At 37.7% G+C, this 70,574-nt stretch overlaps 3 protein-coding genes and 1 long non-coding RNA gene across 17 annotated transcripts; 2 read left to right on the forward strand and 2 right to left on the reverse strand.

The window, feature by feature from the left end:
- Positions 1–21,399: 21,399 nt before the first annotated feature.
- Positions 21,400–22,538, reverse strand: LOC149923405 (uncharacterized). The gene is made up of 4 exons (XR_016477094.1): positions 22,483–22,538; positions 22,362–22,415; positions 21,735–21,812; positions 21,400–21,658 (listed from the first exon to the last, which is right to left on the reverse strand). It is a non-coding gene; the product is annotated as an uncharacterized LOC149923405 (long non-coding RNA).
- Positions 21,836–29,279, forward strand: Vps8 (vacuolar protein sorting 8). 4 transcript variants are annotated; one of them, XM_090161478.1, is made up of 24 exons: positions 21,836–22,109; positions 22,176–22,261; positions 22,337–22,405; positions 22,467–22,594; positions 22,755–22,902; positions 22,967–23,233; positions 23,299–23,417; positions 23,475–23,634; positions 23,696–23,899; positions 23,979–24,062; positions 24,140–24,226; positions 24,298–24,686; positions 24,743–25,058; positions 25,124–25,334; positions 25,400–25,473; positions 25,540–25,641; positions 25,708–25,943; positions 26,138–26,222; positions 26,285–26,797; positions 26,854–27,030; positions 27,397–27,564; positions 27,629–27,709; positions 27,776–28,246; positions 28,333–29,279. In XM_090161478.1, the coding sequence occupies exons 2-24, from the start codon at positions 22,187–22,189 to the stop codon at positions 28,498–28,500; spliced, it is 4,332 nt and encodes a 1,443-aa protein (XP_090017604.1). In that variant the 5' UTR covers positions 21,836–22,109; positions 22,176–22,186; the 3' UTR covers positions 28,501–29,279. The 4 variants fall into 4 exon arrangements, with proteins under 4 accessions (XP_090017604.1, XP_090017603.1, XP_090017602.1 ...); XM_090161477.1 differs by having other exon boundaries at positions 21,840–21,989; positions 22,066–22,261; XM_090161476.1 differs by having other exon boundaries at positions 21,842–21,989; positions 22,049–22,261.
- Positions 28,635–33,891, reverse strand: metro (membrane palmitoylated protein 7-like protein metro). Of its 4 annotated transcripts, none has more exons than XM_090161498.1 (12): positions 33,809–33,891; positions 33,503–33,592; positions 33,320–33,438; positions 33,182–33,250; positions 32,693–32,917; positions 32,450–32,617; positions 32,057–32,328; positions 31,871–31,995; positions 31,715–31,801; positions 31,368–31,651; positions 31,169–31,309; positions 28,635–29,813 (listed from the first exon to the last, which is right to left on the reverse strand). In XM_090161498.1, the coding sequence occupies exons 2-12, from the start codon at positions 33,540–33,542 to the stop codon at positions 29,631–29,633; spliced, it is 1,713 nt and encodes a 570-aa protein (XP_090017624.1). In that variant the 5' UTR covers positions 33,543–33,592; positions 33,809–33,891; the 3' UTR covers positions 28,635–29,630. The 4 variants fall into 4 exon arrangements, with proteins under 4 accessions (XP_090017624.1, XP_090017623.1, XP_090017622.1 ...); XM_090161497.1 differs by having other exon boundaries at positions 33,503–33,720; positions 33,809–33,850; XM_090161496.1 differs by lacking the exon at positions 33,809–33,891 and having other exon boundaries at positions 33,503–33,780.
- Positions 33,892–33,973: 82 nt separating this feature from the next.
- wcy (WW domain-containing adapter protein with coiled-coil wacky) lies at positions 33,974–39,405 on the forward strand. Of its 8 annotated transcripts, none has more exons than XM_090161486.1 (13): positions 33,974–34,061; positions 34,493–34,526; positions 35,217–35,624; positions 36,343–36,479; positions 36,548–36,624; positions 36,690–36,846; positions 36,925–37,223; positions 37,290–37,718; positions 38,350–38,394; positions 38,510–38,732; positions 38,800–39,055; positions 39,118–39,245; positions 39,313–39,405. In XM_090161486.1, exons 3-13 carry the CDS (start codon positions 35,310–35,312, stop codon positions 39,386–39,388), a joined length of 2,142 nt encoding a protein of 713 aa, XP_090017612.1. In that variant the 5' UTR covers positions 33,974–34,061; positions 34,493–34,526; positions 35,217–35,309; the 3' UTR covers positions 39,389–39,405. The 8 variants fall into 8 exon arrangements, with proteins under 8 accessions (XP_090017612.1, XP_090017607.1, XP_090017611.1 ...); XM_090161481.1 differs by lacking the exon at positions 33,974–34,061 and adding an exon at positions 34,068–34,240; XM_090161485.1 differs by lacking the exon at positions 33,974–34,061 and adding an exon at positions 34,068–34,240 and having other exon boundaries at positions 38,654–38,732.
- The last annotated feature ends 31,169 nt before the right edge of the window (positions 39,406–70,574 follow it).

The following is a 70,574-nucleotide window of genomic DNA, read 5'->3' on the forward strand; positions in this document are numbered from 1 at the left end:
TACGTCTAACTCGCTGTTGTAACTACTTAATTTATATTATTCTGAATAAATTAAACTAGGTTGTTTCGTCTCAATTATTTTAATTGAAATAAATTTTTTATACCGGGTGGGATTGAACCGGGATTAAGTTTTTAGTAAATAACTCTGAATTGCAGAAATATCTTTAGGGGACGTCTCGAGAAATTAATACCACTAGGGACAATTCTTCCGAGGAGAGGTATATTTTGGCTTGCCAACTTGTTTGCTAAGCCTTAACATGCCAAAAAAGTTACCTGGTTAAAAGGAAACACTTGTTGCATACCTTACTGCAAAGGTAATACGTTTAGTTCTAAAGGAATGAGTTTTCATCTTTTTCCAAAAGATAATTTTATACGAAATTAATTAACTCTGCCTCCATGAGAAGCTTTAAAATTGCCCGGTTTTATAAAAATATTACATATAATTTTAATTATTTATACCATAAGAGGATGATAATAATAATAATATTATCTTCTTATACTTAGTTTTATTAAAATTATATATTTCACTTTAAAATATATTATCGAAATTAACATTAGTATGTTCCTTTTACACGTGAGCCGACGCGTTTCTTATCTGACGCAAAATTCTCATGAGGGCAAAAACGCGTCTCCAATTGGCTTAAATATGACTTTTTGGCTAGTCATTCTAACCGTTTAACCGACCGACCGGAAATAGCTCCTTCCCAGATGAATTTGGAGACGAGAGTAAAAACCATAGAAATCTCATAGGTAACTAAAATGCTGCTGCCTACGGCCGAGCATGTCGCCAGTTCGTTTTGAACTTTCAGCCAATGAGAGGCCGTAGAGTGGTTCCGCCAAGGAGGATAATAATCCTCCTTGGTGACGTCATTCTCTCTGGTGACATTAAATTAATGGCAGAACCACTCTTTGAGCTCTGATTGGCTGAGATCTGGCTATCGTCTGCCACGGCGTTTGGTCCATTTGCCAGTTACACGGCAGCATTCTAGTTACCTATGAGATTTCTATGGTAAAAACCGAGAATTTTTTATTGAAGCGTCCATTGTGTGTTAAATATGGTTATTTCTTTGAAAATAGAAAAATTGTGTGTATTTGTTTTTAAATTAATATTTGCGCTTTTTCCCACTTTCTTAAATTTTAAACCAAATTCGAGCTACTGGTTTTGGAATATCGAAGCAAAGGTTGTAAATCGCTAACTATACAGGAAACGCTGGGTTTCTTGAAATATCGTTCTGATAACATCGACTTTAACCTTCAATCGCGCATCCTAGCCCGAAAGTTCCCCCTTTCCTTCCTTCGATTGATGATTTACGACTTTTTCTTACGAACTCTCCCGTACGTTTGCGGGCTTTTAGCGCGGTAACTTTGAAGGGATGTCCCGATTCTCCCGAAACAAGGAGAAATTTCCAAATGTCAAATCCAAGCGGGATAATTGACTGGCGTGCTGAGGATTCAACTTGTATACGAAAGCAGACATTGGCCAAAATTTCCCCCGGGCTTCTAACGGCTGGTCAGAATCTTCTCCAGTGTTTCGAAAATGTTAACAGGTTTTGTTCTATGGCGACGCATACAAACGAACCAACTTTCAAACACTTACGGTTCTCGAGATAGTTTTTGGATGACCTTGAAGACATGGTTCAAGGTCATGGAAATTTTCAAAGTAGGTTTCCCCCTACACACTCTATGCGACCTAAAAAATTCAAATTCGTACCTAAAACTGTTTTAGATATATTCGCCCTGGTCCCTATTTTAGTGGACACCCTTTTCAGTTTTACGGAATTCCAATACTCGACTTCGTTAGAGAAGACTCTCGTTTTGGAACTTGGTGGTAAAACCAATTGTTTTAACGTATTTAACAAAATAACTTTAGGCTCTTAGTAGCCAAAGTGCAGCTCATTGGATCACGTGTAGCTCGAATTTCAAGCGGCAGATTTCTCTGTGAAAATTTCCGTTGAAAACTTGTGCTCTGCGACGTTCCGTTAATTATCATTATATTTCCTAATTATTTTCCAGATATTGTTTTTCCACAGGTTTTGCGGGTTTTGGCTTTCGGTCTAATTAAGCTTAGTAGTATAGCTTTTTTTTGTTTAATATCCTTTCAGCTTCATTAATCGACGAAAGAAAGCTCGGCGTGGTAACTTTTTGTCTAATATATTTTAACGATTCAATTGGTTTTCCAAAATTCATTGGTAAATAAAAGAAAAACTAACTTATATTTCGTAGTAAATTTATTTTAGATACTTCCACCATGAGAATCTTGCCAGGTTTAAGATCAAATACCGTAGTTTATTTGCAAGATGAATTTCTTTATGTAAAAGAGAGGGAGAGTAAAGGTAACACGTTTTTGAAGTGCTATGATTATAGAAAGAGTAAGTGTCCTTGCAGGAAAGTTTTGCGAAGTGGTAGTGACGAACTGGTCGCTGGAGGAGGAAAAAACTCAGACCACAATCATGCACCTCCAGTCAAGGCTATCAGGGATATTGAGTTCAGAGAACGATGCAGAAAAGATGCAGCCGCCAACAACAACCGAGGGCTCAGGAGCTTCTTGACGAAGCCCGTCTGCATTTCAATGTCCGGGATACCGCTTTCTACAGCGTGAGATCCACAATGTCTAGAGCCAGGGCTCAGAGTTTTCCTCCAGTTCCAGGCACAGTCCGCGAGCTCGCCGACGCTCTGGCTATCGAACCTGGCTTTCGTTTCAGCGTGGACACAAGAAATAATCCTTTTTTCAGAGCTTTTCTTCCAGGTTCTAATAGCCTCGTCTTCGTTTCGCACTTCATGACTACGAAGGTGCACACCATGAAGTCCATTTTCGTTGACGGAACGTTTTCTGTGACACCTTTTTTCAAGCAACTGGATGTCCAAAGGACGATTTTGCGTTTGCAGCGCAACCACGTAGAGGCGTTTCACTCTCAGCTTAATCGAAGTCTGCCAACCAAACATCCAAATATTTACCTGTACCTTGGTAGGTAGAGAAGCGATTTTTACGCTTTTTTTTCTCTTTTTCTAATTATTAAAGTTATTTTTAGACAAACTGAGAATGGTAGAAGATAGCGAACAAAGGGACTATCCTTTGTGGGTAGAACAGGACGAAGTCATTCGTTGTGGGCGTAACAAAATATCTCCATAACAACAAGTTAATTGCTTTCATCTATTCAATTGTTATTTTGTTTTTTTAGAGCAATTATGAGATTATCTGAACGTTATCTGAACCAAACTAGTCAATGTAAATATATAGACTTCATATTTAATATATATTTTTTTAATTTATATATAAATTTGGCTAGTATGAAATAAATTATCTTTTGCATTTTACTCAATCATTTGATTTTCTGTTATCGATATAAACAAATTTCCTTTAAATAGGGATGTGCAAATACCTTTATTAGGGACCATATCAAATATTTGAAAAGTCAAATAATTTTGTCAAATAGTATTTGGTTTAAAATATTTGATCAAATACTGTATTCAAATATTTAAGACTATATCAAATATAAAATAATTTGTTTATTTGGTTTATTGAAATTAAGGCAAAAAATTAAGGGACAATTTATTTTTATATAGATATTTGAGGAGGTAGAGATTTTTCAAAATAGGAAGCCCTTGGTATTCCATCGCGGTCCTGACTATTCTCAAAATGCATCTCAATATGGTCATCAATCATTGTTTAAATGTTCAATGTTAATGGGTTTTGGTCACTGGGACAATGTCTGAGGTCTACAACAAGTTTAGGTTTAAATTAGTAAAATAACTTAACCTCCATTTCATTTATATTTGAACAATAAGTCAAGTACTCAATGTGCCTTTCTTAATAATCATTAATCAATTAATCATCAAACTAATCAGCTATTTATAAGTATTAAGTGACAATAAAGTCTAATAGAAATAGAATTTCAAATTGTTTCTTACCATTAGTGGAAGTTGTTCAAGTTGAAAGTTTAATCCAAGTCTTAATCTTGAACTTTTCTAATTAACTTGAGTCTCAAACTATTTAAATAAAAGCATTTAAACCAGCGTTATTAATGCTGGTTTAAAATAAATAATTATAAATAATAATGAATCTAACTAAAACTAGTTAAAAAAACATATACGGTGTTGTGTTTAATTGTACTGATTAAATAATACTGATTGATATGAAAGATATTTACTTGATCATTTATTATTACATTGTTCAATTGTTGAGACTCTTGCCATATATATATTATTAGGTTGTGGTCCCCCAGCGCCCTCTATGTGTGTATACAGTCAAGGTCGTCAGGTTCAAAGGTTAATAGAGTTCAAGGTTGGATGTTACAATAACTTTTTTTTTTAATAGTGTCCAAAGCGAAGTGGTGGTTTGATGGGACGGTCGCGAGTGCTCCGTATAGTAGGGGTATGTTTCGATGGCGGTAGAAGTAGTGTCTTCATTAGAATTGGTCGAGAAGCGATTGGAGGCGAGAACGGTGGATGATATTCTGGGAATCGAGATGGAGAGATGGTGAAAGGCGTCGGCATGGGAAATGGTCTGGGGGAGTTGCCAGGTACCACGGGATCCAGTTGTAATGGCTTTGGTGGCCTGGTGGGATATGGGGAGTTGCCCGGAGTGACAGTGTAGCGTAATCGCGGAAGTTGTCGAGTAGAAGGTGTGAGAGGGCCTGCGGAGATAACTGGTGATCGTGCGGTTGACGTCCCCATTGTTGGTGTGGTAGAAGAGGTGGGTTGTGTAGCCAAAGGAAATGGCGATATGGGGATTGTAGGTTGTCTAGGTTGGTTAGTGGCATATTGGACGTTCAATGATTGTCCGGGTGAAGTCAAGGGATTGGGTGTGTCCATGACTGGGAGGCTTAGAGACAGCGTTGTATGCGGAATTTGTTCAAAATCGGTGGAATGCGATATTATTCGTGGGTGTAAGCTTAGATGACTGCGGGATCTACGGAGCATGGTACCTTTAGCTGTGCGGATTACATAAGAGTGTGGTTCGTGAGCCAAGTCGGTTATCATGGCAGGGATCCATGTTCTGTGGGCCGCATAGTATAAGACGTGGTCACCTATATGTAGTTGTTCCGGTGACAGGTGCCGCTTGTGCTGGTCTGCCCCAACCATCTTGGCTTGACGGTTCTCCAATTCGGCGTGAATATTTGCCGTCGGGTAGTGAGGTGTTAGTGGAACAGTCGTGGTGGTCAGAGGTGTGCGGATGCGACGACCCATCAACATTTCTGTGGGAGATGGGAGGTTGCCAATTGGCGTTGAACGATATTCCATTAGGAGGTATCGAAGGTCGTGACCACTCGATTTGGCTTTCATGATCATGTTCTTCACGGTTTGGATCGTGCGCTCAGTCATCCCATTGGACTGAGGGTAGTGAGGGCTAGACACAATATGTTGGACACCCCATTGCTGGATAAAGTTGCGAAATTCATGGGACTGGAAAGGAGGGCCCCCATCCGAAATGAGACGTTGAGGTACCCCATGCCGGGTGAAGTGTGGCGAAACGAACTTGATCACTGCGGAGGCATTGGTGGATGTCAATTCTGTTGCTTCGACAAACTTGGAGAAGTAGTCGACCAAAAGAATTAGGTTCGTGTTGTGTATATGAAACAGATCAGTGCCAACTGTTTCCCAAGGTAAGGTAGGTATGGGATGGGGGTGCATCGGGAGAGGGAGGTTTCTAGGATCCCGAGAGCAACAAATTGTGCATTGCTGAACAAATTCCGTGATGTATTTTTTGATAGATGGCCAAAACACGTATTGCTTGGCCTTAGCAAGGCAGGCATTAACACCTTGGTGCGTGACAAGTATTTGTGTGAGAACGTCGTTTCGTTGTAAGGGACTATAAGGCGATCACCACGAAACAGCAAGCCGTCAGATTCATGAATCTCATCTTGGTATGGCCAGAATGGGCGCAAAGGAATCTGTAATTTATCGATGTTAGAAGGCCAGCCATTGCGTGAATATGAGAGTAGAGTTTTACAAACCGGATCTGTGGTGGTTTCATTCTTGAAGACGGTCTGTTTGGGAGCAGAGAGAACCACCATGGAGTGAACAGCTACATTAGGGCCTTCCAGAAAGTCTGTGTCAAGTTCCATTTGTGGTCGAGGAGCTCTGGAGAGAGTATCAGCAACAGGTAACTGAGTGCCAGGTACATAAATTATGTGAAGAGTGTAACGCAGTAGGCAAGGACAAGCCGTTGCAAACGTGGTGATAAGAGGTGGAGTGGTGTGGTAGTAAGGGAAGTCAGTGGCTTATGGTCTGTTTGGACTGTGAAGTGAGTACCCGCTACATAGAAGTGGAATCGTTCGCAAGCGTAAACAATTCCGAGGAGCTCCTTCTCAATCTGGGAGTACCGTTGTTGAGTGGCGTTGAACGAGGTGGACGCGTACTCGATAGGTTTGTTATTTTGCAATAAAACGGCGCCTATGCCCATCGGGCTAGCGTCGACTGATATGGTACTGTGAGCTTTCGGGTCAAATCTGGTCAGAACTGGAGCCGTGGTAAGTAAAGTTTTGAGACGGCGGAATATGACGTCAGAGTTCGAGTCCCATTGAAAAATTGTATCTTTCCGTAGTAGGGCTCGTAAGGGGGCAGTTTCTTGTGAATGGTTGGGAATAAATTTAGCCAGAAAATTAACCATCCCAAGAAGGCGTTGTAATGATTTACGATCGTGAGGGGGTGGCATTTCGTCAATGGCCGTTGTCTTTCTGGGATCCGAGTGAATGCCCGTGGGCGAGATGACATGGCCCAAGTAGCGGATTGTTGTAACCGCCAATTGCATTTTTGATGTGCTGAATTTTAAGCCATTATGACGTGCTATCTCTAGAACCTGCCGCAAGAGCATATTATGATCAGTCATATTCTTAGCCATTAATAGGAAGTCATCGGTGGATATATTGAGATTAGGGAAGATATGGGGTGGGTACAAGGTGTACATGGCTTGCTGAAATATTTCGGAGGCAGTGCATATGCCATAGGGAAGTCGTAGAAAGCGGTATCGCACAAATGGTGTGTTGAAAGTGCATAGATATGAGCTAGGCTCGTCAAGCTCAATTTTCCAAAAGGCCCTTTTGGCATCGAGTACCGTATAAAGAGTGTACCCATGAAGAGTAGAGAAGATGTCTTGAGCTGTAGGCATGGTTTGCGGGGCTCGGATAATAGCTTTGTTCAGGTCTCGTGGATCTAAGCAGAGGCGTAAAGAACCATCAGGTTTGACCACAGTGACCATTCCATTGACCCAGTCAGTGGGTGCCGTAACAGGAGTAATGATTCCTTCAGCGCACATGCGTTGAAGTACCTGATTAACACGGCCATGAAAAGCTTGAGGAATACGGTGGGCGGCAGTAATGACAGGAACAGCATTGGGCTTAATTTTGATGGTATGTTGTCCGGGTAGCTTTCCTATAGCATCAAAACAATCACGGTATTCATTAATAATTTGTTGAGCCGTGTCGGTGGCTGGTGTGGATGGTATCGGGAGATTGCGAGACATGGGTGGTGTGGCGGTGTTGAGGACATCCATTCGCGAGGCAGTCGTTGTAGACGGCGATGGAACACGAACAATGAACCCCAAGTCAACAGTGGCTTGCGCTCCCAAGATGGGGGTAGTGTTCTTAGGAGTAATAAGGAAACTGCGTGTGGCTGAGCCCGTGTCAGAGGAGCAGAATAACGTAATCATGCCCAGAATAGGAACGTGGTGGCCCGAATGCGATAAAATACGACAAGTAGAAGGGCGTAGTGGTGGTTAAATCATTAGGGCATCATAAAAATCCTTGGGAAGGATATTTACCTGTGAGCCAGTGTCAAGCTTAAAAGATATAGGAATGTTAGTTAGGTAGACAGTATCGTACCACTCATCAGAAACGCCAGACGCGGGATGGGTAGAGTTGCAAGTTAGTAGGGCTGTGATACTGTTCAGATAAAGTGTGTCGATATGTGGATAGGCAGACTGTTCCGAAGGGGAATGAGTGTCGTAATCGTAGTAGTCCTCATCATGATAAGGTAGTGAGTCGACATCAGCGTCTATGTGGTCAAAATAATGCGGTTGTAGATAATATGAATTCGGTACAGAGATAAGTTCATGAGTGTAGCAAGGATATGGTGAGCGACAGAGACCAGCCCAGTGTCCACGGCGATGACACCTGTAGCAACTGGCATTAGCAGCTGGACAACCGTGGGCCGTGTGTTGTGTACCACAGTTACGACATGGTCCAGGAGTCGTGTGTCGACTCTGAGGGGTAGTGAAATGCTGGGTGGGTGGCCGAGATGGAACATGCGGGTGGCGTAAAGCAGGAGAAGCAAAGCCACGAAATTGTCGATTGGAAGGCCGTGGCTGCGAACGGTGAGGGGACGGCCCATGCTGTGGGTATGAACCTCGGGTTGGAGGCAAAGGATAACGGTGAGTGCTGCGGTGAGTGCTGCGGTGAGAAACAGTGTCCAGAGATATGGGAGAAGACTCGGGACCAGATGGTGATGCAAAAGGAGCGATGTTGCGCGAGTGGCGAGAGGAGGTTTCATCAGCCTGACATAGGGCTGTGACTTGTGAGAGAGTTTGATTCGGCTTGGAAAGAATACGTTTGCGTAAATCAGCGCTGGTGACGCCCATGGTAATAAGGGTGCAAAGAATAGATTCATGAGCATTACCAAGTTCGCAATGCCGCGCTCGTGCCTTTAGTTGAGTGAGGAAATCATCAAATGTTTGATGAGTGAGTTGTTTCGTAGTGAATAGTGTATATTGAGCGGCAATAAGATTTTTGTAAGGTGCATAATATGCATCAAAGGTGGAGAAAAGCAATTCAAGAGTTAGGTCCCCATCGGCTGGAACAGCGATGTCAAGAGTATCATGTAGGTCTTTGGCCTTTCGTCCAGCAAAGTAAAGGAAGTTAGCTACTTGCACAGTGTGAGGCGTCGTAGCATCAGAAAGTTTGGTGGCGACGGCGTAAAGGCGATAGTTGTCGCGATATTCAGCCAAGAGAGCGCCGGATTATTTACGTCTGGTACAAAAAGCTCAGGGCCAGAAAAAGTTGTAGTCGCCGCCATGTGGTCAGAGACAAGGCTTAGCAAAAGCGAGTCGCAGAGGCAAAAGAGATATGTTAAACTGGTAAACGCGAAAATGTTATTTAAAATTGTAGATATCCCACTTCTGGCACCATGTTGTGATGTTTAATTGTACTGATTAAATAATACTGATTGATATGAAAGATATTTACTTGATCATTTATTGTTACATTGTTGAGACTCTTGCCATATATATATTATTAGGCTGTGGTCCCCCAGCGCCCTCTATGTGTGTATACAGTCAAGGTCGTCAGGTTCAAAGGTTAATAGAGTTCAAGGTTGGATGTTTCAATATACGGTTTATTGCAAAAGAAACCTATGCCGTTTCGCCGTCTGGTTGAAAGTAAATATATAATTTGGATGCTTTCCGAATAATTTAACTCAAGATTTAAAAAGATAATTACCAATTTAAAAAAACACGTATTTCGATTAAATATAAATTAAAAATATTTTTTTTAATTCTATATTAAATTTGCGTTGCTATAGAGAATAGGTTGATTTCTTAATACTATAGAAGAAATCTTACTATCAAAGTTCAACTATACTTTAGTCGATCTTATGAAGCAAATGGCATGTTCATAAGATCGACTATATTAAATATAAGCCTTACCTAGTACAGTTGTTAAAGGCTAATAAGCCCTTCTATTTTCTATGGCTTAACTATCAGGTGACATTGATTTGACTTCAAAAAGTCTACCTTGTGAGCAGTCGATCTTTTTGAACGTCAAAGGTCGACCTTAGAAAGTCGATCTTATGGTTAGGGTAGGAGAGGAGATCTTATGAACAACATGGTGGTTTATTAGATCGACATTCGATCTTATGGCATGTTCATAAGATCGACTATATTAAATAAAAGCCTTACCTAGTACAGTTGTCAAAGGCTAATAAGCCCTTCTAATTTCTATGGCTTAACTATCAGGTGACATTGATTTGACTTCAAAAAGTCAACGTTTTGAGCATATGATCTTATGAACAACATGGTGGGATGTTAGATCGACAGCCGATCTTATGGCATCTAAAACCTAAAAAGATCGATGTCAAAGAAACGTTTCTTGGTTTTGTACGAGTAACAGAATGGATCTGCAGCAGGAGTTGCTTCAGTAATTTGTGACACTTTGGAATCATGTGGTTTAGATCTTTTAAGATGCCGAGGACAGGGTTACGATGGAGCAAACGCAATGAGTGGAAAATACTCTGGAGTTCAAGCGCGCTTGAAAGAGTTACAACCTAATGCGTTATACGTTCCTTAATGAAATTCCAGAAATTTCGAACTATTTTTCCATAATTCAAAGCATTTACACATTTTTCGGCCACAGTATCAATCGTTGGGACTTATTATCACAAATTACTGGTGAATCCGACATCAAATTAAAAAAAACTAAATCCAACACGAGGGTCTAGCCGTCTGTCCTCTATACTTGCTATAAGATTGAGGTATCCTGCTATGTTACAGGGCTTGGAGTAAAATTATTATACAATCAATGAAAGGTGATGAGAGATACTCAAATCAAACGTAACATCTAAAAATTTGAATTTGTTTTAATTACTGTTATTATTGAAAATATTGTCGAGCACTAATGCAACGTCAACTGTTTTGCAAAGAAAAAATATCAAGCTGCATTCTGCATGGAAACATCTCTAAATCAAGTAAAAGGAATGAGAAACGCATATGAAAATGTTGTTGACGAAGCAACAGCAATTGGGAAAAAATGGGGCGTATCTTGTCAAAATTTTCACAAATAAACGTGGACGAAAAATTTTGATGAACTAGCACAGGATTACCAATTTGAAAACGCTGATATGTTTTTTAAAGTAAATATTTTCTATCGTGTTATTGATATTGTGACAACGCCATTAGATAAACGATTCGAAAGGCTAAACTTTTTTGGAAATTTGTTTGACGTTCTTACTCCATCTAAATTAATTGAGATGGACGAAAACGAAATCGTGTATAATGCCAATAACGTGCAAAAACAATTTTACAGTGACCTTACTGACGAGGAGACGACCCGAGGTGGTTCTCACCGATTTTGTTCTAAGTTGGGGGATTGTTAGACCTAGATTTAACATGAAACCCGTTAAAGGGAAAAGTTACGCTGGGCTTCCGTTTTGCCATGGCAACCAAAAATGTTTTTGACAATATAAAATGTTAAAAAGTCTACGTAAAATAACATGCGAAAACGACAAATTCTAAATTTAGAACATTTCACGTAAATCGACAAATAATTTCGGCAGTTATCGCATCATAAGTTATATTTATATCCACCATATTTCAAAATGGCGTCGGATTATTATTGGAAAACCCATAGGTCTAATTAACTCGCGCAGATAATGAAACGTAGAAAATTTCTGATTAATCGACGAGTATTTATGGAACTTATCGCACGATGAGTTTTATTGATATCCGCCATTTTCCAAAATGGTGTTGGATTTCTATAAAAATCTATAGTACGAATTCATTCGGGCAAATAATGTAACGTAGAAAATCTCAGGTTAATCGGATACAAATTACGTAACTTATTACACCATGATTTATATTTGTATCCGCCATTTTATAAAATGGCGTCGTTTTTCTATCGAAATCTAAAATTTTTTTTACATCGTTCAGATAATGTAATGTAGAAATTTTAAGATTTATCGGCGAAAATATATGGCAGTTATCACGGCATAAGTTTTACAAATATTTTGTATTAAACCTAAAATTTCGACCTATTTATTCAAATTAGCTCGAGTTCACCCAAAATGGTTTTTATTCCCCCCTATTTGTCCAAAGTAATAAAAAAATGTAAAATTTACTATTTTTTTTATTTTTATTTTTTTATTTATTTATTTCAAGTGAGGTACTCGTAATAGCGCATGGATAAATATAACTTCGGATTCTATTCACGAACACGCCGAAAAACGTTTAAACCTTTCAAATGGATATGGCTGCGTCTTTATTTTAAAGTACGATGTTCAAACGTATAATATATGACTTTAATGGGAAATACACTTATCTTATGTAGAGGTCGGTAACGGTTAATCATTATCCATGTTTAAATTGATTTTTTCGGGAAAAAAATCTAAACAAAGAAATTCACTGGTTAATATTTCGGAAAATGTTTAAAAACATGTATTATTCGTAAAATTGGAGCTTTTTATCGAAAAAAACGTCGTTTCCGATTAATTTTACAAATTTATCAAAAAATTAATCGGATAATACAGAAATATAAATTACTTGATCAAAACGTTTTACGAATAATTTTGAGAGCTTTATCTATTGGATAAAAGTTAACCATCATCGACCTCTAATCTTATGAATAAGATATTATTTTGATAGCCGTTAATTCGGATAGATTCATAAATTATACGATTCAATTCTTTACTCGTAAATTGTATCTATTGATCAAACGCAAAAAAGTCTTATCTATAGACAAAATAAAGCAATTAACGTTTATCCAAAAAGATAATGTTTACAAATAGAAAACCAAAAATATAACATTATTCAAACTTTATCCGATTTCGTGTAACCAAAGTTAAAGATTGCGGTTTAATTTTTTTAAAGCCAACTATTCGTTAATAATTTATCAACTAAAATACTGTATGAATGTCGTAAACCGAAAATAGATGGCAATAGCTCCGCAGGTTTGAGATAGACTTTTTACCGGACAGGTCAGCATTTCGACACATTTCGCAATAAGGGGCAATAAGCCCCCTAACATTTTACCCTTCTCTTGTTCGAAAAGAGGGAAGACAGAGAGTTTTGTAACGCGTACGAGAGCGGCCACTTCCTCTCGCTTCGCATTGCTGTACGATGGACAACCATCCCCTTTTTTATCTATATAGTAGTTATTCTCATTAAAGGTTCAATCAATAATTAAATCAGTGTATTTCTTTGATATCGCGCGCCATATACAAAAATTCAGTCAAAAACGCTCTCCCACAATTAACACGAGTTTTAACAATGAATAACACAAGATAATGGATATCCGGTTCCGAGCCCTAACTTTTAGGACAGTCATCGAACGACTTTTCTAAATTTTCGTCGCTTAAAAGGGCTCCAAAGTTCGGTGGCAAAAAAAAAGAAAATTGAGCATGCTTTTCATCCCCCCAACCCTTCACCCGGCCTTGCCAGAGGTGGGCAGAGTCAACCGTAAATTTCGCACTTTACTGACTTTACACACATTTTGCCACCGAACTTTGGAGCCCCTTTAAGCGTGTCAAGGTTTCAATGCGAGATTCTTAATTCGAGAGGATCATTGTTATTCGAATTTTCTCAATAGGTGGTTTTTTTTTGAGCAGGTTAAAAAGTGTAGTCATATGACGTCATTTTACTTCAATTCTGTCTTGACGAAAAAAACGATTTGGAGTAAGAAGGGAGTAGTTAAAGGTTAAAGGTTATTTATAGTAAGCTTGCCCGTCATGTTTTCGTGAAACGAAATTTAAGCAGACGACAAAGCTAGATTACTCCCTCTACACCGCCTTTCGAGGAGGAGTAATAAGTGTAACCTTAGAGCTCTGGAACAAGCGAACAAAATTCGGGACAGGGTAAATTTTACCCGGGAACAGGCGAATAAAACGTCTTAGGGTAAAAGGTTTACCCTTTTTGTCCCCGGACAAGCGAAAAAAAACCACCTAGTGGTCATCCACTGGTGTCCTCTCGTCCGATCGCTCGACAAAATCTTGAACACTTATCTCGTAGAAGTGAAGTTACTCTATTTCGTCGCGCGTAAAGTCTATTAAAGGGGCTCCAAAGGTCGGTGGCAAAATGTGTATAAAGTCAGTAAAGTGCGAAATTTACGGTTGAGTGAGGGGTTGGGGGGAATGAAAGCATGCTGAATTTTCTTTTTTTTGCCACCGAACTTTGGAGCCCCTTTAACTTGAATGCTTGCGCACGTGAAAGTTAAAAACTAAAAATTCAATTACGTACCCCTCCCCCCCGGGTGCGCCACTGATGAAATATCGCGAATCGCTTACTTACGTACATGATAAATAATGAGTCATTCCATTGGGAAAATGCCTAATTACCTCTCCGAGGGGACAAAGTCCCCTAGGAGGGGTTATACAACGACCGTGTCTGTCTGTGGGTCTGTGGGTGGGTCTGTCTGTCTGTCAGGACTGCGAACGCGTTCGCATTTTCGGTGCAAAGTGTAATCACTGCGTACGCAGTTTCTCAAAGGGTTGGAAAAACCACCGTGTGACGGTGAGCGTTAACGGATGCATTTGCGGTTTGGTTTGGATGGTGTTTTTTCGCTCACCGTCGTGACGGTTTGGTGTATTACGTTTTTGTAATGTTTATGCGTAGGTTGTGAGTGTTGAATTTGTTGTGTTTGTGTTCTGATGGTTGTGCATGTTGAGTCTGTTGTGTTTATATGGGCGTTTTCTCTCCAAATTCTTCTTAATGACTTTGGGACGGACCGAGTGCTGAGTGTAATGCTACCTCTCAACGTCCAATGGCAGGGTTTCCACCAATTGTACACGGTATTCGTCTTAGTATCAATTTGCGATTTATTAGCGCCGGCCGGGAATCGAACCCGGCTCAGCCACCAACGCTTGATAAGTTATGGTGTTTTTCTAAAAAACAGCTTTGGCGAATGTCATTTACAAAGTTATAACGTTAGGTACTATAATTTATTCTACATCATTTTAAATATTTATAAATTATATTAATCTTATATTTAATGAAATATTTATAAATTATATTAATCTTATATTTAATGAAATATTTATAAATTATATTAATCTTATATTTAATGAAATATTTATAAATTATATTAATCTTATATTTAATGAAATATTTATAAATTATATTAATCTTATATTTAATTAAATATTAATAAATTATATTAATCTTATATTTAATTAAATATTTATAAATTATATTAATATTATATTTATAAATTATATTAATATTATATTTAATTAAATATCTGAGTATTTTACTTTATTTGATCGTGTTCAGGAATTGAACTCGGGTCTCATCATTACAATGCAGATAGTTTACCACCGAGCCATTGACTTCCTTTAGGAATATAAAAAGTAAAGAAACCATTATGATAAGGCGGGTTTTTTACCTTTTAATAACGCTTAGAAAAAGGATAATTATTCAAAACTCCCGCGGAAACTATATAAAAGTAATAATATAGCGCCACCGTGTGGAGAACTATCAATCAAACCGGGTAAAAAAATATAATCTCTTCAATTTTTCGAACTCTAGTCAAATCTTGACGGGACTAAAAAACATCAAATAAGCGTATATAAAGCCGTTGCCGTCAATATGGAAGATTAGTCTTTCTTAGTTCTTGGCGGTCAGACGAACTACTACAGGACGGGGTCCTGGTGTCGGTCAAAAGTTATGAGGTAACTTTGCGGTTTTAATTAGTATGTTCGGTCTACGGTCAAGGAAAGAGTTAAATTGTGTTTCGCGTTTGGAACGTGAGTGAATGGACTTAAGTGTATGAACAGTGCGTGTTTAAGACTGAAAGTGTTAAAGTAATTGTGAACTAACTCAAGTCAGCTGTAAGATAAAATTGATTGTTTTTTTTAATTGGAATAACCTAATTATACCCTTGAAATTGTCAACTCAACCTGTGAGGCTAATTAAGTAGATTGGAAGATATTAGTAGCGAACAGCTCTCAGCTGTTAATTAAGACAAGATTTTATAGTAAGGTAGTTTGAGTTTAGTTAAAATTACTCGGTATAATTTATGATATTTACTTAAGTGTAAGTGTAAGTGTAAGTGTGTTTTGGTTTATTTTTCAATCACGATGAACTAAGACAAATCTAGTCTTGGACACTTGAGTACCAGTTCTGCACAATTACGTAGGAGGGATATATATTGTTGGGTTATTGATGAAAGTTAAATCTAGAACGTTACATACTGTTCTTAATAAAAATAAACATTTATAATTTTGCATAATTCTGGTTGCCATTTTATTTCTAATCACTCGCCCACAACATTAAAGTTCTGGCAATCCCGAATCAACTAAATTTGCGATATAACGGCGACGGGAAATTATTCTCGTAAATTTATCGCGCGGCCTTAGGGGATATTCTTTTAACAAAATTTCGATAACTATCGTTTAATTAAAATCGGCCCATTCCGTTAAAATTATAAACCAAAAAACGAACGGTCGTTATAATACCCTCTGTAGCTATTTCTTTCATTAAAATTTGCTTTGTATTATATTCAACTGACAAACTTGTACTATAAAAAGGGTGTAATTCAACTGTGCATTGTTATAGTACGTCTAACTCACTGTTGTAACTACTTAACTTATGATATTCTGAATAAATTAAAATAGGTCGTTTCGTCTCAATTATTCTAATTATAATTAAATTTTATACCGGGCGGGATAGAATTGGGATAACATTTTTAACAAATAACTCTAAATTGCGGAGATATATATCTTTAAGGGTTATCTCGAGAAATTACTACCACTAGGGACAATTCTTCCAAGGAGAGGTATATTTTGGCTTGCCAACTTGTTTAATACATTTTCGAGAAAATGATAATAAAACAAAGAACAAAATTAATATTGTTTTGCAAAATTTAATATTTTTATTGCTGCGTTGCGGATGTTTCAATTCATTATTACGTCTTACTGTTTATTTCTTAATGTTGCGCTCCTTTCGTAAGAAATGAATCGAGTCCTAAGGGGGGGTTGAACCCCCTAAATCCCCCCTTATATACGTCGTTGCCATATGGCGACACCAGTCTTAACGTATAAATCTGAAAATTACTTAAAAACCCCCAAAAAATATTAATTTTATCGTTTTTGTCGACCTTTTTGAGAGAAACTATACTGTTTAAATCTTCAATATTGTGTTAAAACTTCTTTTTCGTAGTATTTAAGTAATTATTCCTTATATGTGATCAATAAATAATTGAAAGCGAACCTCTAATGGATTCGTTTCATATGTTTGTTTCCCTGTAAGTAATTAGTGAATTCGTCTATCGCAGATAACGGAATTCGATCATTTAAAATCTTGACCCTATGGATTTGAAAAAGTTAACGTAAATAGTAAATTTCCAACGGCTTAACTATTAGGCGTACAAGTTGGTGTAGTCCTAAAAAACAAAGAACCGGGGCGCTACCTGGGTACGGCGAACTTCGATTTCGCGCGTAATCGAAATTGGCTGTACCGGCCGCTATAAATTTACGTCCAACTTCGATTATTAGCGTGATCGAAGCTGGCCGTGACTAGGTGACTATTTGAAATTGTTATGGTATTTTCCTGCGGTCAAAATTTATAACAAATTCACAAACCCTTTATTCGAGAAAAATGATTCACGAAATAGAAGCAAGGCGCGCTCTGGCAAGTTGAAAAAAAGAGGCAGGGCGCGCCTTGGCTAAATGGAAAAACCAAGGCGGGTCGACGCCCTGCCTTCGAAAAAAGCACCGGGGCGACGCCCTGGCCTGCCCTGGCCCGATTACACCACTGCGTACAACCACGCAAAACGCGATCGATACGTCTACCAGGGCATATATCTAGTCGGATACCAAGTGTGGTTCCGGTTTTCCACTTGGTTCTTGAGAAAAACCCAGTTCGGTAATTTACAAACTCGGCCCTATGGAAATCTCCATGTTAACGATGCAGGCCAGTTAATTAGTAAATTTCGATTAGCTTAACTATTAAGCGGAAAACCACGCAAAACGCGATCGATACGTCTAGCAGGACATATATCTAGTCGGATACCAAGTTTGGTTCCGGTTTTCCACTTGGTTCTTGAGAAAAACCAAGTTCGGTAATTTACAAACTCAGCCCCATGGAAATCTTTATGTTAACGAAATGAGATGCGGGCCAGTTAGTAAATTTAAAACTGCTTAACTATTAAGCGCAAAACCACGCAAAACGTGTCGATACGTCTACCAAGGCATGGTTTCTAGTCGGCTACCGAGTTTGGTTCAGGGTTTCCACTTGGTTCTTGAGAAAGACCAAGTTCGGTAATTTACAAACTCGGCCCTATGGAAATCTTTATGTTAACGAAATGAGATGCGGGCCAGTTAGTAAATTTCAAACGGCTTAAATATCAGGCGTACAACCACAAAAAACGCGGTCGATACGTCTACAGTGGCGTGATGTCTAGTTGGATACGAAGTTTGGTTCCGGTTTTCCACTTGGTTCTTGAGAAAAACCAAGTTCGGTAATTTACAAACTCGGCCCTATGGAAATCTCCATGTTAACGATGCAGGCCAGTTAATTAGTAAATTTCGATTAGCTTAACTATTAAGCGGAAAACCACGCAAAACGCGATCGATACGTCTACCAGGACATATATCTAGTCGGATACCAAGTTTGGTTCCGGTTTTCCACTTGGTTCTTGAGAAAAACCAAGTTCGGTAATTTACAAACTCAGCCCCATGGAAATCTTTATGTTAACGAAATGAGATGCGGGCCAGTTAGTAAATTTAAAACTGCTTAACTATTAAGCGCAAAACCACGCAAAACGTGTCGATACGTCTACCAAGGCATGGTTTCTAGTCGGCTACCGAGTTTGGTTCAGGTTTTCCACTTGGTTCTTGAGAAAGACCAAGTTCGGTAATTTACAAACTCGGCCTTATGGAAATCCTTATGTTAACGAAATGAGATGCGGGCCAGTTAGTAAATTTCAAACGGCTTAAATATCAGGCGTACAACCACAAAAAACGCGGTCGATACGTCTACAGTGGCATGATGTCTAGTTGGATCAGTAGCGGCCCCTAAGAATTTTGTGGCCCTATACAACTTTAGTGAGCCCTTATAACTTTCCCGGAAACGAGAAGAGCAAGGTCGTTTTATTGTTGCGGCTCTCGTCGCGTTTACTGACCTTGTATCCGACCTGGAGGGGACACGTGCCACTTAAGCCCCTTTCTTTTCTTTCTATTGTCCATTCAACTTTCTCTCAATTTCTGCTCCCTTCCCCCGAATCTATTTGTTTATGGTCTACTATCTTATTGAGTAAACGAATTGATTTTGAAAGATTTTTTTCTCCAGAAAAACGTTTCTTGGCAATAAAAACAATTTCTAGAGATAAAGAAAATTCATAAATTCAAATATGTGGCCTCTTAATCATAAATATGTAGCCCTTTTAATATAAATATGTGGCCAGGGCCGGCGTGATGCGGGTGCAAAGGGTGCGGTCGCACCCGGCCCCGCGCTAGCTAGAATTTAAGGGGCCCCGCAAATTTAATTTTATATTAGAAAATAAATGATTTTGACAACCATTTTTTTTCATATTCAAATAAATTGTGGGATCATTTCACCTATTTTATTATGCATCTTAAATTTCTTAGAAACCATTAAACGAAGTGGGTGACTATTTTTGTAATAAACCGGCCTCGCAGCGTAGTGGGCCAGCGGGGCCCCGCTGGTTTCTTGGTATTTCACACTTTCAAGCATTTAACGGGAAATTCCTGGAAAATCCAGTTATAGATAAGGTAACAAAAATGCAGGTGTCCAATGTCCATTTCCAATATCCAATATATGGGAAGAAAGTATACGAGCGGCGCAGAAAAGAAAGCATGAAGAAATTGCCGATAAAGAAAAGGATGCGCCTTCAAAATTTTTCGAAAAAAGGAATTGTACTGGCACACTTATAAGCAACGAAAACTGTAGGGTTTACGAAGAATTAAGAGAGAACTTCGTTCAGTCATCGGGTGTCGGAGAAGATAAAATTGTGTGCGCGATTGAATCATCGTTCGAACGCGTAACTTTGTCACCAATCAATAATAATAATAATAATCCACTAGGCTAATACCCAAGGCACCACCTTAGGCCTAAGTCATCAAGCGACTTTTAAAGCCATTTATCCAGGTGGCCAGGTTAGAGCTGTTTGATTTTAAATTCCGGCCTTTTTAAAAGCGCTAAGCGAGATTTCAGAAAGAGTTTCAGATGTGAAGATTAGGAGCGAGGCTCAGGGTTTATTTCAAGAACTTACGTCTTTTGATTTCATCGTTAGTTTGATTATTTGGTACGAAATGTTGACCAAAGTTAATATAGTCAGCAAAACCAAAAAGTGACAATGGTCGTAGCAACTAAACATTTTAGCAGAAATTGTATTTTTTTTTTTTTTTCAAAATTATCGTTGAATTGGATATTCAACCATTTTTAGGGAAGTTAGGACACGAAAAAAAAGAAAATTTTTAGTTGTGAAGGTCCCGATGAAACAGTTTACAATGGTGAGGTTCAATTTAAAACGATTTTTTTTTAAATTAGTTGATAGCGCGTTATCCGCCATGGTAAGTAGATTTAAACTGTACAGAGAGCACAAAGATGTATTTAGCTTCTTATACGGTGGGGGTGCAATAAAAAAACATTTCTGAAGAAAATCTACAAAATTCTTGAAACGACGTTAATTGACGATATAGACGGAGAAGAATTATTTGAAGAGTTTCAGTTGTTTAAAGATGTTATTCCTGTAACAGTCTTGACAGCTATTGATACTTTAAATTATATAACTAAAAATAACATGGTTGTACCCTAATATCGTAATAGCTCTAAAAATTTTGTTGACCACTCCAGTTTCAGTAGCCTCCGCAGAAAGGTCTTTTTCAAAATTGAAATTAATTAAAAACTATCTAAGATCAACTATAAGCCAAGAGAGACTGTCATCACTAGCCTTATTGTCAATCGAAAATAAAGTGGCGAAATCATTAGAGTTTGATGGCGTAATAAAAGATTTTTCTGCCAAAAGATCTAGATGTCAATTTTAAAGGGTAAAGGTAACAAGTAACTGTTACAACTGTAAATGAACTATGAAAAATAAAATTAATGTCTTCCAATGTTAGAAACTTAAAATAGTGCAATATTTGATCAATAAAACGACGGGGGGTAAAACGGGGGTGTGTAAAAGTGAGGGTAAAGCTATAGGGGTTATGAAATCCGAAAGTCGAGAGCCCCGCAAGTATATTTCGAACCCGGCCCCGCAAAACACCAAGCCGGCCCTGTATGTGGCCCTTTTAATATAAATATGTGGCCCCTCTCAGAAATGCAGGGGGGCTAAAGCCCACTTCAGCCCACCCTTAGCGCCGCTACTGAGTTGGATACGAAGTTTGGTTCCGGTTTTCCACTTGGTTCTTGAGAAAAACCAAGTTCGGTAATTTACAAACTCGGCCCTATGGAAATCCTTATGTTAACGAAATGAGATGCGGGCCAGTTAGTAAATTTCAAACGGCTTAACTATTATGCGCAAAACCACGCAAAACGTGTCGATACGTCTACCAAGGCATGGTTTCTAGTCGGCTACCGAGTTTGGTTCAGGTTTTCCAATTGGTTCTTGGGAAAAACCGAGTTCGGTAATTTACAAACTGGGCCCTATGGAAATCTCCATGTTGGCGAAATGAGATGCACGTATTTTTGTAAATTTCAAACGGCTTCATTTATATTAAAGTATTATTTATAAATCTCGTATTTCTTCAAATTTTCGATATAATATTTTATATCGCTGAAACATACATGGTATTTATTCAAATTATTGATATTTGTATGTATTCGTATGTAGGCGGTAAATTAGCATAGTTGTTGAAGTTATGGGTGTATTATATAAATGAGATATGCAGTCGTTGGAAAATGCGCCAAGGAGAATACGGAGTTAGTAAAGTATGTATTCGTATGTAGGTGGCTTGAGTATGGTAACAACAAATAAACTAATTTTCTCCGGTTTTGCGTGCTATATTTAATTAGTTAAAAAATACGTTAATTCTTTTAAAATCGAACTTTTCACTTTAAAACTTTCAATAACTTACTATAATTATTTTGCCCTTCGTTTCAGATGTTTGAATTTCCCTCTTTATTTTCGACTCGCTCATTGGTTGGATCTTTATCTGAAATTAATAGCAGACGAAATGTTCAGCTTCTTGTTTCAGATAGTAAAGGCGAAATGATTCTGCAATATTTATTTACTAAAAGTAACTAGTTTTATTTTCCGACTTGTTTGAAGGATTGATACTTGAAATATGTCCCAAAACCAAATGTTAATTGAATTAAAGGAACGTTAAATCGTGCGTATTTATAAATTTTTGAGAAGTAGCGGTAGTAAGTCCGTCTATTGCTTATTAAGCCTTGGCCTTTTGAAAGTGGAACTGTGGAAGCGGCGGTTCCCGAATGACAAGATTATAAAAGTGAGATCAAAGATAATATGGCGAGAAGTATGAATATTCCACATCTAAATATACCAGTTAATAAAGAAACGCCAAATATGATCAGAAAGTTTAGTTCATCATCAACATTAGACCCACAAAGTATTTCTATTGAAGATCTTGAAATAGAGGAGGTGATCATTATTTTTACAAAGCATCTTAAATTACTAAAAAGGATTGCTAATATTTTCCTATCTATTATTTCCTAGCTTGATGATAAAGAATACGACCTACCACCGGTTGGCACTCCTCCTACTTTGGAGAGCATTTTAAATGAGGTTAATTTCTCTGTTAATTTTATTACAATCATTGTTAAACATATTCTTATCTTATTTGTAGCCTGATGATATCTCACTTAGTGAAGAAGATTTACAAGATATACAACCGCCTCTGGATTTTTTTCAAGACTCGGGGGAGACAACTTCAATAGGAAGCTCAGAATCATTTGGAAGGAGATCTGATAACAGGTGATAAGCACTGATTAGGCAGGTAAAAGAATGTATATGTATGTTTTATGCAAAACCAATGGATCATGTCGTATGGGGGCCTATTGTATTATCAAAGTAATGAATGAAACATGTGAGACATTATGCATTCAATTGGTAATTGCTGATTTTCCACTTAAAGATCTGGAAGAAGAAGCCCTATAGGGTCATTTTCTGGAGCTTCAGTTGCAACTCATGGCTCCCTGCTTAGACATGTCATTTTACGTGGAGTGTCTTCCCAACTTCAGTCAGCCGCTGATAGAGTACAAGCTGGAAAACCTACATCTATGGTATACATCATATATGTATTTAAATTTAAACAAAAGATATTAATTCAAGTACTTTCATGGTCAGTCTGTATCTTCCCTTATTGCAATTGGCACAACGAAAGGTGTAGTTTTGGTTTTTGATTCGGAACAAGTATTAAAATGGTGTTTGGGAGGACGTGAATACGGGGAGACATATGGTGCTGTTTCAGCCCTTACATTCAATGGTGATAGTTCCAGATTATTATGTGGCTATGCTAGAGGGCAGCTCACAATGTGGGATATCAATAACGGGAAACTTCTGAGACTAATATTGGACGCCCATCCACCTGAAACTACAATCTTGCATGTTAAAGTACGTTAAAACTAACTAATTAATTCATTCTTTTTTTTTATACTTGAGTTATTTATTATTTTCAGTTTACGGACGATCCTGCTTTGGCTTTATGCAGCGATAGTGGAGGCTCAGTATTTGAATTGAATTTTAGGAGAGTGATGGGAACAAGAACCTGCGAGTCTAGATGCATATTTTCTGGAAGGTAAAATGGTATTTGCCATTCATCGAGTAAATTTCTGAAAGATTCAACATTTTTAAGCCGTGGTGAAGTTTGTACCTTGGAACCTCTCCGTATGTTGCCACATTTCAGAGAGCACAGCAGCCAAGACGTGTGTCTTTTAGCTTTAGGAACCGTTACTAAAGTTATAGTCGTCACGGTTAGGCCATATCTTCGAGTCTGGTTTACCCACCAGTTGAAAGTAAGTTTGCGGTGGAAAGGTGAAAATCGAAGCACATTTCACACTTGTATTTGATTTTTAGGCTGATAAAGACACCTTACCACTCCTTTGCTGGCAATTTGTGGTAATACAAGTGTCATCCTCGACTCGAGTTATAGACCCAGTATTGGCTTTTGGCCGCCAATCTACAATTTACTTTTATCAAGTTACATTCGCTACTGCTGAAAAGATAACCTTCCTTCCTTTACAAAAGATGCAGGTTAACCATTTAGTTCAAAACTTTGCAGTAAGTATTTGTTCTCTGGATTACCACATGGAGCTAGCCAAATTAGACTTAGTTTTAAAATTGTTACATAAATTTACAGTGGCTAAATACAAGGACTATCGTAACATTAGACACCTCTGAACATCTTCATGTTATTGATGTCAAATCTGATGAAGAACTTGAAGTTTGTACTAATTTTTTAATTTTCAATATTTGTAATTAGAGTTTTAATCGGAATTGATAACAATGTCTTGTAATTAGGTATTTGAAGCCGGAGACGCTCAATTGGTATATGGTACTAGTCATTTTAAAGGCTTGGCAACTGGAGGGAATGTTAGCAAAGCGATGGTAAATTCATATTTTTGACTTGGATATTATTTTGTAATTTAATTGCAAATTCATATTTCAAATGAATAAAGGCTGCCGCTGGAGAAAGAGCCTGTTATTATTCCGTGGCTTCATTTGGCTCTCAACTCTTGTTACTCGGACTGAAGTCTGTTCATGTATTAACTTTACGAACTTGGATTGAAAGGCTGGAACTCTTAGCGAAGCGAAATATGTACCCAGAAGCTCTTTCTTTAGCGCTTTCTTTCTACGAAGATAACGCTAAAGCCGTAACTGGCATAACTGGGAAAAGACCTCAAAGGCAGCAATTGGTGGGGGATAAAATGAGTGAACTGTTAGAGTCTTACGTTGACGTAATCATGACCCAGTTATGTCCTGAAAGGGGCAGAGTCGAACACTTGGTTCAACATTACAGGGAAACTGTTCCTAGAATTGTTTACTATAGCTTAGCCATCAAAAGAAGGTACATATTTTAACACTCTTGTAATTTTAATTTCAGTAACTTCAATTTCTTTTCAGAGATTTTTTATTCGGAAAAGCCTATGAAAGACTCTGTATTGATCCTTTGGCCAAATCAGTATATTTAGAAAGTTTAGAAACTCCAATTTTGGACGATAAGCTATCGTATCTGAGTCCGGCAATTGCCCAAGCGTTCGTCGAACATTATAGTCAGTTTCCTTATAAATTACATGCACTTGAAGCATGTTTAGTTAGATTAGATGTAGTTTGCTTGGATTTGCACCAAGTTTTAACATTGTGCCGCCAAAATGGACTTTATGATGCCTTTTTGTATGTTCATAACAAGGCCATGATGGATTATGTATCTCCTATGGAGGTAAGTAGGAATTTTTTTTCCCACAGATAAATATTTCTTTTATTAAATGCATTTTTACTGCTTAGGACCTTTTCCAAATTCTTCAAAAAGCTGTTGAAAGGGGAAAGCAACTAACTGATGATCTGGTTACTTTGGGAAATAAATTGTTGGTTTACATAAGTTGTTGCCTTGCTGGTCGGGGCTATCCTTTGGGTCACATTCCAGAAGATTTGGTGGGGAAAGTTAAAACGGAAGTTTTCATGTGCATTACGAAGCTTCATAGCAAAAAAGAACCAGGCACTTATTTTGAACTTTCACAAATTTTTTTGCCATGCGGGTTGATGAGATATTTAATCTTCTAGAAGGTACAGTGTATCCGTATTTGAAGACACTTTTGCATTTTGATACAAGAGAGTTTTTAAATGTTTTGGCTATTGTAAGACATTTTCTTTTTTTTTCCTACCTTTTCGCTGATAGCCTAATAATCTTTATTTTTTCCAAGGCCTTTGAAGAACCGGAATTCAACACGGAATCTGGGATTGCGATGAAGCAACGTTTAGTTGATATTTTGTTGCAGATCATGGTTGTCAGTGAAGGCTTTTCGGTAATTTCATTGTCATTTTAAAATATTCTAGGGTAACTGTCAATAATAAATAATTTTTTTCATCAGCCTTCAGCTGTTGGTGCTCTCTTCACATTCCTAGCGAGACAAATGGCAAAACGAGATGATGCTATAATTGTAAATCGGATGTTATTCGAGCAGGTTCTTGAATATCTCACTAATCCAGATGATGACACGAGGAGAGAAGAAAGGCAGCAGGCTCTCATGGAACTTCTTCAAGCTGGGGCTGGTTTGCTTGAAGTGAATGAAGAAAAACTTATGGCTCTAGCAGAAAAAGCCAAATTGTAATATAATAGTTTAAGATGTAGTCTTGTTAGATATTGCAATTTAACCGACTTTTGGCAAATATACCTAATGTTAAAAAATCAGAATTAATAGTTTTTCAGGAATAATTGGTAATTTAGATGCGAACCAGTTCATCACGATATTAGTCTTATGTCCACAATAAGATTATAATTAATTTTATTTTATTATTCAGTTTCAGAGTTTGTGAATATCTGTATGAAAAACACAACCAGTATGACAAAATATTGACATGTTATCTTAACGATCCTTCCAGAAAGGTTAATAATATGGACTAGTTGTAAAATTAAAACATTCTATATTTAGATACTTGGTTTTATAGCTTCAAGTTTATTATTTTGTGGACCGTTGTATGAGTAGCGAAGAATTAAGCGCCAAAGAGAAGACTACTATTGAGAAACAAGTTTATGAAAGCATCGAGGAACTTGTTGATATAGACAATCAACAAACAGCCAAGATTTTGATTGAGTTTTTCTCCAAAACTCTCAACAAATTTGTCGAAGCCTTAGCGAACAATCCGTCAATGTTGTACCAACTTCTGCAAGGAATTTTTAGCTATCAGAAAAGAGCAGGTAGTGCCATAGACAATAGTAATAATTCAAAAGTAGCTAGCACTTCCACATCAGGAGTTATTGATGCCGAAATTCAGCTTACTTACATTGAGCTAATGTGTCAATATGAGCCTTTCAAGGTAGCCACTTTTGTCAGATCATCTGATGGCTATCGACTGCTAGATGCCTTAGAGTTATGCAGGAAATATGAAATTAGAGATGGAATGATGTATTTGTTAGAGAAAGCTGGCAATATTCATGGAGCTTTTGAACTGATTCATCAGGTATGAATCAGTTAGTTTAAAATTTTGCGTGTCTTTCTATGTTCTTTTACTTTTAGGATCTCCAAATAGCTTTAAAGGAAGTTACGACAGAAATTGAAGAATTGGATAACCCTGATCTTGTGGTTCACGAAGATAGAAGGGAAGAGAAATGGATTAAAGTTCGTGAAAAGTTGTCAGCAGCCATTGAATTGTGTCAGAGGAATACAGGAAGGATGGATGTGGCTGAAAGAGAAGTACGTTACTTTATCTGTGGGCAGATTTCTTAATGGTATGGACACATTCGTGTTTGTCCATTATCAACTGATTTTTTCCTAAAAAAAACTATAGTTAGCTAAATTAAAGTTACAGGCTATTCCTATCACAAAAGCATCATGTATAGGGGGATACATGGTGCTTTTTGTGATAAAAATAACCTGTAACCTTGAAAATTGGTAGTAGTTTTTCCCTATTAATTCTTAAATATTTTTAAATTATGTTAAAACTGATTAATCAGGTAAAACCCCAATTTCTGTAACCAGTACCGATCTTATATTGGTTTTTGCCCTTCTGTAATTTTCATAAATTTTTTCATTAAATTACAAAATTTTGATTATTTCCAGTCTCTTTGGTTTCCTTTGCTGGAAGTTATATTAGAACCTCAAGTACATTATAGAGGAAATGAAAATGCGGAGCAGTATTTGGCAAAATTCAAAGAAATGACCCGAAGTTTGTTAAATAGCATGATGGGATATGTCGCTCTGCCTTCAGTCTTACAGAAAATGATGACAGTAAGACTTATTGGCTAACGTGAATTTGATCATCAGTAATTAAAGGATGTGGGTATTTATTTAGAATCCTGCGTTCAGTTCTGGAAAGCTCGGAGAGATTCGTGAAATGATCATGGCAATGTTGGAAACTTATAATTATGAAAAGGTACTTGAATAGTTTTAAGAGGGTAGCTCAAGCTTTGTTTTGATTCATTGGTTAATTTCTTCCCAGACTTTACTGAACACAGTGGCCAATCTTCTACAATCAGATGTTTACAACCAATTGAATCAATTGTGTCATGTTGCGAATAAGGGAGTACCATGTCACAGCATTCTGTGCAATTTGTGTAGAAAGCCATTAGTTACAGAAACTAGTCAGGTCGTGGCCTTTCAGTGTGGGCATGGTTTTCATCTTGCTTGTTTAGAAGGAGTGAAACAATCATGCGCTCCTAGGGACACGGCGGGTTCGACTAGAAACTTTTATTGTTACAAATGCCAGTCTATTGGACGCCGCATATTTGAAAACAAGTTTTTCGAGCACCGAATTGTTCAACCAACTGCAAGTGAACTTTCACAGGCAACCAGTTCTGTGGACAAAATTGTTAAACCCATAACAAGTTCCAAGCCTTTGAAGACGAGTCTGGATGCCCAACAAATACATTCCCTGGATTTATTATTGAAAAATCAAGGCAATCCGTCAAGGGTAATTTTGAATCTTTTTTTAAACAGATAGTTGTAGTTTTTTCAAGCCTTTTAACTGTTTTTTGGTTTGTACCAAACCATGCTTAGCTCCTAATTCTTCAAGAGCTCTTAGCTACAACAAGCGATGATCCCAAACGTTACCATCAAACAGGAAATCGGTTACGACAGGCTTCCGTATTATCAAGGGAAGATTTCCAACTACAATTATCTCCCTCTAAACGTGTTCAAAGTGTGTGTAAAAACTCTGAATTTTAGGCTAAATTGTCATTATCATGAAAAAATAGTAATATAATTATATTTTATAAATGTTTAAATATAGTTAATTAAAAAAATGGAAATCAAATAGGCAAAAAAAGAAATTTTTATTAGTAAAAATACATGCTAAAAGTAAAAATATTTCAATTTTTTTGTCTCATGCAAGCTAAAAATATTCAATCAAATGATTTCTTTATTTTCAAATACTGTTATCTTTGGCCTGTTTATAATTTATTTTTGCTAATTTTTTGTATATATTGCAGAAAGTATCGGGTCTATTGCCATAATTCCCTTTCTAGTCTTTATTTATATTTAGACAAGGAACTTTTACAGTTCAGAGAGCGTTTATCTTTTAAGATTTGAGAATATTGTTTTTTGAAAGTTTTAAAATGGAAGCGCTAAAGTTCGTACCAAATTTTTTATAGGTTTTATAATTCTTATATTCTCATTGTGGAATAAGATTTGCTAAATTGCCTAAATTTTTGACACAATTTGAATACTTTTTCCTTTTAGCAAATAGTATTATAGTGTTTTTTGCGAGATTGTACAACTTGAAGTGTCGGTAGAATTAACAATGTGCACGTGAAATGAACTCTTAAATTTTTTCGTGCTAAAAGAACAATTCAGACGTATTTATAAATTAAGTATTCACGATCACAAAAAATTTTATATAAAAGGAAACATATAGACTAACCTAAGAAACATAGACATATGTAAAATCGGTGCAAAAAGATGAAAATCTCTTTTAGTATTCTAAAACAAATAAAACTATCCTACTTTTCATTAGAAATATACTTTTTTAAACTTTTTTCTTAAAATAATTTATTCTTACAAAGCTGCCTAATTGGACCCCTAGTTTATGGCAAATTATTCCCCCCAAAAAGTTTCTTAATTATGGCAGGAGAAGCTTTTGTTTAAGTTTTTTTTACAAAACAGAGAAGGAGCGCTTAGTTTTATAGCAGTTCTCAGCTTTTTTAACCAAGGGATTCTAAATTTCTAACAATATATCACTGAAATATCTTTGGCTCCAAGTATTTTTTTAATCTATATTTGAGCTATAGGTATAAATTTATTTAATATTGTTTATTACTCAGCCGAATTATTTAAAAAAGTCCTAATTGAAGATGAGACTAGCAAGTTGCCACCCATGATGCGGGAACCCATTGAGGGTCCAAAGACAGTTGGCGAATAGATAAACATAGTTCGTGGAAGGCTCTAGGCAGGTTATCATTCACAATAACCAAATCGAACATGTGACTATAGAGATTTTCCATTTTTTGGCTAAAATAAATAATATCATGGAATTCTTCTTCCTAAAATTGAAAAAATGTGTTAAAAAAAGGACACTAAAGGCCTATACCACCAACATTTCTGCCCAACTTTGTTGGTAGTTTGTAAAACACATCTTATCACTTTCCACAAAAAGTTTGGTTTAAATTATTTAATGGCAAATAGTATGTAAAATAGTGGAAATTTCTGACCTGCACAATGAGTTAGAAGGGCCAATAGTGGACAATAATTTTAATTTATTTAATTATAAAAATGGCTAATTCAGATTAAAGATTGGCATTTTAATTAGTGTAATTTTAATAATTTTTTGTTGTATTCTTGCAAAATGTTACTAATCTAAAATGAATAGTTAAAAATGTATATAAAGAAGTTGTTTTTAGTTTTTTACTCGCAATATTCCTTTATTAACCACTGTTAAAATTTTATTTTGTATATTTCCCACTCTTTGGCACTGACCCGGACTTTTATGAAAAAAGTTGCCTAAAAATATCTCTATTATGAAATAAGTCAATTAGTTCCATAAATCCATATTTTCATTGTTTTTGTCAATGAAAGTTATTAGATTATTTACTGAATTATTCACTTAAAAAAAGGATGTGCTTCAAAAGGTTTGTGTGATCAACATTTTAAACGAAATTTTCTCTACATTCACTAGAAGCATAGACAAAAAGAATTCATCAAGGGACCGATAAATTTTGTCAGAAAATGAATTAACTGAAATTTCAGGGTGACCATAGAAAACCATCCAATTTTTTATAGGAACAATAGGAAATGCAGTCATTGTAAAGGAAATTATAGGAGTAATTTATAGGTAAATGTAGGAACGTTTAGGTTAATTTATAGGAAATTATAGGATTCATTTTAATAAAGATAAACCAAGCGCTTTTAGAGGAATTTTGGCTTAAAACTTAAAACTAAAAGTAATATTACATTTAATATGAAAACATCACGTACTTTGTGTCTAGATAAATGTATTTGAGTAATATTTCAATTTCATTTTAAATTTGCTGTTAAAGCAAATGAAATTAGTGCTTTAGTGTCTGGCTGTTTTTGAGCGCCTTCTATCGAACTTTAAAACTATATTGAAAGCAAAGTGCAAAGTAGAAAAATTGTAAAATTACAGGAAGACAATTGAAATATGGGAAAAAAATGATAAAATATAGGAAGTGTGGTCACACCTCAATTGGGTAAAAACTTTTGGGTTTCGGTTTTATGTTGGGGAGATGTGTTTTTATAAGGATAGCTATCATGAATGCAATCTAATATTTGTTTATGCATGTAACAACTTAAGATTGCAATCTCCTGTGTTAGCCAAAAATTGATTTGCAAAAATGTTGGCTTGTATTAGGTAGTTGAAAGAAAATTGTAAAACTCTTACTGTAAAACCGCGGGAACTCGATTCGTCAAACGTTGATTTTGCATTTGCCACTTTTCGAGTGACCGTAAGTTCTTCAAGAGAAGGAGGTTTAACGAATACCACAAAAGCTTTCAATTCGGGTGTTCTAAGCTTTTTCAATGCCTACCGAGTAATATTTAAATGTAGTTGATCTCTTGGATAACTAAATATTAATTTTTACTTGAGGATGTGGCGTCATGACGCATATGTAACCTGCGTTAACAATCGACCTAACAGTTTCAATACTGGTTCCATAAAGATGTCCTCTGTATTCTCCGTACTCTACAAACTGGCCCATTCTAACTTCCTCTTCCATTAGAGCACGGGGAACAAAATAATACTCTTGACCTTCAACTTCCCAGGGTTTTTTGGGTCGACTCGTATGTGGCACTGGAGTTCGGTAAATTTCGGGATCTATGGCTACTAGACGGCTTTTAAGTTCATTTCTCCCAACACCAGGAGGTCCTGCCAAATGTACAAAGGTAAGACAATGGTGATATCATTTGATGTATAATTGTGTTTATTAACCTATTAAGACTATGGGCCTATGAAGTCCCAGGCGAGGATAAAGTTTGGCAACTTCTTCATATGTAGCAATTTCTTCTCGATCAAAATCTAAGGTAAATAATAAATAAAAATGGTTATTCCATTGACTAAATGGCTTCAAAAATTTTTATCATTCACCATCATTTTCTTTAATATCGTACATAATTTTCTTAATTTTTCTGCCTTTTAAGTGTTTAGGGGAGCCACATAATGACGTTGACTCATCTTCAACTACATTTTCTCTAGCAGCTGCGGCTAACCGCCTAAAATTAAACTTCACTTTAACATTTGCATGAATTTTGATACATCGTTCATTGACTTGACCTTTCTATCAGCCTACGTCCTGGTATTAGACCAGCTCTGCAATTTCGTTCCCCTTCTTTTCTAGCTTGCCACCAATCAGGATCCTCTTGTTCAACTAAATGCAGAATGTCTCCCTTCTTGAAAGCTAAACCCGCTTCCTTACAAGGGATGTCATCATCTGTAGCTGGATCATAACTAAAGTGAGCTCTAACTCTGACTCGACTCTCCCTGGTTGGAAGCAAATCTTCAACTGGAACTAACTTAAATGTGATGGCTCCATCTGTACTTTGCTGCAATTTTTTTGATAAGGCTGATTTTTTTTTCTGTATTATAGTTGAAGAAGACATTTTACCTGCTTTTAGAGCAAAAGAAAATATTAGATTACGCTAAAAATTGTCCGTTACTTAGCCTTACCAATATTTTGACCACATCAAATGGGTCTTTTCCTCTGACACTGACCCCATTAACCTCATGAACTTCGTCTCCGACATGAATTAACCCACTTCTATCAGCAGCACCTCCGTGCATTATCCTGGCAATTACAATCGTTCCTGTTGGCTCATTAAATCTTATTGTGGCACCCTTAAAAATATATTTGATTCAGAAAGTTAGTTACTCTGGATATTTGAACATTTAAAATGGGTAATTACAACAGACCAATGGTTCATTACTCTTCACAAGTTGTACAATTTTGATAGTTTCCTCCTCCTCATCTTCTTCATCCGCATCATACGGTGCTTCTGGAAGCACAGGAACATATTCCCGCCTTGAGATTATATCATGAGTCTCAAGTAGAGCCTGCACATGACCTGACTGAAGTATTTCATTAAGTTCCGTAGCTTCCAAACTAACGGCTTCTTTCTTTCTCAAACTTTTTATGGCCTAAAAATTATCAAAATTACAATAATTCTATTTTACATTTTAAATATTAAGAAGTTCTGTTGACTGTTTTAAAGGAGTGGAAGCCAGCCATTTTTGAGTGTTAAAATGAAGGTTATTTGGGTTTATATGGAAACACCCATTAAGCTTATTTTCATGCCTTAATATTTAATGCTAAGCTGAGCCAGTTGTTATTAAGCTTACAATGTGTTGCCAACTCCTTTAATACAAAAACTTAGCTCTAGGAATAAGCGTGAAAGTTTTTACTTCTTGCGCTAAACCGCAAGCATTGTGGCTAGCGGGCGACATATTGCGAGAGGATACGACATTGTGTACCTACATTAAAAAATCAGTTTATATGGATCCCAAATTGTTATTAAAATGTCTAGGAAGAAAGAGTCTAACGAATAACAAGGCTCTAAGTGAACGGTCTTGAAGAAGTTGACGCAGAAATGCCTGATCATCTTCATTACTATCCACTTTCTGGCATATTTGTTCTAAGGTCGAAAGAAGCTGTTCAAGCACTGTTCATAAATTAAATGTGTTAATGCCAGTTAGCTAGTGACGCTTAAGAACACGCTAACATACTGGAATCTGTTGAGTTACTCCTTGCGGAACCAACAGCCATTTTAAACCATGCACTATTTTAACCTGGCTCCAGCCAGGTAAAATCAATCGCTATGGAAAAAAACGTAAACAAACATGTGGTAAACCTTAACAGAAGGCCGCTCTGTAGGTTAGTCCTCCCCTCAAGACATCCACTGTTTCGGAAATGGTTATACCCAATTTAAAAGATAAAATATTTTCTAATATTCCAGGAACACAAAACGTTTATATGTAGGTATTTGAAATATAAGTATATTATAAAGTTTTTAGATAAATAAGTTTAAATACCAAAGAATTATTTTGTACATTGAGTAGCCATCGAGCAGACATCTTGGCATGAAGCCATTTTTTTTACAGCTTAGACGCTTCCCTGACGTCATTTACTTTTTAATTTAAAAATTTTATCGATAATTTTATATTTTATTAATTAGTTTTTATTATATAATCTACCGAAAAAAATATAACTGACTGATAATTAGGTATTTAAAGGTTTTAAAAGCTGAAAAATATCCTTCAAAGCTTTGCTTTCCCCCTTTCCAAGGTAAAGTTCCCCGGATGAAAAATGGCGTCCAAGATGATTTTCGCCGACTATTCGCGTAAATGATTATTGAGCAAAAAGAGACAATTCCTGTTTAAGTTAATTAATTAAAAAATAAATAAAATCATTTTCATGGTAATGCATGCAAGGAAACACATAAGGCTCGATGGGTACGAAAATTGGTATACAATTCCTTGCAAAAAAACGCACGGTATCATTGCCAAATCATAGCCCTAGGCCCAAGATTCAGTAAACGTTTTTAGCCTAGGCTGTCTAGTTGTGATGTAGGCTTATTCAAATTTTTCAATGATATTAGAACTCCGCTGTCCTAGGCTTAAAAAATTAGCGTAATTCTTTATTCTTCAAAAAGACTAGCGTTAGGATGAAACGTATATGCATTAAAATTCCGCATTGTATATATTTTTTATTTGCAGGTACTTTGATAGGAACCAAACCCATTCATACGAGGTGAGAATAATGAAGATTGGCTTTAACCTCTTATATAAAGTGAAAATAACATTTCACTTACTTAAACCTATGTTGTTATAAGGTCGATTTAGGTTTATTATAAATCTTACACAAGTTTCCTGAAAGATGAAACTTTGTTTTACACAGTACGCAAATCAATCTCTGCTTGGATGTTTAGAGAAAGAGCTGTCATAACTACATTTAACTTAACTCTCATTTTTATAGATTTTAATAAATTAAGGTGTAATTAGGATTGATAAGTTACTATAAACTTATCAATGAAGGGTTATTTGAAGTTTTAACAAAAATGGGATTAAAATTATTATTGTACAAAGGGAATTTATTAAGTCTTTACTAAAGTAGTAAATAAATAAAAGTGTTTGGTAGGTATGCTACTTGTTTATATCAGCAGTCAGTTTACATTTTGCCTTATTTTCTATCAGTTGCTACAGTAAAGGATGTCTCTTATTACTGTTAAACATGTTTCTTGCAGTATATGATAGACATTTCTAAAACAATCATAAATTTGGTTTATACATTTCAAGGAAATAATAAATATTTCTATAAATTTCCAAGTAGAAATGTATTGTTTTAGAAAGTGATATAACTTTGTATAATAAAACTGAAATTAATTAACTCCTTGTAATTCTAAAAAATAATTTTGTCTAATACAGATTTTTACCTTTTAAGAACTCTGGTAGCAAGTACTCAAAGTCTCCATTTGGTGACAACTGTAACGAGAAGTCGCCTGCAGCTGAGGGTGGAGCTTCGTTGGTTGTTGCTATGGACAGTCCAGAAAATAGTCGAAGACCTAGTCCTCGCTATTTACATAAGGCTTCTTACGCCCAGCGTCTCAAAGAAAGGGACCACCACCATGAGGTCAAGTCACCAATGTCTAAGGAGAGAAGCAATCGCTCGAGAGAGCACTCTCATCACCATCATTCATCATCGTCATCCTCCCAGCATCATGGACAGCAATCTAATTCAACACCAGGCTCCTCAAGCTCTTCGTCAAGAAACAAAAATAGTACCTCAGAAACTTCGGCTAGTAATTACGCTAGAAGTAATCATGACAGGAGTCATGCAGACGTGAAAATGGTATATTACTCTTAAATTGGTTCCTTGATTATTTCTGTTTGTTTGTGGTTGACTTGTTGTCAGATAATAATAATAATAAAAGCATCTTTATTGAGGATAACGATATTAGCCAAGGCTACTAGTTTACATAAAGGTCCTCTCCATAAATTAAATATAAAATTGACAATTTATGACTAATCAAAAACTTCCCTGGATTTAAAACAGTCTGCACAATTTAGTTTAAAAAGCTTAAATTTGGAAGGGGATAATGTTGGGAATACTTGAACTGATTATAAACAAAAACTATTACCAATTGCCATCCACTTGTTTGTTAAATTGTATTGGTATAATACTTCCACATGGCTGGTTTAGAATTTAACTATAGTTAATGGTAAAACATAGCGCAAAAGATGATATTCCTCGTTTAAACCTATAAATGGAATTAAGCCTAACTTAACTGTTCACCCCTTATTAAATATACTAATTGGAAGTAATCAATCGTAACCAATCATTAAATTTATTTAAACCCACGAACCTAGTACAGCCCTACAACTCTTATTAGTCATGTATCCTTCTGTGTCAAAACTGGCACAATCCCGATTGGGAATATATTAGACCACAATATCATTATTTTCTTGGTATATTAACTTCAGAACCAGAACATAAGTTTTAGTTAGGCACAAGAGAAGGAAAAGTCAGTAGAATTTATAATTGTTATTGAATTACTAATTCTCAAAAGGAACCCGAAAAAGAGCGAAAGGGTCAAGTTGGTGACTGGTCAGAGCACGTTAGTTCATCAGGGAAAAAATACTATTACAATTGCCGCACAGAAGTCTCTCAATGGGAGAAACCACGGGAATGGGTTGATTGGGAAAAGTGAGCTTAGTTTTGGTAATTATTGTGTAAGTGTACTTTCTCTACTAACTACTTATTTTACTTAAAAGGGTTCATGGTATTAGTAAATCTTTTGAAGTTCCAAATAAATCTAAGGAGAAGAGTTCTGGAGTTACACCCAACAAAGGTTCACTCATTAATTCTTGAGTTATACGATTACTTGTATTTACGCTTTAAGTTTTGGTGGATTAGGTACGGAAAGACATTCCAACAGCAATTCTAGATCTTCAGCAAATTCCTCCTCGCGCACTTCTCACCATCATCAACACAGCGGTAGCAGTCATCCTCAACGTGAAAGCCACAGTCACACCCACAGACATGATAGAAGCCACCAAAGCTCATCCAATAGGTGTGTGATTTAACAACTGCTTGGACAAAGCTATTAAAAAATTGGGCGCTATTTAAATATGGTTTCCCCTTATCCCAGGTCTCATAGTGTAAACGATCAGCGCAACGCTGATCAAGCATCTTCAGCATCTTCTTCCTCTTCCAGCTCTTCAAATTCTTCAAACTCTTCGGCCAGTGCGGGCACTGCCAGAAATAGCGGCAGAAGAGACGAAAGACCTCGTGGAGAAACTGCATTAGCCAATGAAGCCCCAGAGATAAAAAGTGAAATAAGACTTAATGATCACGGTGTTCGTCAAGAAAGTGGAAACAATCATCTTACCAACTATCATCATCACAATAGCGCAAGTTCCTCCAACAAGAGATCGAACAGCAGAAAAGGTTCTTGTCTTCTCTACTTTCAATTAGCCAGAAAATAAAAATCCTGTTTTGATATTTAAACTATAGATTCTGCTCAAGATATGGATATATCCCCTGATTCTAGTTTTTCAGTGGATAATAACAATTTCATATCCTCTGGTCACGAATCTTCTCGATCTCATCAGTATCATCATCATCATCAGCAACAGCACCATTCTTCCTCTTCCGGGCATCCGCAACAGCAACAAATGGCCAGTGGGTCTTCTACTTTGACTCCAAGCCGTTTGTCCAAGAGTAGCAATAGCGGAGGCAGTTACTTCGCTTCTACTCCCAGTGCCATGACTACGCCGATTCAGTCTTTAGGGACTGCTTTGACTCCCACCAACTCCGCTTCTTCGGTCACCCCTCAGCTTTTGTCGCCATCGCAAGTCACCTTAGCAAATTTACCGCGTTTAATATCTCAGTTGACTGGCACTAGAGGATTGCCTAATCTCTCAGAAATGTCTCAGCAAGAAGGTGAGTCATTTGAGAATTTTTATAAATCTTAGTCAAGATTTAATTGTTACTTTTTCAATATGCAAATTCAGGCTACTTTGCACTATCTGCCTAAATTTGGATTAAAATGTTTAGGAATTAAAGTTTTTACTTGAACCTTTTTATAAAGGTAGAATGGCGGGGGGTGACCACTGTTAGCTACCATCTTTTATCTAAGGCTTGATATCTTTTCATTTGCATTTTTCTCCTTTTTATTCTTGGTTAACTATTTTCTTGCATATTCATATTGTAACTTTAATCTTGACTGTGTTACTCTGTTCTACAATTTGATTTTTAAAATCAATTGGTTTCGAATTAAGGGAAATACTACTTCCTTTTGTTTTTACGTTGCTTTATCTTTTGGCTATATGAGCTATTTCTGTCATATTTTTTTCCATTGTAACGATTGTTATTTTATGTGGCCCATTTAATTTAGAATGTGTCCATTTGACGTGATCAGTGGTCACGGCCCCTAATTTGTAAATAACAAATTTTTTATCGTTTTTAAAAGAATTGTCATTATAAAAAGAATGCCAAATCTTGCCAGGTAGTGTAAAAATCAAAAACGGCCAAATTAATCCAAAATTCTTCCCAATTATTTTATCGCACGCAGCCTTACAAACTGTTCAGCAAGCTTTGCAGCTCACTAAACAACTTGGTTAGTCTCATTATTTAATATACGTTACGGTACTCTCTTTATATCTCTCTGTCATTCCCGCAAAAAAAATCAACCCCAATTAGAAACTTAGTGTTGTTTATTTGGTGGTTAAAAGGTGGTCTAAATCGTTCTCCCCATGGCGCTACTACGTCAAACCACAATTCCAAGAACGCTTTAGCCCTAACTCCCGCTCTCCTCTCTGCGGCGGCAGCATTGAGGGATGGGCAAACTGGGAATCAAAACAACTTTTATCCTTTAGGATCTGAAGGGGGTAGAATCGATTCTTCAAACACCCATGGAGGAACTCCTTCTTCGGATTTTCATTCTCACTCTTCCCGGTACAATAATTTCGTAATTGGTTTTGGTGAAAGAATCCTCATAATCAAATGCCGCTTTCTTTTCCAGACAAACAAGTCCCGCTTCAAGCGCCGGGAGTCCCACTAGTATTAGTGTAACTGTTAATAGTTCTTCTAACGTAACCACTTCAGTGGCAGCGGCAATGGCGGCAGCTGCTGCGGCTGCTAATTCTAGTGGATCTTTGGCTTCGGCCGTGTCGTTAAAGCCATCCACACCTTCCTTAACACCGTCTTTAGCCAATTACTATCGAGAAGATTTAGTGACTCACGTCACCGGTTGGCAAGCTGATCACGCGGAAAGACAAGTAATCGTTTTTGGTTTTCCCTGTAGAATTAAAATTTTTTAAATGGGGGTTTTTTTTGATAGGCGAGCCGTTATAGCGAAGAAGCTCATAATATAGGTAGTCTTAACAGCACTAGAGTTTCTGCCGAGCTAAAAATGGCCAGATCTTTAGTAAGATTAGCTGAGATTCAAGCCACGCTTCAAGAGCAAAGGTTTTTACTTTTTAGTAATTTATTTATCCTTTTCTTTCTGAAATTAAAAATGTATTTTCCATCGCAGGATATTGTTCCTGAGACAACAAGTGAAGGAGTTGGAAGACCGTAGAAGCCAAAACTCCTTCATGATGGACTCATAGTTACTAAAAAATGAAAATGGTGGAGTTGTTAGAGATAGGGAATCAAGAAGCCACGTAGTGGAACTGGAACAAAAATGAAATGGTTTTTATGCAATTGGTGACTTTTCTTCGTACAAAAGACAAATGCTCAATGAATGGACATTAAGAATAATCCCACATCAATTAAATAATGTAAGTTGTTTGAACTAAATTTATTTTATTAGTGCATTCAAAGAGAGATAGAAAATATATTTTTGTGTATAGTTTTAATTTTAATCTGTTTTCCGGGATTACATTTTTTAAATGCCCTAAAGGTGTTCTTTCTTTTGTCATTTTACTTAGATATATATTTCAAAGTAGAAATTAAATTATGGTTAATAATTAATTTGCTATTATTGAGCTATTGATTTCATTTTCAAAACTAAATTATTTTGTTTCTTTTAGAACAGTCAAATTATTTCTAGAAAAAAATTCACCAAAGTGTTAATTGGTAGGGGTTATCTTGATATTCGGGCTTCAATCAGTGAACAATTTTACTTTTGTGCGTCATGCTGAGGAAATAAAAAATACCTAAACAAATATGTGGTGCCTCCGAATAGTTCCCTTTTCGCTTGGTCAACTGTGGGTTTACAGTTGAAAACGTTTTAGAAAAAATTAAGAACAATGAATAAACTTTTGAATGTGTATTTTAATAACCAAAACATAACTGCGATATAAGATTTTTGCAGTGTGAAAAACAGACAATTGATTGTTAACCTAAAAAATTGTGTATTTATTGCAAAAAAACCGTTTGAAACTCTTCACGGGTAATTTTAATTTTTAGCCACGTGTTTATAAAGATAAGAGAGAAACTGAAATAAGCATCCGCTCGAGAGAAAACAAAGCAATGATAACAAAATTTCCTTTTCCATTTAGCGAATTGTGCGGTTTTTATCAAAGTTTGCCTAGCTAAATGTATTTGCGTACCATTACAACGCCAGTTTATTTGGTTGTGCAGAGAAAAAAATCTCCATTAGACAAGAGTAATTTCATCAAACCACCCAAGATGAAAACTGATATTTTTGGTAAATAGGGAGAAAAAAAATGATCTTTTCAGGTCTTTAGTTGTTTTTATACTTTTTTTCCACCCTTCCCCTCTTATAAATGAAAATATTGTTAAAGAAGTGCAGTCAGTAATTATTTCCGGTTGAGTCTGTAATTGGCTCTAATCTATTGTACAGACTAAAATATAGCCTAACTGAAATGATCAGAAGTGCGAAAGACCAAAACAATTTTATATTACATTTAATTGTAAAGTAAAGAGATAAAAATGGTGCCACTTTGTACATAGAATTGGCATTAGGTTTTTTTTAATTTATTCCTTTATCCCCTTAATATTGAGGCTTTCTCGATAAACTGTATATTTTTGGTCAGTCAGTAAAATAAAATAATACTATAAACAACAAAGCAATGTTCTTTAAATTCCTCGCGTTGATCTTAATGTTTCAGAAACTCTTGAAAATTACGTATTCTCGAACCATCGCTAACGTCCTTAAGCAAGCTCTAAAACTTTTTCTAACCCTCTACAGGCAGGGTTCATAGTACGTACCCTAGATTCGAAATCAAGCTCCTTTCACGGAGAATTATATTCCTAGACGTAACGCAGGCTCTTACTGAGTTCCCGGCGGAAGTCGGAAAAAACTGCCTACATGGAGCTGGCAGGGCTACCGACCATAGAAATCTCATACCTATGAGATTTCTATGCTACCGACATCTAGTTAAAACGTAAAGTTTTAGTGAAAATGGCGCTGTGGTTTTTGACTTGCGGTTTTCACGATACCAGAAATTTTTGCGTTATATTGTTTTAAAACAATAATGCCTGTAGCTCTAAAAATGTTTCTAAACGAAAGAAAACTAAGGGTGAGTAATATAATCTTGGGATATCTATTGAAATTCCTTATTTCTCACCCTGCTATGGAGCCCGATTTTTCCGACTTCCGGCGCGAACTCAGTAAAAGCCTCACGATAAAACGCGCTATCTAGAAACAGGGAGTACAGAACGGGAGATGAAAAAGAGGGGGTTTTTTGGTTCGGCTGCAATGAGCTACACTTCAGCAGCAGCCTTGGAAATAAGGTATTATATTTAACTGGTCCTTATGACCAGTGACCCTTTAGATTATGAATTATTAAACTGGTCAATTATGACCAGTGTCCCCCTAGCTTATGAATTATTAAACTGGTCTCATGTAAAATGTTCTAATGTTATTTTATAAGCCTAAAAAGAAATGACTAAATGTAAATTCCGAACAGAATCATCAATACTTAAAACATTAATACTGCTAAGTTGTAACACAAGTTCTTTCACAAAAGCATCGGAGTCAAACTTACGATAATCACGAACTTCAGCAATTACTTTTCCAATACGAGGGCAAAGTTTTTTTCTCACACAAACTATAACACCTTGATGTATAATTCTATCCGGAGAGGATACATAAATATGGTCAATTAGAGTGACAGTAGTCAAGGTAACACGCGTTGGATTAGTGATAATTTGCTTAAAGTTTATCAGCGTGGACATTAATAATTTAGTTTTGAGGGACAAGGGAGTTTGTAACACATCACAATTAAAATCTCCCAATAAAATGCATTCAGAGGATTGATCGACTTGTCCAATAGTGTCCTTTAACGTAATCATCATATCTTTAAAATTAGTGGAAGGGGGGGCAGTAACAGACTCCAATAAATACAGGCTTCGAGTTTTTCTCAAGTAATTTACAAAAAAAAATTTCTATGTCAGAAGAATTTATAATATCAAAATTAAAATCTACTATTTCAATCAATAAAGTGTTCTTATAATAAATACAAACACCTCCTCCCCGACGTAGAGTACGGTCACGTCTTAGAATTACGTCTAAATTACAAACAAGTAGGCAAGCTTGCCAAAATATACCTCTCCTCGGAAGAATTGTCCCTAGTGGTATTAAATTCTCGAGATGACCATTAAAGATATATTTCCGCATTTCAGAGTTATTTACTAAAAACGTAATCCTGGTTCTATCCCTCTTGGTATAAAATTTTAATTATTATTAAAATAATTGAGACGAAACAACCGATTTTAATTTATTCAGAATATTATAAATTAAGTAGTTACAACAGTGAGTTAGACGTACTAAAACAATGCACAATTGAATTTAACCCCTTTTTACAGTACAAGTTTATCAGTTGAATATAATACGAAGCAAATTTTAATGAAAGAAATATCTACACAGGGTATTTGTATTTTTCTCGGATACTTCCTAAAATGCATAGGTGGCATAGTTGGCATAGTTCCCGCATAGGTCGATTTCCTACCGTAAACATTGCTACTATAGAAAGTAAACCAAGGAGCGGAATCACTATTTATAAGGCATTGTTGTTTTGTATCAGGCATAGCTCTTTTTGCAGATCAGCATTGCTCTGACATAACTTTTCGTATTATATATCTTTATATGTGTATTATCTGGCATAGCTCCCTAATATCGACCGACGTGACATCGGCCCACGAGAAACGTGGCGGTTTGGATTCACCGGACTTAGCGCGCGATTCCGAGGGGGGATCGAAGTCCTCGCCGAGTAATGTCGCCTGACGGCGACGCGCACTCACTTCGCTCGAGCGCCGGGGGCACGCGGCGCCCCCAACCCATACTAAAAAATGCTATGGGCCATCTATAACGCAACCTAGAGGACAGCACCAAGCCTTACGCACGAGGTAAAGTTGGGCGTGGAATGTATTCTATCCCTACGAATCTCGACAAAAAAAGCTATGCCTGATTCAAAACAACAATGCCTTATAAATAGTAATTCCACTCCTTGGTTTACTTGCTATAGTAGCAACGTTTACGGTAGGAAATCGACCTATGCCGGAACTATGCCACCTATGCATTTTAGGGAGTAGCTTTTTCTCGCTTACGAAATACTTGCCGCATCTTTAACGCTCATATTATTTCAACACTCGCCTTTGATGAAGATACCGTAGAATAGCAATATTCTACATCTGGTAGGGGACGACTCGTAGACTTCCAGTTGACGTTGTGACACATACCGCATGCAAAAGACCAATGCCGTCCAATTTCCAATATCATATAATGACTCGCACACCCAGGAAATTAATGACTGCATTAGGAATCGTGCACACACACACACACACACACACGCGCGCGCGCGCACAGACACACAGACACACAGACACACAGACACACAGACACACAGACAGACAGACAGACACACAGACACACAGACACAGACACAGACACAGACACGATGATTGTATAACCCCTCGGAGAGATAAAAACTAACTAACTTGTAAGTGGACCACCCACGGGTTCTACTCTTTAACCATTTTATCTCTGCTGACTGCGCTACAACAAGATTTGACCTTTAAAATTTAATACGTAAAAAATGTAGTAAATTAATATACTCTTCCGCTAAGCTGAGTTTATAATTTTCAATGAAGCGTGACATGTATCGATGGTTCTGTGGTAGAACACTCGCCTGTATTGCAGGAGGGCTCGGGTTCAATTCCGGCCCGATACTATCGCAAATTGATAATAAGGCGTATAAGCAAAAGGGTGAACATTTGGTGGAAACCCTGCCATTTGGACGTTGAGACGTTCACCGTAACCCTCAGCGATCGGTCCGTCCCAAACTTATTAAGGCCAAAATTTTTCTTTTATATTTTACTTTTATCAGAAGTTAATAAATTTAGATGAACTTATATTTCAGTCTAAAGGTTCTTGCAATGTTGAAAAAATTAGCCAAACATTCAAGGAAATAAATGATAATCGTGGAATTTGTCATAGATCTAGAGTTGAATCAAGGAAACCGAAATCATAATTGTAATTCTAGCAGTATTATTCCCAATTCAATGTAAATATGAACGAATTTGAAAAAGAGCGCGAGAAAAATTAATGCGACTGCGTGTGCTCGGCCAACTTTGATCTATTTAGATGCGAGGCGATTGATGGGGCCGCTAAAGCGCGGTACGCGTGATCGAAGTGGGCCGTGTACCAACCGATCCTATGTATATTGATTGTTAAATAATTATATTCATACTAATAGCTAAAAAATTACTCATGCCAGAGTATAAAAATTTACTAGACATTCTCATCTGGTAGAGGTCTTTAGAATTTATAAACTCGGATGACCTTTAAACTCATGGTTCAATGTCATTCAAAGTTTATCTGAGAACCAATGATTTAGTCAAATGGTTTCAATTTAAAAAGGGTTTAAATTAAAATTTTAAGTCTAAATGTTTTTTAACCCAATGAAAACCAGCAAATTTTGATACTATAGCTGAGTACATTTCGGGTTATTAGCCCTTCAACCTGGGGTAACAGTAACAGTCAACGGAAAAAAACCCGATGCATTTATATTTTCCACCGATGAGCTTTTTCGTCACAATGACGTCGTAAGTTGCTGAACGCTTTTATTCAGTCATCGGTGTTTTTTAAAATGGCGTAGCATTAATAGTAGTTTTACGTCAGTAGTGACTTCAGTCATCGGAAAAAACGACTATCTCTTTCGCTGACTTCGGTATCTCTTTCGGGTATTGACGTCACGTCAATACCCGAAATTAAAATGCCGTTCAGTAAAACACCAGTGTCAGCGGTGACTCAGTGGACAGCGTTTCTGAACGGTCTCTGGTACATTATTTTCATCACGAACTTCTTGTTTTGTCTAAAATTTCACAACTTGTCAAATTAGGTATGGTCCAAGCTGTTTAAACTTAAAATGTGACGGGAAACACTTTTCTAATTGAAACCAACTTCGTATCGTTAACGGTTCCAGAGATAATTTTTTAACCTTGAATACACGGTTCAAGCTTGGATTAACCTTGGGTCGGAGTCCGTTACCAAGAGAGTTAGTCCATTGTCCCGACGTCCCTTATATAGCGGGCCCCTCGGATGACGCTACCATTCTCCAACCTAATTGGCTGGAGGAGAAAGCCCGCCAAGAAATATTTGCGGACTCACTGTGGTGCAATAGTAAGCGTCACCGGTAACTTTACCCCGCTCTTAACCCTTCGGGTCAGAGGACGCCACTTTCGGAGAATTCCGAAGGTGGACGGCGCGAGCGAGGATGAGTCATCCCTACCTTCCCCAGCAGCGTTGGCCCAAATCAACGCGATAACTCTCTGAAGTAAAGGGAAAGACTGTTAGGGACAAAGCCTACATTTGCGGATGCAAATACGGGCTTTACACACCCCCACCCAAAAATTAGGCGTCGGGTGCGAGGTTAAGGTGGTCCATAGCGTTGAGAAAGTGCTCGTCGCCGCTATCGAGGGGAGAGACGTCGTTAACTCCCAATAACAAAGTAGCAAAAACCTTACCATTAACAAAGCACAGAAAGCCACTTGACTAAACGACAGCTCGTATATCAATAAACGTTAAACCAATGCCACCACATTAATACAACTATATCTAAGTCGATAAGAAAACCCGTAAATAATAATAATAATAATAATAAAGCTTTTTAATTGGATATTCCTATTCAGAAATTCTGTTTTACAAGGGAGTCCACACCACATCCACAATTAAATTAAAAACAAATAAAAAAAAAGAAAATTTACATTAAAATCCTACAACTATACACACCATACCTTACGGCTAGTCATTGATTTTTGATACAATTTCTCTATATTTAGATTTAAAAGTAGAGTAAGACATATTTGTTTTAAGCTCATTAGACAAATTGTTCCATACTTCCACGCCTATTATTTTTAGATTTTGATTACTAATTTGGTAAGCTTAATAGACACTGCAAAGTTATTAATACTTCCTCGGGTGCTATAACCATGAAGATTACGCTCAAACATATTATTGATATATTCCGGGGCTTTTCCATGGTATGCACGGTACATCAAAAGTAACAAAGACAAATAGTAATACTGCTTTAAAGTTAACCAATCTAGGTCGGTTCGAGCCATAGTAGCTGAGGTACGCTTACCTCTTCTCAACAAGTATTTGGCACATTTATTATGAACAACCTGCAGACTATTTAACGTTGCATTTGAAGCATTCATATACAACGTGTTACCGTAGGTGAAAATTGAGAAAATTAGTCATACAATAGCTTGGCCGCAAACATGTCCAATGATCTAAAGAAAGGGTACAAAATCCATAATCTTCTATTAATTTTGGTTATCGTATAATCAATATGTGGCTTCCAAGAGAGATTTTCATCAAAATATATCCCTAAATATTTATAGGACTCTACTCTCCTAATCCCAGTTTGTCCAAGCATACTAATATTTGTAGTTAGTTGTTTTAGACTATGAGGAGCAAAAATCATGAAATAAGTTTTGTCTAAATTTAACAACATATTATTTTGATCTAAAACAATTTTTAAACGATTAACATCACTTTCTAAAAGTTCAGTCATTCTGGTTACATCAGTATTAGCGTCCAATAATGAATTATCATCAGCATAATCGAACGATCGAGATGTTTTCAAACATTTATAATTATCGCTAATATAAATATTAAACAAAATGGGCCCAAGAATACTCCCTTGGGGAACCCCCGAAGTAATTTTGCCTGACGTCGAATTAGCACCCTGTATTAACACAGTTTGAGTGCGGTCCTTTAAGTAAGAGTCAAACCAATTTGCGGCCTCATTACTAATACCACAGTTCCTCAGAATTCTAATTAATAAATTATGGTCGACCCTATCAAATGCTTTAGATAGGTCTAGAAAAACAACTCCAACAATCTTATTATTTTCAAGCTCCCCGACTATCGATTGATGTAAGTTCGTTGCACAGTGTATAGTAGAGTACCCTGGCCTAAACCCAGACTGATTTGGCGACGGTATATTTTTTTGGGTAATAAATTCTAACAGTTGTTCACAGGCACATTTTTCAGGAACCTTAGATAGAGCTTGTAAGATAGAGATTCCTCGATAGTTTGAGGGGTCAAATGGATCACCTGATTTAAACAATGGTATAATATTGGCCATTTTCCACATTGAAGGAAATTGTTGTTTGGCGAACGATAGGTTAATTATTTTGGTTAAGATTGACGCCAAAATGCCAGCTAAACGCTTAATAAGGATACATAATAGGCCATCTGGCTCCCTAGCCTTACTAGATTTCATCTTTTTTAAAAGCTTAAAAACATAGTCTTCACTAACTCCTTTAAAATAAAATTAATCCCTTTGACATAAAACAGAGTTATTAAGAGGTAAGGGTAGGTCCACTAGAGCTTTAGTTTGATTATTTAAAAATTGATCGTTCAACATATTAGCCATATCAGAAGGATGATTAGTCATAATAGAACCTTTTTTAGAGCAACCAAATTATTAGTACCCTTTTGTAAATGCGGCTTTAGTTTTTTCCAAATAGCGCCAGAGTTCCTACCAACACCTTTGAGTTCATTTGTAAAATAGTTAATTTTTGTATCACGAATTAAATTTATAGTAAGATTACGTAATCTCTTATAATTCTCAAGCCAATTATGGTCTCTATGAGATCTTTTCCTTGCAATGTCACGCAAATGGATTAAGTGCTTTACGTTATTATTAAGCCACGGCGGAGTATACAGAGATTTACGTCGAGAAATTGACGGCAAATACTTACAAACTGGGATTAGGAGAGTAGAGTCCTATAAATATTTAGGGATATATTTTGATGAAAATCTCTCTTGGAAGCCACATATTGATTATACGGTAACCAAAATTAATAGAAGATTATGGATTTTGTACCCTTTCTTTAGATCATTGGACATGTTTGCGGCCAAGCTATTGTATGACTAATTTTCTCAATTTTCACCTACGGTAACACGTTGTATATGAATGCTTCAAATGCAACGTTAAATAGTCTGCAGGTTGTTCATAATAAATGTGCCAAATACTTGTTGAGAAGAGGTAAGCGTACCTCAGCTACTATGGCTCGAACCGACCTAGATTGGTTAACTTTAAAACAGTATTACTATTTGTCTTTGTTACTTTTGATGTACCGTGCATACCATGGAAAAGCCCCGGAATATATCAATAATATGTTTGAGCGTAATCTTCATGGTTATAGCACCCGAGGAAGTATTAATAACTTTGCAGTGTCTATTAAGCTTACCAAATTAGTAATCAAAATCTAAAAATAATAGGCGTGGAAGTATGGAACAATTTGTCTAATGAGCTTAAAACAAATATGTCTTACTCTACTTTTAAATCTAAATATAGAGAAATTGTATCAAAAATCAATGACTAGCCGTAAGGTATGGTGTGTATAGTTGTAGGATTTTAATGTAAATTTTCTTTTTTTTTATTTGTTTTTAATTTAATTGTGGATGTGGTGTGGACTCCCTTGTAAAACAGAATTTCTGAATAGGAATATCCAATTAAAAAGCTTTATTATTATTATTATTATTATTATTTACGGGTTTTCTTATCGACTTAGATATAGTTGTATTAATGTGGTGGCATTGGTTTAACGTTTATTGATATACGAGCTGTCGTTTAGTCAAGTGGCTTTCTGTGCTTTGTTAATGGTAAGGTTTTTGCTTCTTGTTAACAGTGGCGTATCCAGGATTTTTTTCGAGGTAGGCTAGAATATTAAAATTGGGCCCCCAACCACATATTAGGTGGTTTTTTTTCGCTTGTCCGGGGACAAAAAGTGTAAACTTTTTACCCTAAGACGTTTTATTCGCCTGTTCTCGGGTTAAGATTTACCCTGTCCCGAATTTTGTTCGCTTGTTCCGGAGTATTAGGGTTACACTTTTTACTCCTCCTCGAAAGGAGGTGTAGAGGGAGTAATCTAGTTTTGTCGTCTGCTTAAATTTCGTTGCACGAAAATATGACGGGAATCTTTTTGTAAATAACCTTTAACCTTTAACTACTCCCTTCCTACTCCAACTCGTTTTTTTCGTCAAGACAGAATTGAAGTAAAATGACGTCATATGGCTACACTTTTTAACCTTCTCAAAAAACCCAGAACAGGCGAAAAAAACCACCTACTATTCTAAAAACTAAATGTTAAATTTATAAAATTGTTGAATGTGCTAAGTGAGACAAATTAAGTTATTTATTTTAAAAAAAAATTCAAAAAGAAAAAGCGGTTCTGCTGTTCTGTTTAGAAAACTCATCAACAACTTTCATGGGATTATCTTTCAAAATATTGGTTAGATCTCTATTAAGAGATAACAAAGATAAGTTTGAAAGACGATTTTCTCGCATTGTCGTTCGTGTGTTGGTTTTTATTCTGTTAAGGGTGCTAAAACTCCTCTCGCATGCCGCGCTGGAAACCGGGATACACTGAATTACATTAAAATACTTCACAATCTCTGGATAGCCATCCTTGATGTCCAAAATACTCTTGTGGCAGTCTTGTGTTGATACAACGTTTTCGGTTGTCATAAGGCGTTTAACAACTTTTATTCCATCTTTAATGTCTCTAGTATTGAACTGAAATCTCTCCAAAATATTACAAAAATTTATAACATCAGCCTCGTTTAGAAATTGAACACTCTGAGGATCAGACGCCAATAAATAATTTAATACAGAAGAGTTATCGGTCAACCTTCTATTCATTTCTGCGCTAAATTTATCCAAAATCTCGAAATATGTACTTTTTAATTTCTGGGTTACGTTCATGTTTTCATTTTCCCTGTTTCCTAAGCTATCGTAAACTATGAACTCTTTCAATTTCTTACTAACTACCCTTTTCCGTCTACCAAATTCACTCTTTGGATCTGGTATTGAAACATTTACTGTTTTGGCAAGCTTGGAAGCTTCGTCCCATATTTCAGTAAATTTAGTATCAGTTCTCATTTCTCTAACGGCTCGTGAATATGCCAATTTGGAGTTTTGTAAATATTCTGAAAGACCATTTGTTGTTCCTAAAACCTCGTCTAAAGCAATTAACAGTACCAAGTTTTGAAAGTTTTCTGAGAAATGTACGCTCTACACTACGCCGACTCTTCCGATTTACCATTTTCAATAATATTGTCTAAACCTAATAATACGGCATCCAATCTATTTCTGAAGTAGTTAATCCCTTTTCGTTTACTCGACCACCTTGTATGGCAACTCTGGGGCATTTTCAGTACATCCTTGTAATTGAGAGCACTTTGTGATTCTAAAAAAAAACTCGGATCTAAGTACTGAGTTGCACTGAAAGTTGTAAATTGCTTGAAGAAGTCCAAGAAGTTCTCTAACGGGCCCTAACTTCGAACAGCAATCTATTAAAACGATGAGCGTAACAGTGTATGTAGGGACAAGGCGGTTTGAATTTGTATGTTTACACCACTTATATTTCCTGACATAACACTCGCACCATCATAACTTTGAGAAACGCAGTTGTTAATGCGAAGTCCACTTTCTTCAACAATTTTAATTATACCAGAAGAAATTGATTTGGCGTCAAATGAGTGTAGGTCTAAAAATCCAATGAACCTTTCTTTAACGGCCCCATTAACAGTGTATCCACCAGAATAATCAATTTCTGATTTTATCATTTTTTGAATTATGTTACCACTCAAAGAAATTAATTCATTCTGAATTATACAACTAGTGTACTTCGCGTTATTGGCCATTTTATCTAATTTATTTTTTAAATCAGGGCACATCTTCTTAACCATCTCTAAAATTTCGATAAAGTTACCTCTGTTGTCCGAATCACTCATTTCCCTATGTCCCCGAAAAGCAATATCTTGCTGAGCGCCAAGAATAACAATTTTAACTAACGTAGCTAAAACGTCGCGATTCCGCGTAACATCGCTTTCTCTTTGATTATCGATTTTCGTCGCAACTGATCCGTTATTTTTACACTGACGATACATTTGAAACTTTTCATATGCAAACATGTGGGGTGATTTATCTGAGCTAAAGTGTTTTTTAAATCTTATGTCTGTATTTTTCCAGTCTGACTAACCGTTAATCAAAGAATTCTTAGTAGTAGAAAAATGACGACAGCAAAAGCAATACGCCCTGTTGTTTTCAACCGAATATTCTAACATTGGAAATTTATCATACCAATTTAAATTGAAACTTCTTTTTTGCCCTTTAAAATCAGTTTGTGGGAATGTTTTCAATTTAGGCTGAACTGGGTCATCGTCTTTACTGAAGCTAATATCTTTAACAGGCGTTATTGTTGGTATCTGTGCTTTGTCTATATTTTCATCTTTTGCTGTTTTGTCGTTACTCAATAAAACAGTAAATGCTAATCGACTGTCAAGCATTGAATTCGCCAAGTTAATCTCACCAATAGTATTTGCCCTTTTATTAATTATTTCTTCGTGTTTTGGTTCGGAGTCGTTTGAAATACATTGATCCTCAACAAATTCTCCTTGCCCACTTGGTTCTGTAGCTTTTCTTGGGCTTCAATAATTTCATTGGTTTTAATTTTGAAAAACATTCGAAGTGTATCCTTTTGAGAATCAATTTGTTTTTGTTCTAATTTTCTCTTATTTCGCTTTTCGGCTCCTGAAGCGTGAGTGTTATTAAATCTTTTCATATTTAATCTCCACACTATAACTAACCATTCAAATGAACTTTATAAGAGCGGGCTGAGCGGCTTTAAAAAATAAAAAATTTCCCCAACCACGAAAAATGATTAACCAGAGCAAATAGTTGAAAAGCCCGTAGAGGCCCTAGGAGAAGTCAGAGCTTAAACCCTATAAAGGACCGTCTTAAAAGGTAACTTTTAATAGCCTTGAAATGGGATTTTTTTAAAAAAGTAACTTCTAATAGCCTTGAAAAGGCCGTTTGAAAAGGAAAAATAGCCTAAAAAGGCTATTTGAAAAAAGTGCAAATAGCCTTAAAAAGGCTGTTTCAAAATGTAACTGGTCGCTACTAATAGCCTTGAAAAAGGCTGTTCTAAAAAGTAGCTAGTCGCTACTACTACCCTTGAAAAAAGCTTAGGCTGTTTCAAAAAGTAGCTACTAATAGTCTTCAAAAAGACTGTTTAAAATAATAACTAATTAGCCTTTAAAAAGGCTTTTGGTTTGAGATATATTATCTAAGTGTTTCAATTTTAGACAAGCGCATTAAGGCTTCTTTAAACCTCGAGGAGGTAGAAGTCCGCTCTTGCCAACATTTTAAACTCGACTGGAGAGACAAAAAATAAGACTACTAACTCGTTCTGTAGCACAAAACGAAATGGAACGAAAGATGGCCCGGCCCCGTGTCGTCGACTCGTCGAGATATTGAGTCACGAAATATCGCAAAAGTGTTGAAAACCGGGTAAAGCCCCAAAATTATAAAAACACAAACCGTTCCCCCCTCTCCAGGCTCTCCCCTCTTCTAGTTGGACAGGTTGGGCCCGGGCAGTTGCGATAAGCGCTTCTACAAACCTTGGGGAAGTTGCACTATTGTACGCGGCGCTATGCGCCTTTTGATCCTTATCTCCCCTTCTTCTATTCTCTATCGGGGGAAACATTTCCACGAATATTTCTCTTTCTTGCGCAAGCCGACCAAAAATATTTGGTCCCTTCCGCGTGTTCTGTGCACCTGGCAGCGAAAGCCAAAGGCGAAAAAGGGGGTTAACGCAAATAGTCCCGGCCCGTCGCGTTACACTCTGCCCCGCTCCCTTCCCCACACTTTACGTTAAAAAACGTTCCGATAAATTGAATTTGATGTTTTTTTATAAGCTAAAATTTGTATTTCCATTTCACAAAATTTTCATAAAACACTTAACCGTATTGTAGATGGAAATGATTTTGGGCGGCGGGGCCCCCTAGAAAATTACTGGTAGGCTGTAGCCTACCTTGCCTACCCCTAGATCCGCCACTGAAAACTCCGAGTGATATTTCGGAAAATTCACTCCACTCCTAAGAGTGGAGTTTCCGCTTTATCGTCACTCCCCGAATTAGAGCTAGCTTAAAGGGAATATAACCTGCAAAGCAATCTTTATGGAAGACCCCTTCAATTTTTCAAATTTCCCTGTACAGTGGCGCCAAACATTTTTAGAGCGAAAGGCAAGAGCGGCCAGAGCTGCAAGCTTTGGTGTTCCACACCAAATACCTGAGGTTATATTCCCTTTAAGAGAGCGAGAGTGAAAGAAATAAAATATTTTCACTCTTCACTCCAGAGTTAGAATGAACAACTTCACTATTGCCCAAAAGCACTCTCTTCCTATCGAGTGAACTTCTTCAAGATCACTCTTTCCACTCCAAAATTCAGTTATAAATTTTAATTTGATATTTTTATTTCAAATGATTTGTAAACATTTCTTAGTTTTCTAATGCTCCCAAAGCCTCAGTTGACCCACTGCCGTTTACAATATTAAAACACGGGTGTTTTTGTTTGGCCTTATAATTTTAATATTATATTGTGAATATAGGGAACTGGTTTTATAGATTGATTTTTAAATTTCTGTGGCCTTTTAGTCTTTTTGAGAATAGGTTTCCCTTTAATTGAATTCAACTAATTCACTGAGCTTTAGAAATAATTAGTAAAATATAAAAGTTCTTAAAATAATTTAACTGAGGTTTAGAAATCTTTAGAATACTGTAAAACTTCATAAAATAATAATTTAATAAAGGCACTCTTAAGAGTGGAGTGCGTTCGGCAAAAGTGAAATCGTGGAAGATTAAAATTAACAATTTTTTCCAATCTCATTCTCTAGTGAGAGTGTCGTGTATATGTTTAATTTTATTCACTCTCATTCTAGAGTGAGAGTGAATTTTTTTAATATTTTTCACTCTCATTCTATTGTGAGAATGAAGATATTTAATCTTTTTTCACTCTCATTCTAGAGTGAGAGTGGATGGTTGAATTTCACTCGCAACTTTGCCCAGGTCTGTTCAGTAGGGTCTTCGTTCCGGTTCCAAAACATATGATGGAAGGCCTCCTTCCGGAAGGAGCAAAGCCAAGGCTGCTCCACCGGGTGGTGAATGAGTGGTCGGCATAGCTGAACGGGCTCGTCTCACACTAAGAGCCTGAGCTCAATTTGAGACTGAGCCCAGGCTTTATTATGAGAATGATACGAGCCCGAGAAGAGACCAAAACGTTGTGGTCATTTAATTTGAGCGCGAGATGAGACCATTTTAATATAGCGTATTTGTGTGAGCTCGAGATGAGACCATTAAAATATAGTAAATTGCTGTGAGCCTGAGCTGAGTCCAATTTAATATAGTGTGTTACTACAAGTCCGAGCTGAGACCATTTTTTGTAACGAGCCCGATATAAGACCTTTCAAATTTTAAAAGACGGTTTTGTGTCAATTTTTGCACGATAATGTTCCCCTAGGCCACTGGGAGCACTGCCGTGCAGAGAAACACGGGCCGTAGCCGTAACGCTTTCTTTCTCACCGACACGACCAACTTTGATTACGTGCTGTTGGTGTCGTAGCTAAAGAGCGAACAGCGCGTGATCACAGTTGGCCGTGTTGCCCTTGAAGAGAGCTCTGGCCTACTAGGTTAATACGTTATTGGCTATTTCGGATAACGTGATTTCACTCAATCGTTTCCTGATTGGTACAAAGTGAACTACCTTCTAGAATTTTCGAAATTTGTTGTCGTGAAGAGAATACCAGACCCAGTCACCCGGCTGTTTCGTTTGACTTAGGATTTAAATATCAATATAAAAAAATATTAAAACTTCAAAAAGATATTAACAGATTGTAATGAGCCCAGTAGCCCCGCCAGCGATAGGCACAAGGCACAAGTAGGCACGTGCCTACGTTGAAAATTATCGGGCCTACTTTGGGGGCCTCCAAATTTCGAAATGGGCGTATATGATTTTCTAGTATTTGAACCAAACTACATCTACTACAAAGATGATAAATCTTTAAATTCTTATTTAGAAAATACATTATTAGTTTTAAATTATCCCTCATGGGCCCACCCGTTCCTTCTAAGTTTTATTTCTGTAGTGGATTTGTTTACACGGTTAAAATCGTTTTGCATCCCGTATATCCAAATTGGTCAATCCTTGGGAGTGACAACCTATCTACAACATTTAAAGCAATTCAGTTATTAGATGTGAATTTTTTTTGAAGAGTCCTAGAAATAAGGGAGTTTTGATATCATTTTCAAAATGCCTCAAAGATGCAACACTAGGTGGTGGCGCGAGAAAAAAGTCTTAATTTTCCAAATGCCACAAAGCCACAACACTAGGTGGCGAGAAAAAAGTCTTAATTTTCCAAATGCCACAAAGCCACAACACTAGGTGGTGGAGCGAGAAAAAAGTCTTAATTTTCCAAATGCCACAAAGCCACAACACTAGGTGGCGAGAAAAAAGTCTTAATTTTCCAAATGCCACAAAGCCACAACACTAGGTGGTGGAGCGAGAAAAAAGTCTTAATTTTCCAAATGCCACAAAGCCACAACACTAGGTGGCGAGAAAAAAGTCTTAATTTTCCAAATGCCACAAAGCCACAACACTAGGTGGTGGAGCGAGAAAAAAGTCTTAATTTTCCAAATGCCACAACACTAGGTGGTGGAGCGAGAAAAAGTCTTAATTTTCCAAATGCCACAAAGCCACAACACTAGGTGGTACGTGGAGCGAGAAAAAAGTCTTAATTTTCCAAATGCCACAAAGCCACAACACTAGGTGGTGGAGCGAGAAAAAAGTCTTAATTTTCCAAATGCCACAAAGCCACAACACTAGGTGGCGAGAAAAAAGTCTTAATTTTCCAAATGCCACAAAGCCACAACACTAGGTGGTGGAGCGAGAAAAAAGTCTTAATTTTCCAAATGCCACAAAGCCACAACACTAGGTGGCGAGAAAAAAGTCTTAATTTTCCAAATGCCACAAAGCCACAACACTAGGTGGTGGAGCGAGAAAAAAGTCTTAATTTTCCAAATGCCACAACACTAGGTGGTGGAGCGAGAAAAAGTCTTAATTTTCCAAATGCCACAACACTAGGTGGTGGAGCGAGAAAAAAAGTCTTAATTTTCCAAATGGCACAACACTAGGTGGTGGAGCGAGAAAAAAGTCTTAATTTTCCAAATGCCACAACACTAGGTGGTGGAGCGAGAAAAAAAGTCTTAATTTTCCAAATGCCACAACACTAGGTGGTGGAGCGAGAAAAAACGTCTTAATTTTCCAAATGCCACAACACTAGGTGGTGGAGCGAGAAAAAAAGTCTTAATTTTCCAAATGCCACAACACTAGGTGGTGGAGCGAGAAAAAAAGTCTGAATTTTCCAAATGCCACAACACTAGGTGGTGGAGCGAGAAAAAAAGTCTTAATTTTCCAAATGCCACAACACTAGGTGGTGGAGCGAGAAAAAAGTCTGAATTTTCCAAATGCCACAACACTAGGTGGTGGAGCGAGAAAAAAGTCTTAATTTTCCAAATGCCACAACACTAGGTGGTGGAGCGAGAAAAAAGTATGAATTTTCCAAATGCCACAACACTAGGTGGTGGAGCGAGAAAAAAGTCTGAATTTTCCAAATGCCACACCACTAGGTGGTGGAGCGAGAAAAAAGTCTGAATTTTCCAAATGCCACAACACTAGGTGGTGGAGCGAGAAAAAAGTCTGAATTTTCCAAATGCCACAACACTAGGTGGTGGAGCGAGAAAAAAGTCTTAATTTTCCAAATGCCACAACACTAGGTGCTGGAGCGAGAAAAAAAGTCTTAATTTTCCAAATGCCACAACACTAGGTGGTGGAGCGAGAAAAAAGTCTGAATTTTCCAAATGCCACAACACTAGGTGGTGGAGCGAGAAAAAAGTCTGAATTTTCCAAATGCCACAACACTAGGTGGTGGAGCGAGAAAAAAGTCTGAATTTTCCAAATGCCACAACACTAGGTGGTGGAGCGAGAAAAAAGTCTGAATTTTCCAAATGCCACAACACTAGGTGGTGGAGCGAGAAAAAAGTCTTAATTTTCCAAATGCCACAACACTAGGTGGTGGAGCGAGAAAAAAGTCTTAATTTTCCAAATGCCACAACACTAGGTGGTGGAGCGAGAAAAAAGTCTTAATTTTCCAAATGCCACAACACTAGGTGGTGGAGCGAGAAAAAAAGTCTTAATTTTCCAAATGCCACAACACTAGGTGGTGGAGCGAGAAAAAAGTCTTAATTTTCCAAATGCCACAACACTAGGTGGTGGAGCGAGAAAAAAGTCTTAATTTTCCAAATGCCACAACACTAGGTGGTGGAGCGAGAAAAAAGTCTTAATTTTCCAAATGCCACAACACTAGGTGGTGGAGCGAGAAAAAAGTCTTAATTTTCCAAATGCCACAACACTAGGTGGTGGAGCGAGAAAAAAGTCTGAATTTTCCAAATGCCACAACACTAGGTGCTGGAGCGAGAAAAAAGTCTTAATTTTCCAAATGCCACAACACTAGGTGGTGGAGCGAGAAAAAAGTCTTAATTTTCCAAATGCCACAACACTAGGTGGTGGAGCGAGAAAAAAGTCTTAATTTTCCAAATGCCACAACACTAGGTGGTGGAGCGAGAAAAAAGTCTGAATTTTCCAAATGCCACAACACTAGGTGCTGGAGCGAGAAAAAAGTCTTAATTTTCCAAATGCCACAACACTAGGTGGTGGAGCGAGAAAAAAGTCTGAATTTTCCAAATGCCACAACACTAGGTGCTGGAGCGAGAAAAAAGTCTTAATTTTCCAAATGCCACAACACTAGGTGGTGGAGCGAGAAAAAAAGTCTTAATTTTCCAAATGCCACAACACTAGGTGCTGGAGCGAGAAAAAAAGTCTTAATTTTCCAAATGCCACAACACTAGGTGGTGGAGCGAGAAAAAAGTCTTAATTTTCCAAATGCCACAACACTAGGTGCTGGAGCGAGAAAAAGTCTTAATTTTCCAAATGCCACAACACTAGGTGGTGGAGCGAGAAAAAACGTCTTAATTTTCCAAATGCCACAACACTAGGTGGTGGAGCGAGAAAAAAAGTCTTAATTTTCCAAATGCCACAACACTAGGTGCTGGAGCGAGAAAAAAGTCTGAATTTTCCAAATGCCACAACACTAGGTGGTGGAGCGAGAAAAAAAGTCTTAATTTTCCAAATGCCACAACACTAGGTGGTGGAGCGAGAAAAAAAGTCTTAATTTTCCAAATGCCACAACACTAGGTGGTGGAGCGAGAAAAAACGTCTTAATTTTCCAAATGCCACAACACTAGGTGGTGGAGCGAGAAAAAAAGTCTTAATTTTCCAAATGCCACAACACTAGGTGGTGGAGCGAGAAAAAAGTCTTAATTTTCCAAATGCCACAACACTAGGTGGTGGAGCGAGAAAAAAAGTCTGAATTTTCCAAATGCCACAACACTAGGTGGTGGAGCGAGAAAAAAAGTCTTAATTTTCCAAATGCCACAACACTAGGTGGTGGAGCGAGAAAAAAGTCTGAATTTTCCAAATGCCACAACACTAGGTGGTGGAACGAGAAAAAAGTCTGAATTTTCCAAATGCCACAACACTAGGTGCTGGAGCGAGAAAAAAGTATGAATTTTCCAAATGCCACAACACTAGGTGCTGGAGCGAGAAAAAGTCTTAATTTTCCAAATGCCACAACACTAGGTGGTGGAGCGAGAAAAAAAGTCTTAATTTTCCAAATGCCACAACACTAGGTGCTGGAGCGAGAAAAAGTCTTAATTTTCCAAATGCCACAACACTAGGTGGTGGAGCGAGAAAAAAAGTCTTAATTTTCCAAATGCCACAACACTAGGTGGTGGAGCGAGAAAAAAGTCTGAATTTTCCAAATGCCACAACACTAGGTGCTGGAGCGAGAAAAAAGTCTTAATTTTCCAAATGCCACAACACTAGGTGCTGGAGCGAGAAAAAAGTCTGAATTTTCCAAATGCCACAACACTAGGTGCTGGAGCGAGAAAAAGTCTTAATTTTCCAAATGCCACAACACTAGGTGGTGGAGCGAGAAAAAAAGTCTTAATTTTCCAAATGCCACAACACTAGGTGCTGGAGCGAGAAAAAGTCTTAATTTTCCAAATGCCACAACACTAGGTGGTGGAGCGAGAAAAAAAGTCTTAATTTTCCAAATGCCACAACACTAGGTGGTGGAGCGAGAAAAAAGTCTGAATTTTCCAAATGCCACAACACTAGGTGCTGGAGCGAGAAAAAAGTCTTAATTTTCCAAATGCCACAACACTAGGTGCTGGAGCGAGAAAAAAGTCTGAATTTTCCAAATGCCACAACACTAGGTGCTGGAGCGAGAAAAAGTCTTAATTTTCCAAATGCCACAACACTAGGTGGTGGAGCGAGAAAAAAAGTCTTAATTTTCCAAATGCCACAACACTAGGTGCTGGAGCGAGAAAAAGTCTTAATTTTCCAAATGCCACAACACTAGGTGCTGGAGCGAGAAAAAAGTCTTAATTTTCCAAATGCCACAACACTAGGTGCTGGAGCGAGAAAAAAGTCTTAATTTTCCAAATGCCACAACACTAGGTGCTGGAGCGAGAAAAAGTCTTAATTTTCCAAATGCCACAACACTAGGTGGTGGAGCGAGAAAAAAAGTCTTAATTTTCCAAATGCCACAACACTAGGTGCTGGAGCGAGAAAAAGTCTTAATTTTCCAAATGCCACAACACTAGGTGGTGGAGCGAGAAAAAAAGTCTTAATTTTCCAAATGCCACAACACTAGGTGCTGGAGCGAGAAAAAGTCTTAATTTTCCAAATGCCACAACACTAGGTGCTGGAGCGAGAAAAAAGTCTTAATTTTCCAAATGCCACAACACTAGGTGCTGGAGCGAGAAAAAAGTCTTAATTTTCCAAATGCCACAACACTAGGTGCTGGAGCGAGAAAAAGTCTTAATTTTCCAAATGCCACAACACTAGGTGGTGGAGCGAGAAAAAAAGTCTTAATTTTCCAAATGCCACAACACTAGGTGCTGGAGCGAGAAAAAGTCTTAATTTTCCAAATGCCACAACACTAGGTGGTGGAGCGAGAAAAAAAGTCTTAATTTTCCAAATGCCACAACACTAGGTGGTGGAGCGAGAAAAAAGTCTGAATTTTCCAAATGCCACAACACTAGGTGCTGGAGCGAGAAAAAAGTCTTAATTTTCCAAATGCCACAACACTAGGTGGTGGAGCGAGAAAAAAAGTCTTAATTTTCCAAATGCCACAACACTAGGTGGTGGAGCGAGAAAAAAAGTCTTAATTTTCCAAATGCCACAACACTAGGTGGTGGAGCGAGAAAAAACGTCTTAATTTTCCAAATGCCACAACACTAGGTGGTGGAGCGAGAAAAAAAGTCTTAATTTTCCAAATGCCACAACACTAGGTGGTGGAGCGAGAAAAAAGTCTTAATTTTCCAAATGCCACAACACTAGGTGGTGGAGCGAGAAAAAAAGTCTTAATTTTCCAAATGCCACAACACTAGGTGCTGGAGCGAGAAAAAAGTCTTAATTTTCCAAATGCCACAACACTAGGTGGTGGAGCGAGAAAAAAAGTCTTAATTTTCCAAATGCCACAACACTAGGTGGTGGAGCGAGAAAAAAAGTCTTAATTTTCCAAATGCCACAACACTAGGTGGTGGAGCGAGAAAAAAGTCTTAATTTTCCAAATGCCACAACACTAGGTGGTGGAGCGAGAAAAAAGTCTGAATTTTCCAAATGCCACAACACTAGGTGCTGGAGCGAGAAAAAAGTCTGAATTTTCCAAATGCCACAACACTAGGTGGTGGAGCGAGAAAAAAAGTCTTAATTTTCCAAATGCCACAACACTAGGTGGTGGAGCGAGAAAAAAAGTCTTAATTTTCCAAATGCCACAACACTAGGTGGTGGAGCGAGAAAAAAAGTCTGAATTTTCCAAATGCCACAACACTAGGTGGTGGAGCGAGAAAAAAAGTCTTAATTTTCCAAATGCCACAACACTAGGTGGTGGAGCGAGAAAAAAGTCTGAATTTTCCAAATGCCACAACACTAGGTGGTGGAACGAGAAAAAAGTCTTAATTTTCCAAATGCCACAACACTAGGTGGTGGAGCGAGAAAAAAGTATGAATTTTCCAAATGCCACAACACTAGGTGGTGGAGCGAGAAAAAAGTCTGAATTTTCCAAATGCCACACCACTAGGTGGTGGAGCGAGAAAAAAGTCTGAATTTTCCAAATGCCACAACACTAGGTGGTGGAGCGAGAAAAAAGTCTTAATTTTCCAAATGCCACAACACTAGGTGGTGGAGCGAGAAAAAAAGTCTTAATTTTCCAAATGCCACAACACTAGGTGCTGGAGCGAGAAAAAAAGTCTTAATTTTCCAAATGCCACAACACTAGGTGGTGGAGCGAGAAAAAAGTCTTAATTTTCCAAATGCCACAACACTAGGTGGTGGAGCGAGAAAAAAAGTCTTAATTTTCCAAATGCCACAACACTAGGTGCTGGAGCGAGAAAAAGTCTTAATTTTCCAAATGCCACAACACTAGGTGGTGGAGCGAGAAAAAAAGTCTTAATTTTCCAAATGCCACAACACTAGGTGCTGGAGCGAGAAAAAGTCTTAATTTTCCAAATGCCACAACACTAGGTGGTGGAGCGAGAAAAAAAGTCTTAATTTTCCAAATGCCACAACACTAGGTGGTGGAGCGAGAAAAAAGTCTGAATTTTCCAAATGCCACAACACTAGGTGCTGGAGCGAGAAAAAAGTCTTAATTTTCCAAATGCCACAACACTAGGTGCTGGAGCGAGAAAAAAGTCTTAATTTTCCAAATGCCACAACACTAGGTGCTGGAGCGAGAAAAAGTCTTAATTTTCCAAATGCCACAACACTAGGTGGTGGAGCGAGAAAAAAAGTCTTAATTTTCCAAATGCCACAACACTAGGTGCTGGAGCGAGAAAAAGTCTTAATTTTCCAAATGCCACAACACTAGGTGGTGGAGCGAGAAAAAAAGTCTTAATTTTCCAAATGCCACAACACTAGGTGGTGGAGCGAGAAAAAAGTCTGAATTTTCCAAATGCCACAACACTAGGTGCTGGAGCGAGAAAAAAGTCTTAATTTTCCAAATGCCACAACACTAGGTGCTGGAGCGAGAAAAAAGTCTGAATTTTCCAAATGCCACAACACTAGGTGCTGGAGCGAGAAAAAGTCTTAATTTTCCAAATGCCACAACACTAGGTGGTGGAGCGAGAAAAAAAGTCTTAATTTTCCAAATGCCACAACACTAGGTGCTGGAGCGAGAAAAAGTCTTAATTTTCCAAATGCCACAACACTAGGTGGTGGAGCGAGAAAAAAGTCTGAATTTTCCAAATGCCACAACACTAGGTGCTGGAGCGAGAAAAAAGTCTTAATTTTCCAAATGCCACAACACTAGGTGCTGGAGCGAGAAAAAAGTCTGAATTTTCCAAATGCCACAACACTAGGTGCTGGAGCGAGAAAAAGTCTTAATTTTCCAAATGCCACAACACTAGGTGGTGGAGCGAGAAAAAAAGTCTTAATTTTCCAAATGCCACAACACTAGGTGCTGGAGCGAGAAAAAGTCTTAATTTTCCAAATGCCACAACACTAGGTGCTGGAGCGAGAAAAAAGTCTTAATTTTCCAAATGCCACAACACTAGGTGCTGGAGCGAGAAAAAAGTCTTAATTTTCCAAATGCCACAACACTAGGTGCTGGAGCGAGAAAAAGTCTTAATTTTCCAAATGCCACAACACTAGGTGGTGGAGCGAGAAAAAAAGTCTTAATTTTCCAAATGCCACAACACTAGGTGCTGGAGCGAGAAAAAGTCTTAATTTTCCAAATGCCACAACACTAGGTGGTGGAGCGAGAAAAAAAGTCTTAATTTTCCAAATGCCACAACACTAGGTGGTGGAGCGAGAAAAAAAGTCTTAATTTTCCAAATGCCACAACACTAGGTGCTGGAGCGAGAAAAAAGTCTGAATTTTCCAAATGCCACAACACTAGGTGGTGGAGCGAGAAAAAAAGTCTTAATTTTCCAAATGCCACAACACTAGGTGGTGGAGCGAGAAAAAAAGTCTTAATTTTCCAAATGCCACAACACTAGGTGGTGGAGCGAGAAAAAACGTCTTAATTTTCCAAATGCCACAACACTAGGTGGTGGAGCGAGAAAAAAAGTCTTAATTTTCCAAATGCCACAACACTAGGTGGTGGAGCGAGAAAAAAGTCTTAATTTTCCAAATGCCACAACACTAGGTGGTGGAGCGAGAAAAAAAGTCTGAATTTTCCAAATGCCACAACACTAGGTGGTGGAGCGAGAAAAAAAGTCTTAATTTTCCAAATGCCACAACACTAGGTGGTGGAGCGAGAAAAAAGTCTGAATTTTCCAAATGCCACAACACTAGGTGGTGGAGCGAGAAAAAAGTCTTAATTTTCCAAATGCCACAACACTAGGTGGTGGAGCGAGAAAAAAGTATGAATTTTCCAAATGCCACAACACTAGGTGGTGGAGCGAGAAAAAAGTCTGAATTTTCCAAATGCCACACCACTAGGTGGTGGAGCGAGAAAAAAGTCTGAATTTTCCAAATGCCACAACACTAGGTGGTGGAGCGAGAAAAAAGTCTGAATTTTCCAAATGCCACAACACTAGGTGGTGGAGCGAGAAAAAAGTCTTAATTTTCCAAATGCCACAACACTAGGTGGTGGAGCGAGAAAAAAGTCTGAATTTTCCAAATGCCACAACACTAGGTGGTGGAGCGAGAAAAAAGTCTTAATTTTCCAAATGCCACAACACTAGGTGGTGGAGCGAGAAAAAAGTCTGAATTTTCCAAATGCCACAACACTAGGTGGTGGAGCGAGAAAAAAGTCTGAATTTTCCAAATGCCACAACACTAGGTGGTGGAGCGAGAAAAAAGTCTGAATTTTCCAAATGCCACAACACTAGGTGGTGGAGCGAGAAAAAAGTCTTAATTTTCCAAATGCCACAACACTAGGTGGTGGAGCGAGAAAAAAGTCTTAATTTTCCAAATGCCACAACACTAGGTGGTGGAGCGAGAAAAAAGTCTTAATTTTCCAAATGCCACAACACTAGGTGGTGGAGCGAGAACAAATGCCACAACACTAGGTGGTGGAGCGAGAAAAAAGTCTTAATTTTCCAAATGCCACAACACTAGGTGGTGGAGCGAGAAAAAAGTCTTAATTTTCCAAATGCCACAACACTAGGTGGTGGAGCGAGAAAAAAGTCTTAATTTTCCAAATGCCACAAAACTAGGTGGTGGAGCGAGAAAAAAGTCTTAATTTTCCAAATGCCACAACACTAGGTGCTGGAGCGAGAAAAAAGTCTTAATTTTCCAAATGCCACAACACTAGGTGGTGGAGCGAGAAAAAAAGTCTTAATTTTCCAAATGCCACAACACTAGGTGGTGGAGCGAGAAAAAAGTCTTAATTTTCCAAATGCCACAACACTAGGTGGTGGAGCGAGAAAAAAGTCTTAATTTTCCAAATGCCACAACACTAGGTGGTGGAGCGAGAAAAAAGTCTGAATTTTCCAAATGCCACAACACTAGGTGCTGGAGCGAGAAAAAAGTCTTAATTTTCCAAATGCCACAACACTAGGTGGTGGAGCGAGAAAAAAGTCTGAATTTTCCAAATGCCACAACACTAGGTGCTGGAGCGAGAAAAAAGTCTTAATTTTCCAAATGCCACAACACTAGGTGGTGGAGCGAGAAAAAAAGTCTTAATTTTCCAAATGCCACAACACTAGGTGCTGGAGCGAGAAAAAAAGTCTGAATTTTCCAAATGCCACAGCACTAGGTGCTGGAGCGAGAAAAAAGTCTTAATTTTCCAAATGCCACAACACTAGGTGGTGGAGCGAGAAAAAAAGTCTGAATTTTCCAAATGCCACAACACTAGGTGCTGGAGCGAGAAAAAAGTCTTAATTTTCCAAATGCCACAACACTAGGTGGTGGAGCGAGAAAAAAAGTCTTAATTTTCCAAATGCCACAACACTAGGTGGTGGAGCGAGAAAAAAGTCTGAATTTTCCAAATGCCACAACACTAGGTGCTGGAGCGAGAAAAAAGTCTTAATTTTCCAAATGCCACAACACTAGGTGGTGGAGCGAGAAAAAAGTCTTAATTTTCCAAATGCCACAACACTAGGTGCTGGAGCGAGAAAAAGTCTTAATTTTCCAAATGCCACAACACTAGGTGGTGGAGCGAGAAAAAAAGTCTTAATTTTCCAAATGCCACAACACTAGGTGGTGGAGCGAGAAAAAAGTCTGAATTTTCCAAATGCCACAACACTAGGTGCTGGAGCGAGAAAAAAGTCTTAATTTTCCAAATGCCACAACACTAGGTGGTGGAGCGAGAAAAAAGTCTTAATTTTCCAAATGCCACAACACTAGGTGCTGGAGCGAGAAAAAAAGTCTGAATTTTCCAAATGCCACAACACTAGGTGCTGGAGCGAGAAAAAAGTCTTAATTTTCCAAATGCCACAACACTAGGTGGTGGAGCGAGAAAAAAGTCTGAATTTTCCAAATGCCACAACACTAGGTGCTGGAGCGAGAAAAAGTCTTAATTTTCCAAATGCCACAACACTAGGTGGTGGAGCGAGAAAAAAAGTCTTAATTTTCCAAATGCCACAACACTAGGTGCTGGAGCGAGAAAAAGTCTTAATTTTCCAAATGCCACAACACTAGGTGGTGGAGCGAGAAAAAAAGTCTTAATTTTCCAAATGCCACAACACTAGGTGGTGGAGCGAGAAAAAAGTCTGAATTTTCCAAATGCCACAACACTAGGTGCTGGAGCGAGAAAAAAGTCTTAATTTTCCAAATGCCACAACACTAGGTGCTGGAGCGAGAAAAAAGTCTTAATTTTCCAAATGCCACAACACTAGGTGGTGGAGCGAGAAAAAAAGTCTTAATTTTCCAAATGCCACAACACTAGGTGGTGGAGCGAGAAAAAAGTCTTAATTTTCCAAATGCCACAACACTAGGTGGTGGAGCGAGAAAAAAGTCTTAATTTTCCAAATGCCACAACACTAGGTGGTGGAGCGAGAAAAAAGTCTGAATTTTCCAAATGCCACAACACTAGGTGCTGGAGCGAGAAAAAAGTCTTAATTTTCCAAATGCCACAACACTAGGTGGTGGAGCGAGAAAAAAGTCTGAATTTTCCAAATGCCACAACACTAGGTGCTGGAGCGAGAAAAAAGTCTTAATTTTCCAAATGCCACAACACTAGGTGGTGGAGCGAGAAAAAAAGTCTTAATTTTCCAAATGCCACAACACTAGGTGCTGGAGCGAGAAAAAAAGTCTGAATTTTCCAAATGCCACAGCACTAGGTGGTGGAGCGAGAAAAAAGTCTGAATTTTCCAAATGCCACAACACTAGGTGCTGGAGCGAGAAAAAAGTCTTAATTTTCCAAATGCCACAACACTAGGTGGTGGAGCGAGAAAAAACGTCTTAATTTTCCAAATGCCACAACACTAGGTGGTGGAGCGAGAAAAAAAGTCTTAATTTTCCAAATGCCACAACACTAGGTGGTGGAGCGAGAAAAAAGTCTTAATTTTCCAAATGCCACAACACTAGGTGGTGGAGCGAGAAAAAAAGTCTTAATTTTCCAAATGCCACAACACTAGGTGGTGGAGCGAGAAAAAAAGTCTTAATTTTCCAAATGCCACAACACTAGGTGGTGGAGCGAGAAAAAACGTCTTAATTTTCCAAATGCCACAACACTAGGTGGTGGAGCGAGAAAAAAAGTCTTAATTTTCCAAATGCCACAACACTAGGTGGTGGAGCGAGAAAAAAGTCTTAATTTTCCAAATGCCACAACACTAGGTGGTGGAGCGAGAAAAAAAGTCTTAATTTTCCAAATGCCACAACACTAGGTGCTGGAGCGAGAAAAAAAGTCTGAATTTTCCAAATGCCACAGCACTAGGTGCTGGAGCGAGAAAAAAGTCTTAATTTTCCAAATGCCACAACACTAGGTGGTGGAGCGAGAAAAAAGTCTTAATTTTCCAAATGCCACAACACTAGGTGGTGGAGCGAGAAAAAAGTCTTAATTTTCCAAATGCCACAACACTAGGTGCTGGAGCGAGAAAAAGTCTTAATTTTCCAAATGCCACAACACTAGGTGGTGGAGCGAGAAAAAAAGTCTTAATTTTCCAAATGCCACAACACTAGGTGGTGGAGCGAGAAAAAAGTCTGAATTTTCCAAATGCCACAACACTAGGTGCTGGAGCGAGAAAAAAGTCTTAATTTTCCAAATGCCACAACACTAGGTGGTGGAGCGAGAAAAAAGTCTTAATTTTCCAAATTCCACAACACTAGGTGCTGGAGCGAGAAAAAAAGTCTGAATTTTCCAAATGCCACAACACTAGGTGCTGGAGCGAGAAAAAAGTCTTAATTTTCCAAATGCCACAACACTAGGTGGTGGAGCGAGAAAAAAAGTCTTAATTTTCCAAATGCCACAACACTAGGTGGTGGAGCGAGAAAAAAGTCTGAATTTTCCAAATGCCACAACACTAGGTGCTGGAGCGAGAAAAAAGTCTTAATTTTCCAAATGCCACAACACTAGGTGGTGGAGCGAGAAAAAAGTCTTAATTTTCCAAATGCCACAACACTAGGTGCTGGAGCGAGAAAAAGTCTTAATTTTCCAAATGCCACAACACTAGGTGGTGGAGCGAGAAAAAAAGTCTTAATTTTCCAAATGCCACAACACTAGGTGGTGGAGCGAGAAAAAAGTCTGAATTTTCCAAATGCCACAACACTAGGTGCTGGAGCGAGAAAAAAGTCTTAATTTTCCAAATGCCACAACACTAGGTGGTGGAGCGAGAAAAAACGTCTTAATTTTCCAAATGCCACAACACTAGGTGGTGGAGCGAGAAAAAAAGTCTTAATTTTCCAAATGCCACAACACTAGGTGGTGGAGCGAGAAAAAAGTCTTAATTTTCCAAATGCCACAACACTAGGTGGTGGAGCGAGAAAAAAAGTCTTAATTTTCCAAATGCCACAACACTAGGTGGTGGAGCGAGAAAAAAAGTCTTAATTTTCCAAATGCCACAACACTAGGTGGTGGAGCGAGAAAAAACGTCTTAATTTTCCAAATGCCACAACACTAGGTGGTGGAGCGAGAAAAAAAGTCTTAATTTTCCAAATGCCACAACACTAGGTGGTGGAGCGAGAAAAAAGTCTTAATTTTCCAAATGCCACAACACTAGGTGGTGGAGCGAGAAAAAAAGTCTTAATTTTCCAAATGCCACAACACTAGGTGCTGGAGCGAGAAAAAAGTCTTAATTTTCCAAATGCCACAACACTAGGTGGTGGAGCGAGAAAAAAAGTCTTAATTTTCCAAATGCCACAACACTAGGTGGTGGAGCGAGAAAAAAGTCTTAATTTTCCAAATGCCACAACACTAGGTGGTGGAGCGAGAAAAAAGTCTTAATTTTCCAAATGCCACAACACTAGGTGGTGGAGCGAGAAAAAAGTCTGAATTTTCCAAATGCCACAACACTAGGTGCTGGAGCGAGAAAAAAGTCTGAATTTTCCAAATGCCACAACACTAGGTGGTGGAGCGAGAAAAAAAGTCTTAATTTTCCAAATGCCACAACACTAGGTGGTGGAGCGAGAAAAAAGTCTTAATTTTCCAAATGCCACAACACTAGGTGGTGGAGCGAGAAAAAACGTCTTAATTTTCCAAATGCCACAACACTAGGTGGTGGAGCGAGAAAAAAAGTCTTAATTTTCCAAATGCCACAACACTAGGTGGTGGAGCGAGAAAAAATTCTTAATTTTCCAAATGCCACAACACTAGGTGGTGGAGCGAGAAAAAAAGTCTGAATTTTCCAAATGCCACAACACTAGGTGGTGGAGCGAGAAAAAAAGTCTTAATTTTCCAAATGCCACAACACTAGGTGGTGGAGCGAGAAAAAAGTCTGAATTTTCCAAATGCCACAACACTAGGTGGTGGAGCGAGAAAAAAGTCTTAATTTTCCAAATGCCACAACACTAGGTGGTGGAGCGAGAAAAAAGTATGAATTTTCCAAATGCCACAACACTAGGTGGTGGAGCGAGAAAAAAGTCTGAATTTTCCAAATGCCACACCACTAGGTGGTGGAGCGAGAAAAAAGTCTGAATTTTCCAAATGCCACAACACTAGGTGGTGGAGCGAGAAAAAAGTCTGAATTTTCCAAATGCCACAACACTAGGTGGTGGAGCGAGAAAAAAGTCTTAATTTTCCAAATGCCACAACACTAGGTGGTGGAGCGAGAAAAAAGTCTGAATTTTCCAAATGCCACAACACTAGGTGGTGGAGCGAGAAAAAAGTCTTAATTTTCCAAATGCCACAACACTAGGTGGTGGAGCGAGAAAAAAGTCTGAATTTTCCAAATGCCACAACACTAGGTGGTGGAGCGAGAAAAAAGTCTGAATTTTCCAAATGCCACAACACTAGGTGGTGGAGCGAGAAAAAAGTCTGAATTTTCCAAATGCCACAACACTAGGTGGTGGAGCGAGAAAAAAGTCTTAATTTTCCAAATGCCACAACACTAGGTGGTGGAGCGAGAAAAAAGTCTTAATTTTCCAAATGCCACAACACTAGGTGGTGGAGCGAGAAAAAAGTCTTAATTTTCCAAATGCCACAACACTAGGTGGTGGAGCGAGAAAAAAGTCTGAATTTTCTAAATGCCACAACACTAGGTGGTGGAGCGAGAAAAAAGTCTTAATTTTCCAAATGCCACAACACTAGGTGGTGGAGCGAGAAAAAAGTCTTAATTTTCCAAATGCCACAACACTAGGTGGTGGAGCGAGAAAAAAGTCTTAATTTTCCAAATGCCACAACACTAGGTGGTGGAGCGAGAAAAAAGTCTTAATTTTCCAAATGCCACAACACTAGGTGCTGGAGCGAGAAAAAAGTCTTAATTTTCCAAATGCCACAACACTAGGTGGTGGAGCGAGAAAAAAAGTCTTAATTTTCCAAATGCCACAACACTAGGTGGTGGAGCGAGAAAAAAGTCTTAATTTTCCAAATGCCACAACACTAGGTGGTGGAGCGAGAAAAAAGTCTTAATTTTCCAAATGCCACAACACTAGGTGGTGGAGCGAGAAAAAAGTCTGAATTTTCCAAATGCCACAACACTAGGTGCTGGAGCGAGAAAAAAGTCTTAATTTTCCAAATGCCACAACACTAGGTGGTGGAGCGAGAAAAAAGTCTGAATTTTCCAAATGCCACAACACTAGGTGCTGGAGCGAGAAAAAAGTCTTAATTTTCCAAATGCCACAACACTAGGTGGTGGAGCGAGAAAAAAAGTCTTAATTTTCCAAATGCCACAACACTAGGTGCTGGAGCGAGAAAAAAAGTCTGAATTTTCCAAATGCCACAGCACTAGGTGCTGGAGCGAGAAAAAAGTCTTAATTTTCCAAATGCCACAACACTAGGTGGTGGAGCGAGAAAAAAGTCTTAATT

Source organism: Leiobunum rupestre, chromosome 10 (genome assembly GCF_980474605.1).
Source record: "Leiobunum rupestre chromosome 10, qqLeiRupe1.1.hap1, whole genome shotgun sequence".
NCBI lineage: Eukaryota > Metazoa > Arthropoda > Arachnida > Opiliones > Sclerosomatidae > Leiobunum > Leiobunum rupestre.

What these genes read in the sequence shown, in the direction of transcription:
- Vps8 (XM_090161477.1), top strand. Translation starts at nt 22,127, where the DNA reads ATGGCGAGAAGTATGAATATTCCACATCTAAATATACCAGTTAATAAA. An exon ending in CTTTTGAACTGATTCATCAG is followed by an intron (nt 26,798 to 26,853) that starts GTATGAATCAGT and finishes TTTTACTTTTAG; the next exon opens with GATCTCCAAATAGCTTTAAA. An exon ending in TGGATGTGGCTGAAAGAGAA is followed by an intron (nt 27,031 to 27,396) that starts GTACGTTACTTT and finishes GATTATTTCCAG; the next exon opens with TCTCTTTGGTTTCCTTTGCT.
- metro (XM_090161498.1), bottom strand. Translation starts at nt 33,542, where the DNA reads ATGGCTGTTGGTTCCGCAAGGAGTAACTCAACAGATTCCA. An exon ending in CTTGCGGTTTAGCGCAAGAA is followed by an intron (nt 32,918 to 33,181) that starts GTAAAAACTTTC and finishes GATAATTTTTAG; the next exon opens with GCCATAAAAAGTTTGAGAAA. An exon ending in TGAAGAGTAATGAACCATTG is followed by an intron (nt 32,618 to 32,692) that starts GTCTGTTGTAAT and finishes TATATTTTTAAG; the next exon opens with GGTGCCACAATAAGATTTAA.
- wcy (XM_090161481.1), top strand. Translation starts at nt 34,191, where the DNA reads ATGGTAATGCATGCAAGGAAACACATAAGGCTCGATGGGTACGAAAAT. An exon ending in GAATGGGTTGATTGGGAAAA is followed by an intron (nt 36,480 to 36,547) that starts GTGAGCTTAGTT and finishes TTTACTTAAAAG; the next exon opens with GGTTCATGGTATTAGTAAAT. An exon ending in CACCAAAGCTCATCCAATAG is followed by an intron (nt 36,847 to 36,924) that starts GTGTGTGATTTA and finishes CCCTTATCCCAG; the next exon opens with GTCTCATAGTGTAAACGATC.